The sequence below is a fragment of the Crotalus tigris genome, unplaced genomic scaffold, assembly GCF_016545835.1.
Source record: "Crotalus tigris isolate CLP2741 ecotype Arizona unplaced genomic scaffold, ASM1654583v1 scf7180000017848.78896, whole genome shotgun sequence".
In the NCBI taxonomy this organism is placed as follows: Eukaryota; Metazoa; Chordata; class Lepidosauria; order Squamata; family Viperidae; genus Crotalus; species Crotalus tigris.
In genome coordinates this window covers 5,382-77,470 of record NW_024096671.1, presented here as the reverse complement: position 1 = coordinate 77,470, position 72,089 = coordinate 5,382, and the positions used below count along the sequence as shown (strand labels likewise).

Below are 72,089 nucleotides of genomic sequence, written 5' to 3'. Positions count from 1 at the left end.
TTTTTAGAGAGAAGAAGGATGGCTCTTTACGTTTATGCGTGGATTATAGGGCCCTGAATACAATCAGTGAAAGCAGCCTATACCCGCTGCCCCTCATGAAAGACATGCTGTCACACCTATCGAAAGGGAAAAATTTTTCTAAACTAGACCTAAGGGAAGCTTACTATCGCGTGAGACTCAAGGAAGGGGACGAATGGAAGACTGCATTTAACTGCCCCATGGGGTGCTATCAATTCAAAGTCTTGCCATTTGGATTACAAGGGGGCCTTGCAGTCTTTATGCAATTAATCAATGACGTTCTAAGGGAGCACCTATTTAAGGGGGTCCTTGTTTACTTGGACGACATTCTTATCTTTACTGAAACAAAAGAAGAACACGTCAAACTTGTCAGAGCGGTTTTAAAGAAGCTGCGAGCCGCTCACCTATATGCCAAACTCTCAAAATGCGAATTCCACCAGGAAAGGATAGACTACCTAGGCTATCGCATATCCCCACAGGGCATTGAAATGGACCCGGAGAAGGTCAAAGCAGTACTAAATTGGGCACCACCCCGCACAAGAAAGCAACTACAAAGTTTCCTGGGCTTTGCAAATTTTTACCGCCAATTCATCCCCTCATTTGCACAGATAGCCTTGCCCCTCACCAACTTACTAAAAACGAAGGGAACATCCTCAGTAAAACCTAGCCAGCCACTAACATGGACAATGGAGTGCCAAGCAGCGTTTGAGAGACTAAAGAGACTTTTTTACTGCCCGAACCAGTTACTAAGGCACCCAGACATGGACAAGCCTTTGTATACAGGCAGATGCAAGTGATGTTGGCAGTGGGGGCTGTGCTATTACAAGAAAATGATGATGCAGTATGCAACCCTGTGCATATACATCCAAGAAACTCAAGGAAACAGAACAGCACTGGCCCGAATGGGAGAAGGAGGCTTATGGGATACGTTGGGCATTACTCACGTGGCGACAGTTCCTGGAAGGCAAAAAAATCCCCTTCCAGGTGTGGACTGATCACAAAAATTTAGAAGCCCTGAAAACTTCCAGGAAACTCAATCCCAAACAAGCCCGCTGGTCCCAGCATTTTCACCAATTCCAATTTAAGCTCAAACATTTACCAGGAAGAAAGAACTTCCTGGCAGATGCACTATCTCGCATGCCCCAATATAACAGCGCACGAACCACAGACTCTAGACCATTAATGGCAGAGTCACAACTGGCAGCACCAGTAACCACAAGAACCCAAGCCAAAATAAAACCACAACTGGACAGCCAAACTGGAATTGAATTCAGAAAAAGTTTGGAAACAGATGATTGGTTCCAGAAAAACAAAAATGTGTGCACAATGAGAGACGGGTTGCCTTGGGTAGGGGAAAAGTTATATATACCAACAACTCAAAGAGTAACTTTCATGCACCTTTGCCATGACACAAAATCAGCAGGGCATTTTGGATTTGTAAAAACTTTACATTTAATTAAACGGCAATTTTGGTGGCCATCCATGAAAAAGGACATTGAAAGTTATATAGCCAGTTGTCCAAAATGTGCCACGGCAAAGAGGTTGCAAGGGAAAGTGCCAGGACTATTGCAAACAGTGGCAAGTCCCTCAGCCCCCTGGAGAAAAATAGCCATGGATTTTATAGTGGAATTGCCAGAAAGCAATGGGAATACTGTGGTCTGGACGGTCACGGACTTGTTTTCCAAACAGGTGCACTTTATCCCTTGCCAAAAGATTCCCACTGCAAAAGCCTTAGCAAAACTTTTCATCCAACACATTTACAGATTGCATGGGGCACCCCAACGCATCATCTCTGACAGGGGGGTGCAATTTACGTCTGCATTTTGGAAGGAATTTTTATCCCTCTTAGGGACCACTCAGGGATTGACATCTAGCCACCACCCTCAAGGAGATGGACAAGCGGAACGGTGCCAGTCGGTACTTGAGCAATATTTGAGATGTTTTTTAAATTTCCAACAGAGTGATTGGACGGACTTACTTCCTTTTGCAGAAGTTGCCTACAATAATGCAGTCCACTCCAGCACAGGCTACACTCCTTTTCAAATAGCCAACGGTCAAAGTTTCAACCCTATGCCAGAGTTAACCCCAAAAGAACCAACGATCCCTTCACTGAAAGAATGGATGGAAAACCTACAAAACACCTGGCCAATAGTCAGAAAATCACTAGATGAAGCTAGGCGGGCATACAAAGCACAAGCCGATAAAAAAAGGGTTGAGCCTACACCATTCATTATAGGAGAAATGGTGTACTTATCTACAAAATACCTAAAGTCCCTACAGCCCTGTAAAAAACTTGGACCAAAATATATAGGACCTTTTCCAATTAAAAGAATCATAAATCCAGTAACAGTAGAATTAGAATTACCCAAAAATCTCAGCAAATACACCCAATTTTTCATTGCAGCTTGCTGAAAAGAGAGCATCAGTCACATCTACGGCCAAAAATCCCCCCCCACCACCTCCAATCATGGTGGAGGGTGAACAACACTTCGAAATAAAGGAAATCCTTGACTCTAGGAGATATCATGGAGCAACTCAGTACCTAGTTGCCTGGAAACACCTCCCTCCCTCACAAAATGAGTGGGTCCATAAACGTCATGTCAGAGCCCCGAAGCTATTGAAGAAGTTTCACACAGAGTATCCTAACAAGCCTGACTAAATTTTATACTTGTGTTTTCTTTCAGGTGGATCTCTCTTATTGTTAAGAGGGGCCGGATGTCAGAATCCAATTATATTTCATCTTTAATTATCAAATATAGAAACTCCCAATTCTGCCTTCTCTGGATTCTGCCATAAGAGGGAGAGAAGGGGGAGAACAAAGGGGCTTTATGGCCCTCACTTCCTTCTTTACACTTCAAAGAGCGGAATGCTGAATGTGTGTTTATTGTAACCTCGAAGCGTTAGCATACCAAAGGAGGGTAGTTGCCTTTCATGTAGTTATCTGAAGTCCCCATCCAGACGGAAGAAAGAAGAAAGGGGGCGGAATTGTGATACTTGAAACTATCACTGGACGGGGGGTTGATTGGGTGGGACTACTGGGGAACCCCTTAAAACCTTGAATGGAAGAGCTTGAACCCCAAGTCCTGTCTAGCATGCCTGCAACCATTTTCTCTTAATAAAGGATTCCTGTTGGAAGAATTATTCCAAGAGTTCTGTCTTCTTAAGATGCAAAGTGGGGTGGGTCCTTACATCGGGCCTAATTGATTCAATTGCATACAGTTAACTTGTTCTTCCTTGCTCTTTTTGGTTACGTGTCTATCCTCATCCATCCCTATTTCTCTTAACCTTGGGGTGGGTGGATGACAACTCCAGTTGTTTCGGTTGTCTCTATGTTTTGACTTCCCCCCAGGTTCAGGTGGCAATACACATCCCACGTTCCTTTCACAGCCGTATCTTATCAAGTTGTTCTTTTTAAGGTAGCTTTCCCTTTTAATTCCAATACTTTCATTTTCAGTGCACTTGTCATCCGAATGGTCTTGCGAGCTGTTGCAAATCAAATATAACGTGGGGGTGATCTGGGGTTGGAAGGTGGATTGTTTAGCCGGGGGGAGGGGCAGTTTCCTAGCCGTCGCTGTACCCAGTTGTCTTGCGCGCGTCCTGCTTCGGGTAATCGGTCCGGGGGGAGCGGTAACCGGATCACATTCCTTCTGATTATCCCAGTACTTCTCTTTAGCTCTCCTTTTTTCTACGTTATTAGTGTCCATGTGTATCCCATGGGAGTCTTTGGGATCAGCGAACGGGGGGCGCGATAGTTCGATCTCTCGCACTCCACCGCTCTCACGAGTCTCCCCCTCCCGTCTTCCCCTCCACTCCGATCCCCTCTTTCCCTCCTCTTCAGCAGTACTCGAGAGTTTGTCACTGGTTGCGCCCTGTAATCCACACTCCCCGGATCCGGTCGTCCTGGCTGCGCGAAAGGGTCCTCTCCTCCTCTCCGGATCGACCACAGCGTTTCTTTTTGTGCGTAGGCGAGCTGTTATATTTGACGATTCCCCCGCGCCTCCACCTGCTGTATCCTCCTTCGTCTCGTTCATACTGTCAAAACTCCGGGTCCCGGTTTCCACCGTCCCCTCTGTCCTCTGGGATTGTGGCAGCATCGCTGGGGTAGTGGGGGTGTTCCGCAATTGCCTTTCCTTCTCCGGATTGCACCAAGTCCATTGGAGGGTTTGCCCTTCCCCCTTAACATCATTGAGATTACTATTAAGTCGTTGGGGGTGTTGCAATTGATTATTGGCACTCCATGATCTTAAAGCCACATATGCCGGGCACAGGTCAACATGTCTATTAATAGACCTACTGTCCGAGAGCCATGCCTCCCTAAGCAGGCGGCCCCCTTTGGTGTTGTCATTCGCCAGTACGCTAACGCCACTAAAGTTGAACCTATGGCGCAGTTCTGCCGTGTGTGCCCATATCTGGGAGTAGCAATCTCCCCTTCTCACCGCTAACCTATGTTCGTGGACCCTGGTCTTAATTCGCTTAGCAGTCTCCCCAACATAATTGCACTGGCAGTCCATGCAGTCAATCTTATAGACGGCTGCCGATCTTTCGGTGCTGGGGAGTGGGTCCTTGGGGCGCATTATAGCCGCCCGCAGTGTTTGGTTCGGTCTATTGGCCACCTGTATGTTATATGGTGCCAGGATCCTCGCTGTGGCCTCTGATACATTATGAATATAGGGGAGGGTAACACGTGTAGTTGTCTGGGGTATGGGTTCTTGGGGTGTAAGGTTACTCCGGGGTCCAGATGGTTTACTGAATTGATTAATAAACTTTACCGGGTACCCATTACGTCTACACATCTGGAAGAGATGATTTCTCTCTTCCTTCTTGGCTCTGACAGTGCTGCAGTATGTCTCCACCCGTTTAAATAGAGTCCTGACACAGCTGACTTTATGGGCCGTCAGATGATTACTCCCAAAGTGGAGAATCCTGTCCGTGCATGTTGGTTTTCGGTATACCTTGGTGGCCAGACATCCGTCCAACTGGCGCTGCACTAATACATCCAGGAATGCTAGTCTGCCCTGATCTTCCTCTTCCATAGTGAATTGGATGTCTGAGTATACCGAATTCAAGATGCCCATAAAGTCAGTCTTGTGTCGCTTCTTGATGACCGCAAACGTGTCATCCACATCGTCAAATATAACAGCTTGCCTACGCACAAAAAGAAACGCTGTGGTCGATCCGGAGAGGAGGAGAGGACCCTTTCGCGCAGCCAGGACGACCGGATCCGGGGAGTGTGGATTACAGGGCGCAACCAGTGACAAACTCTCGAGTACCGCCGAAGAGGAGGGAAAGAGGGGATCGGAGTGGAGGGGAAGACGGGAGGGGGAGACTCGTGAGAGCGGTGGAGTGCGAGAGATCGAACTATCGCGCCCCCCGTTCGCTGATCCCAAAGACTCCCATGGGATACACATGGACACTAATAACGTAGAAAAAAGGAGAGCTAAAGAGAAGTACTGGGATAATCAGAAGGAATGTGATCCGGTTACCGCTCCCCCCGGACCGATTACCCGAAGCAGGACGCGCGCAAGACAACTGGGTACAGCGACGGCTAGGAAACTGCCCCTCCCCCCGGCTAAACAATCCACCTTCCAACCCCAGATCACCCCCACGTTATATTTGATTTGCAACAGCTCGCAAGACCATTCGGATGACAAGTGCACTGAAAATGAAAGTATTGGAATTAAAAGGGAAAGCTACCTTAAAAAGAACAACTTGATAAGATACGGCTGTGAAAGGAACGTGGGATGTGTATTGCCACCTGAACCTGGGGGGAAGTCAAAACATAGAGACAACCGAAACAACTGGAGTTGTCATCCACCCACCCCAAGATTAAGAGAAATAGGGATGGATGAGGATAGACACGTAACCAAAAAGAGCAAGGAAGAACAAGTTAACTGTATGCAATTGAATCAATTAGGCCCGATGACGAGATCAAGGAGCCGGGCGCAAACCTTGACACGCCTATAAAGGACTCTCTCACTCCCTGGCGCGCTAGCCCTGAGGATGCCGCCAGGTGACGGCGAAAGCTTGGCGCTTTTTAATTAAACTTTTATAGTTTTAATTAATTAAAAACTTTTATAGTTTTTATTACCCTGGTGTTCATTTTATTTCTTTACCATATATATATATATATATATATATATATATATGTTTTCTGAGGTTTTCGCGGGTATTTGTATGTAGGTCTTTGGTTGTTCGGGTTTTCTCCCACGTAAAATTGGAAGTGTCTTGGCGACGTTTCGACGAAGTCCCATTCGTCATCTTCAGGCTGGTGCTTTCAGCTTCGTGCTTTGAGCAGCAATGTGTGTTCTTAGCTGTTTATTCCTTTTAACTGCCAGTGGGGGTATGAACTGATTGGGTGGGAGCTTGGCTGTGTTCTGATTGGGTGGAGGTGGGTTCTGAATGGTTAGGGGCTTGGCTGTGCTCTGATTGGCTGGGGGAGTGTTCTGTTTGGTTGTGCTCAGGTTAGTCTGAGTTGCAGAGGGGTTTAAGATTTGGGGCTGCCTTGCTATTTTTTGGCTTCTCGTTCGTGGTTGTGTCTCCTCTTCATGGAGGGTGTCAGTTTGCTTCATGTATGGATTGGAGGGGTTTAAAGTGGCTAATGATGCAGCTGTGGTCTGGCTTCTGGTTTGTGGTCGTGTCTCGTCATCGGTGTGGCTTTGGGTTTGTTTTTTGCATGGATGTGTGGTGGTGACATCCTGTGTGGTTTTTGTGAGTGTGGGTCTGGTATCATTTTTTGTGTTAGGGAGTCGTTTGTCAATAAGGGCGGGTTTCCAAATGGCTGGTAGGCGGGAGGTAGCATCTCGCTTGTTCATGCTGTGTGGGCGTTTTTCTATCTCGATGGCTTCTCTGATTATTCTGTTATTAAAATGTTCACTTTTGGCAATGGTTCTGGTCTTTTTAAAGTCAATTTCATGTCCTGTGGCTTTAAGGTGTTGGACCAGGGAAGATGTTGGTTCCTTTTTTTGACTGAGTTCTTATGTTCTTCAATGCGTGCACTTATTCTTCTGTTGGTTTGTCCGATGTATGTGGTGGGACAAGTGGTGCATGGGATTTCATATACTCCTTGATTTTCTAATTCAATTTTATCTTTGGGGTTTCTAAGGATGGTGGATATTTTTCTGTTCGTGCAGAATGCTGTTTTGATGTTGTGTTTATGGAGGATCTTACTGATTCTGTCTGTGGTGCCTTTTATGTATGGGAGGAGGGCTTTGCCATTTTCTTGTTCTTTGTCTTGGATTTTAGTGGGGGTTTCTTTTTTGATTAGGTTTGTAATCTTATTTCTTTGGAATCCATTGGATGTTAGTACATTGGTGAGAGTGTGTAGTTCGGTTTTTAGGGGTTGTTCGTCAGCTAAGCGTTTTGTTCTGGAGATGAGTGTCTTGGCTACAGAATTGATCTGTGCTGGGTGGTGGTATGAGAGAGCGTGCAGATAGCAGTTTGTGTGTGTTTTCTTCTGGTAGATGGTGTGTCCCAGGGAGCCATTGGATTTCTTGTAGACTAAGACATCCAGGAAGGGAAGTTGGTTGTTAGCTTCTGTTTCCATGGTGAACTGTAGTTTGGGGTGTAGGCTGTTGAGGTGTGTGAGGAAGTTGTCCAGTTTTTCTTTCCCATGTGGCCAGATTATGAAGGTGTCGTCTACGTATCTGAGCCAGAGTTTGGGTTTGTGATCAGATTTTTCTAGAGCTTGGTTTTCAAAGTGTTCCATGTAGAGATTTGCAATGACAGGTGAGAGGAGTGATCCCCTGGGTGCTCCTTCTATTTCTTTGTATTTTTGTCCATTATAGAAGAAGTATGTGTTGGATAGGCAGTGGTTGGTCAGATCTAGGATGTATTTGGGGGGGTTATATTTGTTTTGGATAGCTGTCAAGGCTTCTTTGATTGGCACTTGGGTGAAAAGGGATATGACATCGAAGCTCCCGAGTAGGTTGCTGGGCTGTAAGTTTTGTTTCTTTATGATCTCTATGAACTGGAATGAGTTTTTTACATGTGAGGTGATGGATTCTGCATAGGGCTGTAGTTGTTTGGCGAGAAATTTGGCTAGGTTTTGTAGAGGTGAGCCTATGGAGCTGACTATAGGTCTGAGTGGGGTTCCTTCTTTGTATATCTTGGGGAGACCATAGAGTTTGGGGCATCTGGATGATTTCTCTCTGGGAATGATTCTTTACTGGATCTCTTCGCTAATGGGGGAGGCTTTTATTTTGGATCTGGTGGTTTTTTCTAGGTAGGTGGTGGGATCTGTATTTAGGGGTTTGTATGTAGAGTCTTGGAGTAGGTTCCAAACAACTACAGCCCTATGCAGAATCCATCACCTCATACGTAAAAAACCACAGGACATGAAATTGACTTTAAAAATACCAGAACCATTGCCAAAAGTGAACATTTTAATAACAGAATAATCAGAGAAGCCATCGAGATAGAAAAACGCCCACACAGCATGAACAAGCGAGATGATACCTCCCGCCTACCAGCCATTTGGAGACCCGCCCTTATTGACAAACGACTCCCTAACACAAAAAATGATACCAGACCCACACTCACAAAAACCACACAGGATGTCACCACCACACATCCACGCAAAAAACAAACCCAAAGCCACACCGATGACGAGACACGACCACAAACCAGAAGCCAGACCACAGCTGCATCATTAGCCACTTTAAACCCCTCCAATCCATACATGAAGCAAACTGACACCCTCCATGAAGAGGAGCACGACCACGAACGCGAAGCCAAAAAATAGCAAGGCAGCCCAAAATCTTAAACCCCTCTGCAACTCAGACTAACCTGAGCACAACCAAACAGAAACATTCCCCCAGCCAATCAGAACACAGCCAAGCTCCCACCCAATCAGTTCATACCCCCACTGGCAGTTAAAAGGAATAAACAGCTAAGACCACACATTGCTGCTCAAAGCACGAAGCTGAAAGCACCAGCCTGAAGATGATGAATGGGACTTCGTCGAAACGTCGCCAAGACACTTCCAATTTTACGTGGGAGAAAACCCGAACAACCAAAGACCTACATACAAATACCCGCGAAAACCTCAGAAAACATATATATATATATATATATAATATATATATATATATATATATATATATATATATATATATATATATATATATGTATGTAGGTCTTTGGTTGCTCGGGTTTTCTCCCGCGTAAAATTGGAAGTGTCTTGACGACGTTTCGACGAAGTCCCATTCGTCATCTTCAGGTGTTTTTAGCTTCGTGCTTCGAGCAGCAATGTGAAAATAAAAATATGATTCCTGGGTGAATCCATAATCAATTACCAATAAAGCGTGAACACCAGGAATATAATAAACTATAAAAGTTTAATACCATCACCGATCACCAAGGGGAATAATGACACACCCACAAGCAGTAAAAGCAAGAAAAGAGGAGTCATCAGTATGGAAGCCGTAATTAAAAAGCAGTTAAATCAATTAGGACCTACGACAAGATCTAGGAGCCGTGTGCAAATGACGGTTCACCTATAAAGGCACTCTCCCACAGACCAGCATTAACCCTGACGATGTCAGAAGTATCTGATGAAAGCTTGGTGATCGGTGATGGTATTAAACTTTTATAGTTTATTATATTCCTGGTGTTCACGCTTTATTGGTAATTGATATATATATATATATACAATATATATATATATATATACAATATATATATTGTATATACAATACACATACATACATACATACACACACACATATACATACACATACATATACACACACACATATATATATATACACACACACACACACACACACACACACACACACACACAAATACCCCCCCACACACAAACACACACACCTATAATAAAGGTAAAAAAGGATATATGCAGTGTTATCTTCATTTTAGATATCAAAAGGATTTTGCGGCTCCCAGTGTTTTGTTTTTGGTGGGAAATGGGTCCAAGTGGCTCTTTAAGTGTTTTGGGTTGCCTACCCCTGGGCTAGACAGTCACTTGACTTAGATGGTATAGGCCGTCTTGTTTGAGCAGGAGGCTGAATTAGAAGACCTCCAAGGTCCCTTCCAGCTCTGTTCAATTCTTATTTCTAAGCAGATGCATCGTTTCTCAGATCTCACATGTACAGAAAGCAAAGGGCAATCAGTCGGAGCTGGTTGCTTAATGTGGCTCCAGCAGTTTAAGAAGAATTTTCTGCTTCTAGTTTCACCCTGAATAGAGGTAGAGAATTGTCACCCTGTGTTGATTTGACATTGGAAGCTAAGTAATAACATCCTCAGTTTCACATGTTGCAGTTTGCATATCCACACTGGGTTTGCTTTAATTTTCATCAATCTGGCTTTCTCAGAAGGTAATGGGGAGCCTACCTGCTCCAAATAGAATTGAAATGAAAAACCAGTTTAGTTTTTAATTTTGTTCTAAATGAAAATAGTTGGGATTCCGTAAGTAGAGTAGAGCAGAGTAGAATGCACATATCCAGATTAACAGTTCAGTTAAATTTTGATGTGGTGATACCTTTGGCCTCACTGAGATAAATCAGATCTAGCTGTTAAAGTAATGGCTTGGTTAATTTTATGTATGTTTTGGATTTGCCTGGGCAGGAAGAGCTGAGGTAGTTTAATTTTGATTGATTGATTGAAAGAGGAAGAGAAAAATAGGAGTAGTGTAGTTGCAAAACTTCTCATGATGATGTTTTCTGATCATGACTGAATCAAGAATCTGTGATTACAAGGATTCTCACCTCAACATTGTCATCTTCTAGATGCACATAACCTTTTGTTTTAGGGAATTGAAAATTTCCATTACTGGTCCTGTAGAAAATCCTAATCTTAGTCTCAATATTCTGAAATATGGAAGTGAGTTTGTTATCTTTTGGCCACTGGCTCATGACTGATGATTATTAAGCTTGTTGCTTCTCCTGATATCTATTACATCAGGATTCCTCAACCCCCCAGGCTGTGGACTGGTACCAATCTGCAGCCCATTAAGAACTGGGCCGCGCAAGCGAGTGAAGCTTCATCTGTGCATGTGTAGGTTCTAGCTAGCATGCAAAACCATACACACAAACACACTGTTCCACGCGAAAACATTTTTCCACACAACCAGTCCCTGGTACCCAAAGATTTGGGAGCTGCTGCAGTAGATGCAGTTGGTATAGCCAAGATAATGAATTCTTCTGGAGAAATAATAGAAGTATTGGTTGCAGAAATACTTGGTATTGATGCTGGTTATAAATACATATAGGAGGGGAGAAGAGATGGAGGAGTGCTATTTTACTTTAAACTGAAATGTCAGACAAATATCTGAGTTATAAAATTGGTACTAGGGATCCAACAATATTTTCTCCAGGAGAGTTTAAATATAGAGTCTGTGGTTTTACTTGTATAGACAGTCTGAGATAAGGGTGCAGAGAAGAGTAATAATCTGGATTATAACACGCATTCCTAAGCACAGCTGTGGGGAAAAGGAATAGTATCCTATATGGTTGATTGTTTACTGTATTTTACATCCTCCCCAACAGTATTGTTTCCCTGATTTTTTGGGCATAGCCAGGCATTCCCTCAATGCAAAACCATTTGGGCCAAAGAGTAAACTTGGCTCTTGAACAGCATTTTGGCAATCATCTTGTATTTTCTACTCTATATGAAACATGTTTTGCACAACATGCAAATTATGTGAAATAAACACCATTGATTAATTAAAGGTTGTTCAGGCTCAGTAATAGAGGATCTTGCTTACATGAAGTCCCAGATTCAATCCTTAAGCCCTTCAATTAAAAATCTGGCAGGGCTAGGACAGATTTCCTCCCTAGGAGATTTTAGCAGACAGGTTTCTGCTAAATGGATCTGCAATCTAACACCACAAGATTATTTCAGAAGTACATAATGGCACCTGAAAAGCACATTTTCCCCCATGGGGGTGGTTGTAAAAAACATGGGTGCTACAATTATCAAAGTTGTACAATAGTAACATCTTGTTTGATTTCCTGGAATGTATTGTATTTAATGTTGTTATTGCATTCTATTTAGAAGTAGAGTTAGAACAAATACAAGAGTTAGGTTACTGAGTAGGAGAAGAATGTTTCCTAGGCTTTCAGTCTAAGGGCTTTTTTTGTTTGTTTACTGTGTTCCTTGATGATGATGTCATGTAGTTCATTCCTATTTATCAGTGGCAAAGTATAATTTCCCAAGTGTTGCTTAGAAGATGGCCTAATCAAGCTGCCGCCTTAAACCCATTTGTAAAATACAAGTATGGAATTTGTAAGGATTTGGGCAGGAAGAAGAAGAAACACCAATGAGACATAATTTCTTAAAGTGGTTAAAATATTGTGTATTCAACTTAGAAAAATTACTTTAGATTTTAATTTTGTTGATCCAAAAACCATTTGACTTGAAGAATAATCCATCAAATACCAATATTGCAGAAGTGAAATGAAGAAAACTTTGATCTGTAGTTGTAAGGTCAATAGATTTCTTTCAATGTTGAAGTGCATCCCTTTATTTTTCTCCGTAATTGTGAGAACACATATTCTAAGGGGGCTCTTTCTAACTTTGAATCTAACTCTAATCCTTCTACACTTCTGGGTTCTGCCATGCTCCTGGAGGGGAGGGGGGAAACGCTGCAGGCTATTTCTTTGTTTTCCTCTATAACGGATGAACTACTGGGGTGGGGTTTGCTTGGGATATTTTAACCTATTGATCTGAGCGGGAAACCCTTAGATCCTGTCTATTATGCCTGCTATCAGCTTCTCCTAATAAAAGTTCCTTTTGGAAGAAACTGCTTCCACAAGTTCTACTTTCTTAGGATGAGATTTTGAAGTAGGCCCTGACATTAGCTTTGTTCCCTTCTGCCAAGGGCAGAGATGTCCAGAATTCCCCATGTTCCTCTTAAGCTGTGTCCCAAACATATAGAATTTGAGCCCTTGATTTGCAATAAGAAGGAAATGGTCCTTTCATGGTCCTAGTTATTAATAGGCTGAATCATAACAACAAATCTATTATTTTATTATGCCTTTCGTTCGTTCGTTGGACAAAACTCAATGGTGTGAAGAGAGGAAATTTAAGTCGTTTGTTCTTTCTTTTTTGCTTTCATTTGAATAATACAAGGCAGTTCCAATGGCCTCAAGATGCTTGGAACTGTGCCTTAAACATGCAGTTTGAGGCTAGAAGATCTAAAAGCATTAAGTTTAGAAAGGCTGAAAAGGGAATAAACTTGCAAAGGAGATACTCTAGTGAATGATCTTGATTCAGATTTGCACATTCACCAAAATGACAGAGCTGGGTTCTGAGCTGTAGTTGTCCACTGTGAAATCTGTCCACTATGAAATGGGATAAATACTACCTATCCTTCCAGCTGGCTATGATGCTTAACTGATTTAGATAGCAAGAAGAACAAATAACTGAAAATGAAAATATGGAATTTAAGGGCTTGCTGTTATGAAAATGCTTTTGATTTTGTCCATTCCCTCTCTCCCCCTACTAATGCTCTCTGTAAAATAGGAATACAGTATGGTGATTTAACTGGGCTCCAGTACTATGCTTAGAAGGGAATTATATGGAAAAGCAAATATAAATAATGATTTTATTCAATCTTTCAGCCGGTCTTAGTATTTACCTGTCTTCCAGCTGCCCAAAAGGCCCGAGAACAATTTGAAGAAGTAGAGAAGTCCTTGAAAGAAATGGAGGAATCAATCAGGTAGGACTTTGGAGAGAAAAACTATAACTATTCAACTGGATGGTGGCTTCTGTGAATAAGAGCATGAATGTTGCTATTTTGGCCCATCTTTGTATGAGTTCCTGATGCATCTTAACCTCCTGGCAGTCAGTCCCTTAGTAATAGATACTCAAGTCTGTTTCAATGACAACCACCAAGGCTTTCCAATGTAGGATCAGTCTTCTGGCCCATTATGTTTTTGAGCAGTTCAGAATGTGGTAGTTTTCCTTATAATAAACTGGAAGCCCATCTTCTATTAGCTTCTATCACATTGCTTCCCACTAGTTTCTGGCATTTGTAGCTCCTGGCTGATTCCAGGAATCTAAAAGTAGATTGTCTATTTGCTTCTGGCAAACTAGAGAGCCACCTTATTTTCATAACATTTCTGGAGATCTGGTCTTTGCTCCTTTGCTTTGTATTCCCATTCACCCATTCTTAATCTGGATGGAGAGGTGCCATTTTTTTTAAATCTGGGAACCTAGAAGGATGGTATTGGAGGGTTCATGAGCCTAAAATATCAACCTGGGGGTGAATGGGTGAGTGAGACTAAAAATATTAGAACAACAAACTGGTTCTTATAGTCTGACACCTCTCTTAAATCCTGATGTTTTCTATTGTTTCTTGCTATCTTGATGTGTCTTAACTTGTATATTCCATTTGAATTTTCCATAAAGATGAAAAGGTTTGCTCTGGAAGTATGGGTGCTATTTTGTGATTTGAGTCACATCTTTTTCTCCCCAGGTCTCAAATGGGGAAGGGGAAAGAATGAAAGCCAGAAATAAATTTCAAGCTGTCTCTTATTGATTGCATACATAATTATTGCAGTAATCACACCACTCCTGAGCTTTTAGACTGGGAGGGTTATTTCAGGGAGCAGATGGGAGACCTCGGCATGCTTAGTTTAGTTGACACTGGTGACAGACACTTCATTTTTAGCTATTGGGGAGGGAGAGTCTTAATTTGGGAGATTCTTCCTCCTCCCGAGAAACATAATACAAGATATATTGGATCCTCTGAATACAGCCATTCTGGCTAGGCTTTTAATTTCAAAGCTCTTTCCCACTTTGTCTTGAAAATAATTTTGTGTACGTGTAATCTGAATATAAATTTGTTCCAATTTAAACAGTGATCAACACAACCAGCCAGTCCTTTCCAGTTAGTTTTTAAAACAATTTTCTTTACCCATAAAACTGTAGGTTGTATAATCTTTAGCAAAAATTCCACTGTGAGAGATGATCGTTTAAGTAAGTTTCTATAGTGAAATGTCACGGGAGAAGGATGAATCCTGTACATCAACTTTCTATAACTTAAATGCATCTTAAATATAGTTGGCTCCAACATAGGCTACTGGGAGCTTTTCTTGCACAAATCATCCTTTCCCCATCATATCCTTGCAGATATTTATGTTTGGTGCCCAGTATATCTCCACTCAGAAGTATGGGCTCTTTAAGGGAAGAAATGCAGATTGCTTTGTCTCCATCAAGGCGGGGGCAGCCTTTTGGGGAGCTAATGACCTTGGTGGTTAGCTAGAGCTCTCCAATGCTGAATCTTAGTTGACCTAGATCTTTGGAACACTTGGGGGTATGGGCCTTCAGTTTCTGTAGTTGCAATTTCTGTTTCTATAATTTCCATTTCCAAGTTTATAAAAAAGTCACATGAAAGCCACTGTTACTTCCATTAGCAGTAGATGGTATACCTAAGTCTCCTCCCCTGCACAGAGAAAACTAGCGTGTCAAGGAGAATACTAGGCCAGAATTCTTGTCCCTGAAGTTCTATTTAAAATGTCAAAGATAAAATGGTTGAAGGAGTTATGGGAGAGAATTTTGTCATTTGAGGTGGTGCAAATAAGATGCTGGATCATGACCTTGGGGAGAAAATGGCTTGCAATGGCAGGTGCAAAGCAAGAGCCTTAATTGAAGTCCTTTAAAATTGGCTGTAGAGGGGGTGATTTTCATCTAACCATAATTTAGCTGTAGCTGCAAGCACAACCTGCCCCTCCTCACCCCCTGGGAGATCTTCGGTTTGGCCCATTAGGAAAGCTTTTAAGGGGATAGGAGGGGCACAGAGGATCTGTTAGCTAAGCAAGCAGTTAATGGAAGCTGTGAGAAGCAGCTGAGACTTGTTTTGTTGGTGTCATTTTTCAAAGCAGTTTTTTTCTTTGGGGAATGAAAGATACCCTGCTCTATCCTCCTCCTGGAATTTGGATCCCTGGAACTCACTTTTTAGATTATCAACCATCTTTTCTTCAGAGTTGGACTGTTAGCCTCCCAGCATAGGCTTGCTCCTGTCCCCTAGGACAGGTGGGACTGCTGCTGGCAGAGAGATTGAAGCCTCTTCCTTCAAGGCTTGGTTAAAGAATCCATATGTGCACCAGGGGCATTCTCTTGCCAGCTTGGCTTGGGTGTACAATACAGAGGAATTGAAGGATACTGTATCAGGCTTCTGAAGAACGAAGAGCAGAATTAGTTTTGTCCAGGGAAGAGGAAAATGCTTCCTTCTTCCTGAAAGCTCTTTCCATCTGACTGCGGCCAAGCATTAGCTAAGGGCAGGTCTTTCATCAGACAAAGAGCTTTGCATCCATCTGGTGTCTGGGAGAGAGATCTGTAATTAGGGGTAGTCTTGGTGACAGGGCGGTAACCATGGGATTCAGCTTCCCCAACTTGCCTCCTTTCTGCTCTCTGGGGTCCCATGGGTCTGCACACAGATGATAAGGGCAAGAAACAAAGGCAGCTTCTTGGCAAAGATCAAACTATAAGATCTGAGCTGTTTTACACACACACACACACACATCCAGATGACCACCCGATGAAAGCAAAGAGATTCAGAAAGCTCTGCCTCCTTGTTGCCATCTAGAGATTGCCTGGAGCTTTATAACTCAGACATGGTACCTCTAAAGAAAGAGTCTGAGTAAAAAGGGCATTGATCATTGATGCAGGTAAAGCCTGCTTTGTACCATTTTGTGGGTGTTGGGATGAGTAGGCAAGACCCATGTTCATGCTTGAGGACCAATCATGGATGAACTGAAGAGGCTGCTGCTTGACTTAGTTCCCTCTCTGTGCATCTTAATATTGATGACTGAACTCAGGGTGCACCTCTTGAAAAGTTGTACCAATCAGAGTGGCCTATACCCCTAGACAGATTGTGGATATGGCTCAGTTTGAGCAAATTCAGAGAAGAACAACTAAGATGATCAAAGGCCTGGAGACTAAAACATACTTAGAATGGCTATGGGACTTGGGTTTGGCTAGTCTAAAGAAAATAAGAAATAGGGGAGACATGATAGCAGTGTTCCAGTATCTGAGGGGCTGCCACAAGGCAGAGGGGGCCAGGTTGTTCACCAAAGTACCAGAGGGAAGGACGAGAAACAATGGTTGGAAACTGATCAAAGAGAGAAGCAACCTGGAATTAAGGAGAAACTTCCTGACAATGAGGACAATCAACCAGTGGAACAGCTTGCTCCCAGAAATCGTGGGCGCTCCATCACGAGATTTTTAAGAAGAGGCTAGATATTCACCTGTCTGAGATGGTATAGGTTCTCCTGCTTGAGCAGCAGGCTGGACTAGAAGATCTCCAAGGTCCCTTCCTATTCTATTCTATTCTATTCTATTCTATTCTATTCTATTCTATTCCCCCTTTCCTTACAATTTTGTCAAATGCAGCAAGTTACAAATGATCTGTTGCATCTCTCGTATTTCACAAAAGCTTTTCTTGATGGTAAAAATGTTTTTTCAACTTCCTGCTTTTTGCTCTCTTTTTCCCCCTGCCCCTCCCCCCAGTTTCCCAGAGCCCACCCACATACTTTGCATTCCCTTCCTAAAGCTGAAATCTGCCTAAAATAAAATAGGGGGCTTATTTTCTTTCCTCTCCATTGTTTTACCTCATACATCAACAGTTACTTTAAATATTTGGGTATCTATAAAGGTCGGCTACTGTCTGAATACACCTTCAGCATTGTTTTGAAGGTGTCAGATAGCAAGGAGAATTTATTTGGAAAGGATTTTGGGAAAATTATACCATATTCTATTAAATGGGTCTACAAATGTTCCTAAAACTTTAATTACTACCATTAATTAGTTTAGCAATATGTCTTGTGATTTTTATGTATTCATTTTTTTCTTTAACAGTGTCTTTTCCTCTTTTGTTTGTTTCTCTAGGAGTCTAGAAAAAGAAATTTCCTTTGATTTTGGTCTGAATGGAGAATTTTCTTACTTGTATGGCCAGTGTTATGAACTCAATACTAATGAGTAAGTGCCTATTTCCTTATACTGAATTGTGTTTCTGTTAAGAGTGATCTCAGGCCCCAGTTCAGCCACATTTACATCTCTTTTGATTATATATTTCCCTCAAACAATGCAGAAGATAAGTAACTTTTTAACAGGTGCAGTTTTTCTGAAGTATAGTAAATAATTATTCATATGGGATTATTGAGCTGATTCAGTGCTCCTATCAGAGCAAAGGTTGTAAGAGTTGTATTTTGGTGAAAATGAGATTCCCTGTCTATACCCAGGCATACACATGCAAAATTTGTTTCCTAGCTCTCACCAATTCTGGAAATGTTTGCAGGATACTCAGCTCAAGGAGGCAATCTACCTGGTCTTCTAGCAAACCATTATAAAAGCAATTCACAACCTCAGTTTTATTGGCTTTTAATTGATTTTAAGTGGCAGGTGTTTTATAGAAATATTAACAGAGGCTAATTCCTGCTAGTTGACTAATTCTGAGAAGGAAAAGAAGAGAATCCCAGGATTGTGTTTATTTAATGAACTAATAGCTAAAGGTGTTCATGCTCAATCTTAGAATGGAGTTTGCTTACTGTGAGAGATATGGAAATCATCACGCAGTGCATGACATATATTTCTTTTGTGCTTTTTTCTTTTTCTAGATATATTTATCGCCTCTGCCCCTTTAACAGAGTGTCTCAAAAACCTAAGCATGGCAGCTCAGAGACTAGCCTTGGGTAAGAGACTTTGATGCTGTTATGCCCTTTGAGGATTGAGGGCAGAGCATCCATGCTGCTTATAACAACCAGAGGTCATTTGCTTCCTGAACTAAACTGAGAAGTGATCTGGTATACCGATCAAAAGGCTGAGCAATGAAGTAGAAAGCCCCTAGTTTGGGTTTTGTTTCTGCCCTGAAGTCCCTAAGTATATCAAACCCTAATCTAAGTGTATCAAACCCTGATCCTCCTTCCATCTCTAACCCAGTCTTTGAAAAGGAAGGGTATAACTAATCTATTTTGGAAGCTAGTTGTAATAATTGTGTCAGGAATCACATATTTAAAGCACAGATGACACTATATATTTGCTCTGTGTTGATTTTATGTATGCCTATTAAGAACATTGCCCTAATCTTCATTTAGTGAGTGCCTTGAACAGTCTGCATTCACAGTTACAATACTGGTGAAAAAGTAACTTTGCGATCAAACTTTGCATTTGCAATCTTTGCAGATCTGTAAAGTAAATGAAAGCTGAAGGAAGGTCATGAGCGTAGTCAGTTTCACTTAATGACTGCTTCACTTAACAACCAAGTTGCTTGTCCCAATTGTGATCACTAAATGAGGGCTACCTGTAGTGTCAGGATAAAAAATTTCTCCATTAAGCTGAGAAAGAATAATTCGCTAAACATGTTGTGAGACTTTTAAAATACTTAACCTCAGGCTTTTCTTTCTCCAAAAGATTACTTCTCATGACCCAATCTCATTTGATAGAGGGAAGAGCAGTGTGTATATGCATCCCAAATTTTCTTCTGGCCCTTGAAATGGCTGACTTTGAAATGGTTTTGAAATGAGTTGTGTCTGCTTTTCTTCATTGAACTTCCTGTATTACAGTTGGCAAGTGCTCATTGGTGCACTGACTACCTTGCTTTCCTTCTAGTACATGGGGATCCTGGGCTGGTTCAGATGATAACAAATTCAGCATCATGAAATACGAGCATGGGACAGGCTGTTGGCAGGGCCCCAATCGATCTACAACGGTGAGTTCTTTCAATGGGGCAAAATGGTTGCAGCTAATCTTTATGGAAAGCAAATAGTTGCAGTCTTTCACAGACTTTAGAATTCTGAATTCCATCAAAGGTTGTACCTTCAGGAGGACCCATTAAAGGTCATCTCCAGATCCTATAGAGCAGTGGTTCTCAACCTTTCTAATGCCGTGACCCTATAATACAGTTCCCCATGTTGTGGTGACCCCCAAGTGGGTGTGGCCACCAATAAGAGGGAGTAGGACAGCTAGGGAAAAGGGGGAAAAAATGGCGGACTGCGTGGTTTGGCGACCCCCGTGAAATGGTCATTCGACCCCAAATGGGGTCCCGACCCACAGGTTGAGAACCACTGCCATAGAGAGAAGGGCTGTGTACGCTTGCAGGAGCTGGCCAGAAGAGATTAGGAGTTTTACTTTGCGTTTTGGATTGGACTCCTGCTTGGGCATTATCCATGCCTCCTTCCTTCTTGGCAGTTTGGTGAGAGACTTACAGCACAGAAATGAAATTGGCAATTTTGCTTGTTTGCTAATAGAATACAGTATATGCTGTGTAGCAGACACTTATCCCTCGGCTACTGGAACGTGGGAGACAAATTCTTTTTTACTGGTCAATTTTCATCCTGAGTTGTAAAAGAGATGGACATGGGACTTCCTGATTGTACATTTATAAAGTTCTGAATGTTACCTGAATGTTACCTTGCTAAGAATGCATGTCATAAAAAAATTCAGCATAGCTATCTCTGTCACTTGCTAGTTTTTGCTTCATGCACAAGAGGAGAGGTCTTTTGAGGATAGATTTTCAAACCAACATACAACCCCTGGTGTCTGAAATGGTGCAGGCTGGGAAAGCTGAACCTTTTTTTTACATCCTTTCAATATTGCTTGATAAAGATTTTGAAGCAAAAATCCTTAGTAAGATTTTACAAAAAACATCATGAGATTTTGGAAAAAGTGCAAAGAAGAGCAACTAAGATAATTAAAGGCCTGGAGACTAAAACATATGAAGAACAATTGCAGAATTTGGGAATGGCGAGTCTCGAGAAAAGAAGGACTAGGGGTGACATGATAGCAGTGTTCCAATATTTGAGGGGCTGCCACACAGAAGAGGGGGGTCAACTTATTTTCCAAAGCACTAGAAGGCAAGGCAAGAAACAACGGATGGAAACTAATCAAGGAGAGAAGCAACCTGGAATTAAGGAGAAACTTCCTAACACTGAGGACAATTAACCAGTGGAACAGCTTTCCTTCAGAAGTAGTGAGTGCTCCATCACTGGAGGCTTTTAAGAAAAGACTGGACAGCCACTTGTCTAAAATGGTATAGGGCAGTGGTTCTCAACCTTTTTAATGCCGCAACCCCCAACCGGTCGTAAGTCGAGGACTACTCAACTGGTCATAAGTCGAGGACTACTCAACTGGTGCAGCACCATTTGCAGAATGGGACTTTTGGCGGGCTCAGCAGGGCAGAGACAGCCTGGACAATTCCTATTGGCTTTTGAAAGCCAATAGAATTAGACTCTATTCAAGAGAGTCTATTCTATTGGCTTTCAAAAGCCAATAGAATAAAAGGGAGTAGCACAGCTAAGGAAAAGGGGAAAAAATGGCGGACTGCGTTGTTTGGCGACCCCCGTGAAATGGTTGTTCGACCCCAAATGGGGTCCCGACCCACAGGTTGAGAACCACTGGTATAGGGTCTCCTGCTTGAGCAGGGGGTTAGACTAGAAGACCTCCAAGCTCCCTTCCAGCCATATTCTGATTGATTGATTGATTGAAGAAGCAGTATATCATTGGTTAGAATGAAGCAGTGTCAGACCTGCCCCAGTCTGATCTCTTAGGGAAGTAAAACTCTCAACTCCATGTGGTTAAAGTGAAAAGACACTTTTACTAAGAGATGGTGATTGCAGTAAAGTCAAGTGGAATCTTAAATTTAATTTCAAATGTGTGCTGATATTCTGAGGCTGGTTTACTTATTTAGATTTTTATCTCATTTTTATTATTTAACTTATGGCGACAAACATATCTAATACTCCTTCCTCCTATTGTCCCTACAACAGCAACCCTGTGAGGTGGGTTGGGCTGAGTTAGACTGACTGGCCCCAAGATACCCAGCCAGCGTTCATGACTTATGCTGTCTGTAGTATCTTGTGGGATAACTGGGGAGTCGGTCTCTTCTTTAATTGCTAGCTTCTATTACAATAAGGTTTAAGAGGCAATGTCATTTGCTCTGATTTTTTTTCTTACTAAGGTGAAACTTTCATGTGGCAAGGAGACAATTATCACATCTACAACAGAGCCTAGCCGCTGTGAGTATTCAATGGAGTTTGTTACCCCAGCAGCTTGCCATGAGCCAAAAGATCTCGGCCACGATGAGCTCTGAGACAGGTGAGTTCCATCAGCTTAGACTTATATTCTTTGCTTAATAGCTAGGAGGAATTATGAAAGGACGAACATATTTCAAATAAGATTCATCTTCCTTCAAGGGTATTTGAGTGAATGTCACCTTTCAATATTAAGCCCTTCAGTTCAAAGACTATTGAAAAAGGATCATTGTTGTTTCTATCTTTATCTTCCTGACACATTCTCCTGTGTACCATTTTCTTGCAGCTGTGCACAACCATCCCTGCCAGAGAAGCCAGGTTCTAATTCATACGATTCCAGGCAATTTTGTAGAATTCACCACACAGTTTGCCTCTAGATACGCTCTTCATGGATTCCAAGTTATTGTTACTCTGGCCAGTGGACTTTGAAGTTTGAAAAACTTCCATATTTTTTTTCTGTCAGCTACTGGGACACAAGTCTTTTTCCCATCTACCCAGTTGTGACCAAGTATTGTCTGCCCTAAATACATCCACTTAGGATTGCACAACTATCTGGCCTTTGTTCTGCTGGCAGAAGGCTTCCTCCACTCCAAAATTGGATGCTTTTATGAAGAAGAAGATGCATTTACTTCTCATTCATAGTGGACAGTCTTCAAAACTGTCTACCTGAAGCTTTTTGCTGCTGGCCTTTTTCTGAGCCAGATTTCCACTGAGTCTGAAACTTTGGACATGTAAAACAAGAAGAGGGGACAAAAATCACCGCCTGTTTTTTATCTGCTGTTTTTCCTGGAAAAAAAAAATCACATTTCCATCCAATAAAGAAAGAGTCCTTTCTGTCTTGTCTTTTTCTGTGAAATTGAAGTGGGGGTGAGCTGGGGTTGCATTAGAGAACTATGGCCTTAAAAAGGCCTTGTTTAGGCCAGCTGGTATCAGCTGTACAAACACATCGCCTCTCCCTCCCTTGAAATTGCCTAAAAGCATTAATGGGGATTGGGGACATGGGGTACAGACAACAGACCAGCCTCTTCTACACCCACCTCCAGGGTCCTTGGGGATGAAGGCCTCCCAAGCTCTTCTGTTGATAAAGATGGGAGGGGGAGGGCAGGAGGAAAAAGCTGGTGACTTTCACCTGCTCTCCTTGATTGCTGTCAAAGCCTAACCATTTCCATAACAAAAAACCGGAGGCTCTTTCTTGCCCAGCCCCCATTGTTTTTCATCGGAACCCTTCTTCAAAAAAGCATCTGCTGCTTTCTGGGACTGGGGGGGGGGGGAGGAGAGGCAGGCAGTCTTCTCACAAAAGGCCCTCTGGTGATGAGGATTACATTGTATTATATGTCTTCAGATCTCTGCTGGAGTAGTGGGTTGGGAAGGAAGAAAATTCTGTGAGGTTTTATGTTGAGCATATTGGATGATATTTGAGTGAGGAAAATGCTCTGTTATTTCTTAGGTTATATGGCATTTTCTACTGGTGAGGAAAGCAGGCTTTAAATTGAAACAACTGGTGTCAGAGGCAGACAAGACTAAGTGTCCTCCAGATATTTTGAACTTTTTCTGCCCTAGCCAGTAATGCAAGTAATAAGGGGTTACAAAAGTTGATCTCACATACCTGAAAGGTGCCAGCAGGTTTAGATAATGGCTTATGTATATGTGTTCATTTGAACCAGTTTCTGATTATCAAAGAATGGTAAGGCTCCCACAAATGTTGGGAGGTATTTTCTTCCCAGAAATGTGTGAGTTCTACATCTCTTCAGATAGGCAAGGGGTAAAGGTTAAATTATCATCTCTTGAGAGTTGCTTTATTACTTCAATATTTGAGAAAATAAGAGGGTAATCCTTGGTTGTCAAAATGAGATGATTATGACAGGAAGACATTTTTGTAGCAGGAAGAACTTCTATCCCTGATCCAAGAGATAGAGACTTTTATTTTGTCCTCACCAATGCTACTAGGTTGCCAGGCTTACTTTACAACAAAGATATGTGGATTGGGCTACACCATCAGGTCTTCCTATTGTTTTAACCAGGATTTGTGGATTTAAGTCAGTTTGTGGTTTTTATATAATACATCAAACTACCACACCTGCAGATTTCTTGGTAATATTTTGAAGTATCTGCTCTTCCCTGCTTTCTCAGACTGAATGACTAACCCAGGGTCACCCCTGCTGGATTTGTGTCTAATATGAGACTTGAACTCGGTCCCCGTTTCCAGCTTAACTTTAACCACACTGGCTCTTTTGAGCTCCACTCTTAGAATGCTCTTTACTGATGTCCAGCAGGTCTCCTTGCTTCCCTCTTTTAAAAAAGTTATGCCTGTACTGTCCCAGACATCATATACCTGAATTTCCTTTCAGTGAGCAGAGTGCTCCACAGGGACAGACAACTTTTCTCCTCCTTTTCCATCCTCCTACAACTCTTTTCTTTCCATTTCTGAGGATAAATTAGATCTGCTAATCTACTCTGACCTGAAATAAAATAGCAACCTTGGTCTAAATTTTTTTTCATTTAATAGCAAAAATGGGTGATGTAGCAAAGTTTTGAGCTTGCTGGAGGCAGAAATGTCAGACATTTTCAAGCAATATTAACTGGATTGCTGCAACCATCATATATTGTACCTGGAGAACCTTTGCTGTTTGTGATATACTAGGTGCTTTCCCACACCTGCTTATATTCAAAGCACTGGTGTAACTTAAGCAAGCCATTATTTATTGTTAGTCTTCAAGAGTAGAGGGTAAATCTCAGAAAGCACACAATTATTTTTCTGTTCCAAGTAAGAGTGAAGGGCAATCTGCACAGGTCAGTGCTGTGTGGAAGTACAACGCCATGTAACTTCCTGGAATTATCTTCAATATAAGACACAGACTCTCACAAGATTCTGAACTTTTTATTTTCTGGCATGAAAAGTACAAATAATTAAACAATCCCATGTAAAAGTTTCATACAGCCACCGTGCCTGAAATCCCAGTAATAAATAGTCTAAACTAAATGCAAAGTGTCATTTTTATTTTTATTTTTTTACAATTTTCAAACCTTTCCCACATCAACTGATTCTCATTTTTTTTAAATATATTTTTTAAAACTGTCCCAATCCATGTGAAGCTTCAAGGAACTCTGGGGGCAGGCACTCCATTCCTATTGTTTTCTCCCCTGAGCCCTACCATACCCCATGACTAAATACATTGGTGGGAGGCTAGGGGGCATGTAAAAGTTATTAGGAACTCGCCATGACAACAGACAATTTTTTAACCCTCTGCTACCTTCAATGTTGCACCCTGACCCACCACTGGCAAACAGTAAGGACATCTCATGAGCCCTTCTCCCTGCTCTGATGCCACCAGGCAAAGTGCTTTAATTTCCTCCCTGCCCTCATTCAATCCTTAATCAAGCCACTTCACTTCTTAGTAAACTTATACTAGCACTTATTGCTACTTGAAAAAAATACACTTGAAAAGGCTAGATTGCTATAGCTGTTTGGTAATCAACAAATCTTAACACAGAATTTTATTTGCCACTAAATGCCCTTGTTGCTATGCAGGATAAGGTTGCAGGATTAGACATTTAGTAGGATCTGATCAAAGGCAAAGCAGGCGGTTCACACAACTGAAACTGGTGGCAAAGCTCCTGCTATTAGTAGCTGTGTATGCCAGTTAGGCAGCTTGACTTGATGGCTCCAGTTCGTAACAGCTCTTTAAGCACAGAAGTAACTTCAAGGGATGGCAAAGAAGCCTTAAAAAGGCTATGTTTTGTTTATGTGCAGATATCCATTTCACACCTTCCTTGTTTTCAATGTTTAACCTTGGGTATTGAGGCATCTTGAAAAATGGGGACAAAGCAAGTGCTCTACTTCTGTGATGTTATTTTTGAGAACAAACTGAAAATACTACATCTCTGTGCCAAGTCTTAAAAGAGGCAACCTTTCCTATTCTGATCATCTCTAGGGCACCAGACACAGAGGGTTAGTCTTAGCCATTCCCTTCTGAGTCTGGTTAATCCCATAAATGGCTCAAGCTATTGCTTGAAGTACACTGAGAAATACCACGTCTTCCAAAATAAGAATGCAGTTATGGTTGTAATGCATATTTTTGTAATAAAAATTCTTTTGTAAAGTACTCCCTGCTATGTGGTATTAAAAACATATGTTTTATGTGCCATTCTTCAGTAGCCTTCCATGGGTACACATTAAAAATTGGCATTATGATACATAAAGCAAGTCTGTGTTTGCTATCTATATGGCACAGCAGGTTTCATGCTAAACAGTGACTTTAGCATTTCTTCACATGTGCTAATTTGAACATGTGCTATGAATCAGCTATGGCCATTTCTCGGGCAGAGTATGCCTGAGCCTGTTAATCCCATTGGATGGCTGCAGAGCCTGGGCAGGAATTGAGCTTCCAGATGAACTCCTGACAGCCTGACCAACTACTGTATCAAGGATAGTGAGTGCTGTCCAACATCTACAGGAAGGGCTGTTCTGCACAACTTTGCCTTTTGGTGGAGCAACTGCTTCGAGAGGTTGAGGCTTATGTTTGGGGGCAAAGTAAGTTCACAGTAAAGTTATTTCTTTAACCAAACATTAGCCTTTCTGTCCTATCTGAATGCAAAGCAGCCACGATTTAGGATTTGCAGAAGCTAGCATTTGTAAGTGGCTTTGTCAAATAATATTTTTAACAGTAACCCATCTGATTCAAACATACTAAGTGGTCTTTAGCTGATTTTTGAGCTGAGTTCTCCAGAAGACTGAAGTGGTTTAATTGTAAGAATTAATTATTGCTAAAGTTGTTTTTAATCTGCCATGAAACTGACTAAATGGAGGAGAAAAGTGCATTCTTATAGCACACTTTCTAGTTAAAAACAAGGAATATGATGTAGCAGAGTTCTCCAACCTTTCCGGCTTTGCAGATCAGTGGGCGGGGGGGGGGGGAAAGAGGGGATGGTTCCACATGAGTGGCTGGCAAGCGTCTGCATGCACATGTAGCTCCATTTACACAAGTGGCGTGCATGTGTTCCCGCTGCTCATGGAAATGGGATGTGCATGCATGGGCTTGCCTGCTACTCACACAAGTGGGGATGCATGTGCGTGCTCGCCCAATATTTGCATAACCCAGTTACAAACAGCTCACGGCCCACTAGTGGGCCACAGCCCAGATGTTGGGGACCCCTGGGATATGGTTGGGTTTTTTTTTTTTTTTTGAGGGCTTTATTATGCAAACTTTCAAATCTCTTTTAATGGGGATAAACATCCAACTTTTTTTAATTTCAGCAATTAGGAAGCCTACTTTTAATTATTTGAATGCTGTTTACAGGAAAGAAAGGTTTTTTTTTTTTTTCTCAAGACACATAACCCTTTAGAATAGAATAGTTCCTCAGTAAATCTCCGTGTTGATAAGAATATGGTACAAAGTTAAAAACCTATTTTTGGTCTAATTTTTTGGTAGAGGATTATCTTTAAATCATGGACATCTTCTGTTTAGAAAAATATAGCATGGTTTCCAAGGTCTTTTGCACTTTTCTTCAAAACCTGGACTGATACTGATTCTCTTTGCTTTGGAAACATATCAGACCTTAGCTACTTTGGCCACAGGCCCCATTTTCTGCACATAAAGCAGATGCCCAAAGGGGTCCTTTCCATGCCCTGGGGTCCCTCTACCCACCGACCCAATTACTGCATGATTCTAAATCATCCATGGGGCAGGGAAGAAATCAAAATAAGCTGGAAAGATTGATTTTCACTGTATTTCTCTTTGTTCAGAATAATTTAATGTAACTCTTCTCTCAAATTGTTACCAGGGACTTTAGCAAAACAGTTGCATTGATTCCAATGACATGGCAGCCAAAAACTGCTTGCAAACTTCAAGTACCCCTAATGAGTGGCTTAGTATTTTGAAAAATCACTTACTGCATTATCCACAAAGAGAAAATGCATTTTAAAATTGTTCCAATTCTACTCTTCATATGCAAAAGTGTTGTGAATTCAATAGGACTTTTTTCCAGGTAAATATCTACAGAATTCAGCACAAGGTGCTATTCATGTTGTCTAACCAAAACAAATTTCCCTTTCTGCTTAAGGATCTCAGTGAATCAGAGCCAGAAAAGATTAGGAATGTCCTTTACGTTAAAAAAAAATCAGTTGCCTGTGATGCCTGCTTAAAATATTTAAAATAAAAAATCAAATTATCACTGAAATAATTTTTGTTAAATGTGGGAGGGATGCTGAGTGGCAGCATGTGAAGGCCAGAGGGTACAGAATACAAGAATAGAGAAAATGACAAGCTACACATTATTCCCTTCCCACCCACCCCATAACCTTCTAATAGAATGAACTCAAAATGTGTTTTTTCCAACAAGACAACAAAACAAACTTGTCTTTAGATTTTGCTTTATGCCACATTTGTAGATTGTTTTTAAAATGTTTACCTCTGCACTTTGCTCTGATGGAGAGCCTGTCATTTAAGCTTTTTTAGTATTGTTTCAATTTTGTTTGTTATTTAATAAATAAATAAGGAATAATCATTTTCAGCAAATTAAAAATATTTCCCTTTTAACTTGCAACTCTGATGAGAACATAAATATACACAAATGTATTCTTACAAGGCAGTAATAAATATTTAAGTTAACAATAAGTTAAAACTACAAGAAGCTAAAATTCGCAAAAAGATACAAGAGTTAATGGTGCCAGTTTTTTTTGTTCTTTTTCTCATTTTATCGCAAACAGAAGCTGCCACAGACTCTTACAAAACACAAGTGAACACATTTATTGTCAAAAAAGCAAGAAATCCTAAACTAATTTCTAAATCATTAAACAATTAAAACTCGAACTAATGCTAAAATGTTAATTATCATTAAGTTCGTCTTTTAAATGTTCATTTTTTTCCATTTTTCCTTTGAGAGCAAAAGAAAATAAAGTCCCTTGCTCAAGTGCTATCAATGACTCGTTGTTTTTAGCCAACCAAAATAAATAAATAAATAAAAATGGAAATTAGGTCATGTGCATTTTCAGGATGTGTTTGTTAACAGAGATCCAAAGAGATGCCTTGGGAAAGGCAACCGTAATTTCATCCCCTTTTACAATTAGATTTTTAAGAGAAATTCTCATTCCCTTCAGCATGTGGGAAGGAAAGGAAGGAAGGAAGGAAGGAAGGAAGGAGGGGAAAGAAAGGCAGACCTGGGTGTCACTGGGGTACAACCTCTACAACAGATCCATCCCACTTCAAGGCTCCAATCTGAAGGGAGATGGCCATAAACGTAAACAGGTTTTAAAGCAGCAGCCCCCTACAGAGAAACCATCTGACATTTAAAAAAATCTTTTTGGATTCTTTTGGCTTAATTTGAGAAACAGGCTGATCCTCCTGAAGAAACAGTTAAAACTCCAACAAAGTATTTATTCAGCATTTATGGCAGCCAGTTAGGCTAAAAACTCAAAATTTTCAGCTTCCTGCTTTTAAACAAACAAATAAACAGAAGCCGGCTAACATTACAGAGCACTGTTCTAAGAAAAAGCCTTGGCCTGTATTCTTACCCTCTGCCTTTCTTCCCCACCTACCCACAGCCAAGGCTGAAAAATGGTTTGTTGACAGCAAAGGAAAGTCTCACCTCTGCCCTTTGACATCTAGTCTGCCACAGCACTTCATTATCACAGGGAAACTTGCATACTATAGGATGACACCCTCCAGCATTTGTCTCAATTTATTATGGTGTCACTAAGAATACATTCAGCACGAGGACCTACCAGGAAAGCATCCTCCAACCCAAGGATGATAGGACAAAAGGCCAGGTGGTAAATATTGAGGCAGCCCATTTTTTTCTTTTTTTAAAAAACAACCTTTGCATCATTCTGACTTTCTGTTAAAAAGCATCACTCCACACAGGATGATTAAAAGATAAGGGTGGATGAGTGTGTTTTAGCTTCACCCTGACAAAATAATTTTATGTTAATGAGATAGAGACAAGAATGGCTTTCTGGACAATAGTCTCTGTTCAAGGCTCTACAGGGTTAGCTGAGTCTGATAAAAAAGAAAAAAGAAAGGAATGCCATTAGAGACAATCCCTTCATTAATTTCGGGGCATCATCCCTTGCCAGGATGTGAGATTGGGAAAAAGTCCATCATTCGTGAAAGTGATTCATCTTCAAATAATTGAAAGCAAGACTAAAACAGGAGGCTACCTGGAAGATTTAGGCTTCCATAATACGAATCTATTTTAAAATCCCATCAGATAAATGTGTGGGCACACTGCCACCCCAGCCATGTCAAAGCACCTGAATCTCTTGCTTTGTGTTGTTTTTGCAGGTAGAGGTGAATGCCAAGGATCCAGCTTTGCTCTTGAAGGTGCATGTGTTCTGACAGGCAGATTCTGAGGTGTTACTCTGGTATTTTCAAGAAAAGGATCCACATAGCTGGAACTCACAGCTACATCATTGGCTGCCCCAGAATCTTGGCTAATGTTTGCAACATGGATATGGGATTGTTGCATCTCTTCCCCACACCTGCCCATACATACACATACACACCCAGAAGGGTTTTAATGTGGTCCTGTATCAAAGTACAGAGGAGTGCACATACTATCAGGTTAAAATAATAGAAAGAATATCAGGCTGAAAGCTAGATGTCTGACAAGAAGACATGAAGCGTGTCTTTGGCAAGGACCAGAAAGGTAGTCTTAAGTAGCCCACCTTACTGTGAGATGAGCACAAGGTAATAATGCTGGCCTGTACTATAACCAGCAGCCCATGCCGCCTCAGACTGCAGAAAAGGCCAAGAGCCCAAGCAGGAGTGTTCATCTCAAAGGACTAGAAGATTTATTGCTGCCATGAGGAAAAGAGAAGTCCCCTGAGAGAAATCTTAAAGCATGGGAATCGCAAGGCCTTCTTATGGTCTGATTGCTCCACAATTACTTAACAGCATACAAGAGAAATTGAATCCCTTCATCTAAAAGTCCTACACACCAGCTAGCATTGGGTGGGCATCAGAGCAAAGTCTCAGTTGTGGTAGTCCATGATGCTAAAGTGCAGTGTTGCTTTCAGGGATGATTGGCATTGAGAAATATATTCTTCCTTGGGGACAATCAGCCACTACGTAGTGGCTCTAAATCTATTTGAAGGTGTAAATGTACACCGCTTCAGAGCTGGGTATTGTGTTTCATTAATTTGGAGAAAGGAAATATTGAGGATGGAACCCTAAAAAGGATACATCCTGGTTATAAAATTCTAACTAAAATGGGAGTATCTTAGTAGCTAGTTAAGACCCTTAAATCTACCCACTGTCTGCACCACTACCTGTTAATAAGTCAGTTGGGAACTGAACTGTGCCTTTTACTGAACATGCTGCACCACTATGTTTTCTCACACTAGCATTTTCTTCCTTTCCTGTACAAATGGCAGTAGACCTGGGAATTATTTGAGCCCCCGTCCCCACCCAACCCAGACAAGCAAGAAAGGGTTCTATTATGGGAAGGTGGTTTACATTCAGGTCTTCCAGAAAGTCCAGAACCAAAATAAATGTATTTGTTAAAAGAGACACCCGTGTTAACGGTGGGAAAAAGCCAAGAGTTAGTCTGGGGTTGCAATAGCGTGTCTGGAAAGGGCAAGTGGCAAACATTCCACTGAGACCTATTCAAACTGTATGGAAACAGACAGGTGGATTAGAGAGAAAGCAGTGCCTTCCGTTCAAGACAAGGTAATTTGGGAAAGAATCCCACAATGTTCCAGAAGCAAACTGATCTGCTGCAGCCCTTCAGGATAACAAGAGTCAGATACAGTAACCTATGTCTACTTTCAATACTTTCTGTGAACTATTTTTTTTCTACCTCACTGCCATCCTATTTTCCAGAATTGTCCTTGGTTGCTTTTTAGGGAAGCCATGCCCCACATTTAGAAGCAGGACCCTCTTTATGCTTAAAATGGTAGGAAATCCAACCTTAGTAAGCTTAATTAATTGCACAGAAACGTCCTAAATTCTGGCTGCCTTGCAGTTGTATATTAAGCACAATCCTTGCATGGCATCCTCACTCTTAACAAGTTTTGCTTGTTTTCTCCTTTATCAGGTATTGTTAACAGTTTTGAACAACCCATTTCTTCCCATCACTGTTGACAAGGACTTCCAGCTCAGTTCTGGTTTCCTGAGTTTAGCTGCAGCAGAAGCAGCAGCCAACTTCTGTGCCCTAGTCAGAAAGAGAGCAATGCCTCCTAAAGAGATGGTGCGCGGAAGCAGGAATCAGGATCTGTACATAAACTGCATTTCCTGGTTTGGGAGAGTTCTTAACTTTACTCAATAATTTTGTAATAGAAAATATTTTAAAAAAAGAAAGCTATGGAAGTTGATGTGAGTAAAACCAGTAATTATATTATGAAGCACGCAGCTTTCATTTTCAAAACTTTTATCAGTTTTCTGTCCTTTTGGTTTTTGGGATAGCGAGAGAATGGTGGTGCTGAAAATCTACTAATAAATCAAGTTATTATAGACCCTCTACCCCCTCCTCACCTCCCACAAAAGAAACAAATGCAAAGGGAAAAGGGAAACAGAAAGAAAATAAGAATAATAGGAATTGTCTCCATTCCCTGACTTTGATAGGTTGGGACAGAATCACCTAAAATCTTTGGGATCCAAGACACAAAATGTTGCTTCTGCATAAGAATCTGAAGGCCTTTCCAGGCAACTCCCCCCCCCCCAAATCCTCCTAGAAAAATACACAATTTAAAACATGCACTTGATGCTCTGTTGTTTTAAATGGTGTAGATTTTTTTTTGCAATGCTCCTATTTGGGGAAAATGCCTTTTCTCAACAACTTCTCATTACTGTTGAGGAAGCTTGTGAGTAGATAGACAACTACTTTTTCTGAGCTTGTGCCCATGACATCTGGTTTGAAGAACCTAATTTTCCTCTGGTGTCCATCCCTCTGCTGCTAATTATTTCCTTTTTAATTGGTAGGGTTTTGTAACTTTTTAAAGTGTCTCCTGTGTTGTGTGCTCCGCTACGAATCATGGGACACTGACCCACTCCATGTTGGTCTCAGATGTCCTACGTATAAAGGACAACTCAGCCCTGTCTCTGAGCTGCCCTACTTTTCATTGGGTGAAATGGACCAAGAGGAAGATGCTGGTTTTGGAATGGATCCTTTAAAACCTGAACCAGAAAAGCCAGAGTTCTTCGCTATCTTGTCCCCACCTGGGCAACAACACAGTTTACAGCAATAATAACACTCCTATCCTAATTCAGTGCATGGGAAGTGTGTGTCACACATCAGATGATGCCTAAGATTTGCTAGCAATTTCTATAGGTGTGTGGTATCTTTGTTAATTGTCTGGAAAGGCCCACTGGAAGGAATGATTGGACCCTGCACAGCAATCGCACTTAGTGGCTTGTTCATTTCCCCCCTTTGGAATTTGTTTTTGTGACTGTGTATGAAGTTCAAGAATCCCAGTAAAAATTTCCAGCAAGGTCTCTTTTCCTTTTTTATAAAAATAGATTTTTAAAATCTTTTTAAAATTTTTTGTTGGGTTTTCTTCTTTGTTTCAGTTTTACCTTTTAAAATGTATTATTTTCCCTTTGTTTGGTCATTTGTTTGTTTTAAAAGAGAAAGGAAGACCCCACACATCAACTCAGCCATACTAACCATTTTCCCTTTGCCCAAAACACTTTTCGATCTATTCAGTTGTTAATGATCACAACTCTGGGGCTGATTTCCTTCCCCTGTGCTTGATTCTATAAATTCTTCATGAAATATCAGTTTACAAGAAAAGAAAAATATTTCATCTTGGGGAAGAAGAAAAATAAAATGTTTAATTTACTGCCACTTAATCTCTCAAATAGCAAGTCCCTATTTCTGACCCGTAAGAAACTTATCTAGTCCTTACAACCTGATTAGAAGCCATAAAGACTCTAGAAATCTTGGACTTTGTGCCAAATTCTTGGCTGCCCTTTCTTACATCATTCTGACCCAAACTTTCATTTCAATGTAAAGTAGTTAAATAAATAAGCAAATATTCAAAACCTGATCAGCAAATTTTACAACATACGAGTGTAAAATGGTTCCTCTTTTCCCAGGGAATGAGTTTTCTCTGGAATCAAATAGGAAGTACCCTCTTTCCAGACCTAAAGAGTTAGATTTATTTTCCCAAATATGGCATCATTCTAATTAGGGGCCAAGGAAAATAGTGGGATTACGAACCTGTATCACTAACATGTTAGACCAACAGATGAGATGAGTGCAATCTTCTCCAACCACTTTTGTTCTTTTTCTTTCTTTCTTTCTTTCTTTCTTTCTTTCTTTCTTTCTTTCTTTCTTTCTTTCTTTCTTTCTTTCTTTCTTTCTTTCTTTCTTGCATCGTAAGAGAACAAAGGTGGTAAGCTGAATCTTTTTAATTCCTCCCCCTCAGCTAGCTCAGAGTAACAGTCATGACCTTCTCAGATTTGTTGGTTCACAATGTTTTAACATGAAGGGGGCATCACACCTTACCAGGGTGGTTTTTTTTTCATCCTCCAGGGTCAGAAAAACTCTCCACCAAAGGAACCAAACAGGTGTGGAATTCATAGAGGGAAAGATACCGGTATATGGACAATTGGAGAAAGCTTCAGACCTGGGCATGTATGTTAAGAAAGCCTTGAAAGAGGGAGGGGTCACCAAGCATAGAAACAAGAGAGGTGTCCTATTCTGAGCAGATGTCACTCCTGCATGCTGTCAGAGCAGGGTTTAATTTTCAAGAAGTGGCTGACAAGTTGCTGCATCCGTGCTTCCCGCTGGGCTGTCGGGCATGGGGAGAAGGAGGGGGAGGAGCCTCCTGCTTCCCAAAGATCACGGTGTCTGGCGGTTGAATATTCTGCAACATTGAGTCAATGAACATTTCCGTTCTTATGGCGAGTTGGGGAAGAGAGCTGTTTCCAGCACACTGTTGCTCCCCCCTCCCCCCATCTCTCTGGTGCATTCGCTCACTCATGCCTTGTGTTGCTTACTGGTCTTGAAGGAAACCTGGAGGATTCGGTCACCCAGTCGGTAGCCATTGAGGCTGGCGATAGCCATGGCGGCTTCATCATAGTTGGTCATGGTGACAAAGCCAAAGCCTTTGCACTTGTTGGTGGTGAAGTCGCGGATTACTTTGACATTGGTGACGGCTCCAAAGGGCCCAAAGAGTTGCCAGAGGACGCTCTCATCTGCCTCTGGAGAGAGGTTGTACACAAAGATGCACCAGCCTGCACTGGAGGCCCCGGTCAAATTGACGCCCGCCAGACTGGTCATGCTGTCGATCGTGATAGGAGAGAACCTGGAGATCAAGGAGAGAGGACTACTTTGGGTGTAAGGCTGGCATTCTGCCAGCATAAATTCATTACATTACAGAGAGGTTAGGGACAGTGGTGACACCCCCAGCAAAAGGGAGCATCGCCCACTGTTCATTTAGTAATCTTAACTCAAAAAGGAACTCATCAGAGAGGCAGTTTCTCTTAAGATTTTATCTATGCCAAGAAACTGGCATAAATTGTATGATCCTATTTCCATAATTCTTTTATTCACCAAGGCAAATCTAGAAGCTAACATTTGAATCCACATTCTTCAAATATATTTCTCTCTATCTTGGGCTCTTCTTAAGGGTTAGTTCTGCTTGTAAGATGGAAGAAATCTTTGACTTATCTTTTGGGCTTCCTGAGCGCTAAATAGACATACTAGCATATTATGAAAGGGTTTGTAATAAAATGGACTATGACCATCAGTTTTGCAAGCAGGGAAACTAGAATCTGGTATATTGTTTGCAAAATTAAGATCTTAGTTTCCATAACTTATTTGAGATAACTTCAAGGTAACAAAGTATAATTGCAATGTAAATTCCAAAACCAGATGGAGATTGAGCAAACCTTATGACAGTGGCAGGGGATTGTCTACCACACATTCCTGTCCTGTCTTCCATCCACCACACTAACCCACCACCACCACCACCACCACCACCTTGTCTACTCCAATATAGTTTTCACTAAAAAGTTCTTGAATAACTTGAATTAATGGATTGATTCACACAAACCATTTCTACAGGGATTTACACACTGTGCCAAGTTTCAATACAGCTTCCTATGACTTGTAGAGCTGGACAAACATAACATAAAGTGGTTTATTCAATAAACTATAGTTTTGGACAGTGTGAAAACCATTTCTATACCCAGCTGGATCAACTTTGTTCTAGGTCCAGAACATGGTTTGTGAGGCTGGGCAAACATAGCCACTGTGGTTTATTCAATAAACCGTAGTTTTACACAGTGTGCAAACCTCTTTCTATACCCAACTTTGTTCGAAATGCAGAATGTATCCCATTTGCGTGCTGCTAAGCCAAACATTTCAAACAGAAAGTGACTGACAACAATAACAGCTCAGTCAAGCTATTTCCTCAACCAAACTAGCCGAGTATTTGCCTGAGTCAGCATCACTGTTCAGATTTAGCTGATTGCCGCTAAGTGCCCATGCACACTTACTGAAGGAAGCCCCATGGACCTCAGTAGGATTTATTTCTCAGCATCAGATACTGCTTTTATATCTTTGGGTGCAAAATTTGAACATGGATGCATGCTTTCATACCCTTGATAAAAATTCCCCCACGTGGTAATATTGGGAGTAAATATGGACTGAATCAGGGCAGAGTTACAGAATGGGCAGCTTCTCTTTGCCAAATCTGAGGAGGCAGCTGAATGTTGCAGGGATCTCCATGGCCGACTAGAGCTCCGCAAAGGAAGCTAAGGCAGCAAACATTTTAAATATCAACTTAAAATGAAGAGTGTGGTCTGATATGATGAATATTTTTAGTTTAAACCCAGCATTATTGAACATAATAATATATGAACTGGATAAGTGCCTGGACAGGAGACCCCTATGGTTTCAGAAGCCATGCCAAATTTTCTATGGAAGAGTCAGATATCTGGGTAAATGTCATTGTTCAAACAAATAAATAACCTTTTGGCTTTCAAAGGGTGCCCGCGAATTAAAAAACAAAATAAGTTATTGCTTTTCTGATATACTTTTAGAACAATCACTAACTTCTGCCCCACAAGCAATGGAATTAAATGAAACCAAGAAGCACCCCACACAATGAAATCTAAGAAACACAAGACCAAAAATCATGAACAGCCAGTCATCTGAGCAAACAGCAAGCCCTTCTCTCAAACCAAACCCAAAACAGAACCAAAAGAACACATGAAAGACTGTGTGTGGTGTGTCCTCAAGACACACACATTTGAATTCCACAGCCTAAGCCAGAAATTGGAGGGATTTTAACTTTTCCTTTTCAATTCCCATCTTCACTGAAGGAAGTGTGGAAGGGTTATGGGGGGTTTTGGTGATTAAAAAGAAAAGGTCAATATACAGGGAAAAATCAAGCAACCAAATGTTGTCTGTGTGATGGTTTAAACATGGCTCAAACTGGGAAAGAAAATGGTCCTCCAGTATAGGAGACTCTGCCCCCTCCAAGTCTCAGTGCTGGGCCTGATCAATCACAACTCTCAGCTTCTTTCGGGATTCTATAAAATGGAAGCATGGCTGTGTTGCAGGGAGGACTTGGCAAGGCAGAAAAGGAAGTTCTTGGCTGGGGAGAGGGTTTGCCCTGACCAATCACCTTTTAAAAATCCAGCCTTGTGCTGTAGGCCAAGGTGGGGAAGAGGAGGGGGCGAGGAGCGTAGGCTTTGGAAGGCTATTTACCTCTTGACGCCGTATGCCATGTTTAGCAAATTGTCGAGCCTGTGGGAGGAAGAGGAAGATGAGGAGAGGCCATTGTTAGTAGACAATCTCATAACAAAAGGGTCCTGTGAGGTCAACTGCCCTGATTGTCAGTGCAGCAGAAAGGTAGTACATGGATTCTGTCACTAGCAGAAGTTGCCATTTAATGTGTGCACAATTGCATCCTGAGGCCCTGGTGTCTTATAGGCTTCTTCTTTGGTTGGGGAAGGGAAGTTCAAAAATAATAACAAGGATCAGGTACTCTACATTTTTACACATCTATTTTTTCATGATGCTAGAAAGTATGGGAGATAGGAGGCATCAAGTACTAAAGGGTGGTGAAAGTTTATTTCAAACATCACAATGAGGATAAGGATGTTTCTGACACTCATTCCTTTTAAAAACAAGACATATAAAGAATAGAAACGCACATGGCAAACATGTTTATAGTTTCATTTTGGCATCCCAGCCTCATTTTCACAATGGACTTTTCTTTCCAAATGGTGGCCCAGATTTTATATAGAAACTCTCTTGACCTGGGATCTACATGCTAGCTTTATAGTACAACAAAATTCCCATTATCCTGTTAAGATCAAAAGGTTTTTCTTTCTTTGGCAATTTATAACCACTGTGGTTGCTAGACAAAACCTCCAAGTGCCTTGGTTATTAGAACTTTTAACTGTCAAAATCAAAGAACTTAATTATTTTCAGTTAACTTTCCCGAATTTCTAATTGTCCTGTTCCTATGTTAACTCTAGTGTTCATCACCTGTACTTATATGCTTTTCCAGAATCCCAATTCTTCAAGGAACCTTGTGAAAAAAGGAAAATATTTTAAAAGCTTCCTTTCACAAATTGTGCATTTTACAAAAATAGAAATATCTGCTTGCTTTGTACCATGTTGCATTTTTTCTACTACAGATTTACAAGTATCATCCTAGAATTGCAGTCCTTTTAATTAGGGCATGTTGCTGTTTTCCATGTGCAGCAGTTAATTGTGTGATGGCAGAATTACATTTTCAAGGGCCCAAGAATTTTTATCTGTATATTATGGCTCTATCCATAAACTGTAAAATTAGCCAATGCACAGGGAAAGGAAAAAAAAACCCTTATGTTCACATGTTCCATGGGTTTGTATGGATTTTACACTATATGCCATGCAGATGCCATGCTTTTATATGTGACATTTATGTATGGGTAGAAATGCATGAGCAGCAAGTTCAAATCAAGTAATCCTGAACTATCATTCAGTCCAGTCTTAATGCACATACACAAGGCATACACAGCTCTTCATCAAACAGATTGGAAAAGTAACTAAATTCCTAGCAAATTTCTTTTTTTCATGGATTTACATCTACTGATTGTTTTAGCAGATCTGGTAGAAAATAATTACTGGATCAAGTATTCTGTTTTTTGGGGCAGGTTTATATACAGGATTCCTGGATTCTATCTATCCATAACTATAACTTGAGACTATTGGAGATTATTTGATGGTTAGAGTATCATCTAGGTAAAGAAACAAAAAAAACTTGCTATTCTTGTCTTCTGTCTCTACAGATCAAGCCAAATATAATGCAATGAAGCATTATATGCATTTTCAAAATAATTTGAACATGAATTGCAAGCTATCTGATTCCCAGACAGACATGATGATTATTTCACTGATAATATCAAATATGGGCCATTTTTCCTGAGACATAATCCCCAAATTCATTGCACACAGGTTTAAAAGTACCCCATTGAAATAGGAGAAAGTGGACTAGCATATTTTAAAATTGTGAGCAGCTGCTTTTTTTCAGTCCTTCAATGAAGAATTTTAAATTAGTCATGTTATCAAACAAAGCTATTTGGCAGACAACTAGAAGACAAAAGATACAATTCAAAGAACACTTATTGACTCTATCCTACATGACTATTTGACCACTACTTTAAATGCTTTACAATTTCGGTCAGAACTGCTTTGTCTTCATTTGGCCTACAAGAAATTCCCTGAAATTTAAATTTTGCCAACTGTTTTCCTCAGGAATTCACTCTCCCAACTCCTAGATAACTACTAGACATTGGCTGCATTCCCACAAAATATTAATCCAAAATCCTAGCATAGCATCAGAGGTAAGTTTGCTGTTTTATAGTATCTGATCACATTCACAGTGTGGGAAGTCTGGTATCTGAGATGAATTCCTACCCCAGGATTTGGCTCAAGAAATTGCTATATAACTATAAACTATATAGCTATTGAGTTTGCAGAACAAGTCAAATGAGAGTAATCAGGCAGGCAGCAAGCCCTAAGAAGTATGTTCATAACAATCAGCAGGATTTTAGAAATTTCAACTTTGCCTCTGATATAAAGATGATTGTTATAATCAATGCATGAGACATCCTATGGTTTTGCTCTTCAACTAAACCACAACTGATAACCAGCTCTCAACTAGCATACCAGAGAAATAGATTACCTATACTTTATGAAAAAATGGAGAAATGACCTGCAACAAAAATGGGTTAAGATACTATTTTTTCTTTCTCTCTTTCTTGTGGTCTCTAAGTCCAAAACACCAACAAAACACCATACAAAATCATTGACAGCCCCCAATAGATTGAGAGCAGAAAAGATTAAGTCCAGGTCAACCTCTTAGAAATAAACATCCTAAGAATTCACCTCACAATGCAGTAATAATCTCCAGAAGCAAAAGGAAACATCTATAATGGCTCCCTGGGGGAAAAAATATACATCTTGCTCAGTAAGAACAAGGGACCTAAAGAACAAGTAACCTGGTCCTAAAGCATTACTTTTAAAGTTTTAGATGATAGAAATGCTCACTCTTTTGGTTTTGTCCTCTTCCACAAGCCAGTTCAACAGTCTTTTCTACCAAAATCCCTTATTCTTGGCAGTACTGCCTACTATGGAACTGCTTAATAAAATCCATCATCTGTGCTGTCCTGACCTCACCTCATCAGTCATATCAGCTGGCCATGGAAAGTACAATTTCATAGAGTCAACTCTAACATAATAGCTCCCTGTTTTGCAGTCATTCCTAAGGAGGCCTCTAGTCTTGGCATTTAGTTCTTCAGGCCTATACTGGTGGGTAGGAAATATGATAAGACTTATACCTAAAAAAGCTAAAACTGTGCCACCAATTATAAACTATCTAAATGATCAGAGTTTGAGGTGTTTTACCATCTCAGTTATTCAGCTGAGTCATGGGACCTTTAGCTACCATAAATTAGAAGGAGGAACAACTGCTGAGCCTTGCAGATACCATGGGTAATGAATAGAAATACTATATGAGTGCCACACAATGTTACATGAAAAGGGATAATCTCATATGATTATTTTTCCACAAGAGCATGGGGAAAGGATATGTAAATCCATGTACTTTATACTACCAGAAGTGAAAATTTAATATATCTATTTCTCCAGTTGTACTTGAATGTTTAAGCCATGAATACAAATGGAAAAGAAAGTATCTGCATTATCTTTACATATAATGGGCAGATTTTCTATACTACTGTGTAAAGAAAACATGTTATGTCTGAAAGAGCCCTAGCATACAAAATATGTGAGAAACATAGAAGAAAATAGATTGAATACTGAATATGTGCTACATACACGGATTTCAAGCTGCAAGTAGACATTCCAAAACAAAATGAGTGAGAATTTTACACCATTTTTGTTCTGGTTATTCAAGTAACTGATCAGAACATAAGCTAAAGGATTCTTCAGGGCAAAATTGATTTTTGTTTACCTGTAGAGTGAAAAAGAGTAAGAATTCACAGGTAAATGTTTTCAGGGGCCTTGGTTCTTTCTCCTTGATAGATAGCATTTCCCAGACTGTTCTTTTTTTTTTTTTTATGGCTCCCTAATTATGGAAGAGAAATCTGGCAACACTCTAGATTCAACATTAAAACTCTATCTCCAGTTACATTAGCAGAATTAGAATGCCAGGAATTCTTGTGTAGGACAATAGAGTCACTGCTACAAAAATTAGTTGGAGAAAGATATTAAAGGTATTAGAAAGCTGCTTGACTCAGAATTAGCTGCCCTATTCTCTCCTTTATCAAGAGCAACTTTCAGATGTTTGTTCTACCTTTGGAGTGCTTGCTCCAGCAGACACCTCCTTGCAGCAGTCTAGCCAGCCAGAGGACTCCTCAGAAAAACAAATCTTTGCAGATTAAGTAAAGCATATAAAGAGTTTCATCCTTCTCTTTTACAGGGAAGAACAATTTATCTCGTTTGCGCTGTTTTGTGGCCATCAGCTACAAATACAAGGCTTTATCAAGAAAAGGAAGAGATCCAATGTGTCTTAAGAAACAGTCTACAGCATGAGAGCTGTTTATCTGACCCAAGCCCCGTGAATTATTTTTGCAAGAAACAGTTTCTTAAGCATCAACTGGTATGACTGTGCCATGGAGCTGTAGAAGGAAACAAAAGCTTTTCCTATTATATTTGTTTGTGGATTAATGGTACCCATATATGACAGACTAAAGATATACAGATCAATATCTCCAAGTATGGGATCTGAAAACTACATCTCCCTTAAGCAAAGGATTAATACCTACAAGGCACTGGGTGAGGAGAAGACCTGACCACTCAGCCTTCCAGCAAAGGAGAGGGCAACATGTCTCACCTGAATCGCTGAGTCTGGTGGTGCAAAGGCCCTGTGTACCGCCGGGCTGTAGTCTGATACAGGTGTGTGAGTAATGCTTGCCCTGTCTTCTGGCTGGGGTTATTGGCAAACTTGACTGTGATGGGCTCACTAGCACCCAGTGGTTTCTGCCCATTCAGCCCCTTGATGGCTTCCTCAGCTTCTATCCTCTTGTCAAAGCGGATGAATCCCACGCCTCTAGACACACCTACAAACAGCGAAATGGAGGATTAATGCTGATTACTGCATATTCTGATTGTTTTGGCAACAATGTCTCCTAGCTGAAGCAGAGATTTCAACTTTTAGTACTTAAAATTGGTTGTAATGTCGAGTATAGTTACTGGTTTTTATTTTCCAGATTAAGGCAATTGTCTGCAATGCATTTGGCAATCTTTATAGATCAATTGCTACTCTTAGGCATCTCCTTTTTTTCCTTTTGTTTTTCCTAGCTTGAATTGGAACCACAACCTATATTGCCCAGTGGTTCCAAAGCAAGTTGACTCAGCAGAGTCAAGGCTCAGTCCAGGAACATGTTTAAATGTTTTTGGACATATATACTGTAGACTTTAGAATTTTCTCTGTGACATTATGAACAAGAGTTCCCATTTATTTCTAAAATGAGAACTATCTAGCAGAGTTCTTTGCTTGTCACTGCAGAGTAAGAGTGACCCATATATAACAGAGATATGCATCAGCAGTAAAATATACATTTGAGCGCATGACTTCATACAAACAGCATCATACAAAGTAATTATTTATTTTATATAAATAACAATACTTAGAAATACATGCACAACCCTCAATGTATAGCATAACCTGCTTCCTTACACTCCCCCACTCCCTGCTTTAGTCCCCTTGGCACTCATCTCTCAACGCTGGCACCCGTGTGGGGTTAACTCCCTGTTCTTTTGTTACCTGTGACCTGATCCACAAGGATACGGGAGGTGATGATTCGTCCATACTGTGAGAAAAGCTGCTCCATCTCTTTCTGGCTCATGGTTTTGGGCAGGCCACTGACATAGAGATTGGCATCACGGATAGAAGCAGAGCTCGGCCGTGCGTAGGATACCTGGTGGGAAGAAAGACACAGTTACAAGGGCCATCAAGAAAGAAGCAAAGAACAACCTTCTGAATTCTATTCTCACATCAAAAGAAGCAACCTTCTATCGTAAAACAAACTAACAATACTTTCGTTGAAGGGGAGCCAAGATTCCTACTTACTGGTACCTTTTCTTTACCTCTACTTCCTTCGTCTATAGCTTTTTTTTTTTCAAACTCTTAACTGCTGGTTCTGTGGGGCAGAAATCCTCTTTTCCATGATTATTTGGGAAGGAAATATCAATATGCCTGTGTATATTTACCTTCCTCCCTCCCCCCATTTCTTACCTTAAGATCTTCTAATTACAAAATTAGAAGCTGGCACACAGCAAAGGGCCAGCCTCTAGAACCACTCCTCTTTCCATGGAGCAAGGTGGACCCAGAAACTTTCTTAGAAAATAAAAGTGAAGAAAGGCTACAACCCAATGTTTGGTGGGAAAGTTTTCCTACAGTGAGTAGGGGTAGTAAAAAAAAATCCCCAAAAGCAAAGTGTTACATCAATCAAAGTTATGTAATAAACTATGTCTATGTTGTATTCTCAAAACTCCAAATAAGCCACAGTCTCAGAAGATTAAAGATGTAGGTCTTTAAATCTTGATAAAGGTACTGTATAGTGGGAGAGTCAATTTGGTGTAGTAGTGAAAGTGTTGGCCTAAAAGCCAGGAAACTCTGAGTTCTAGTCCTAACAATTGGGTGATTTTGGGCCAATTAGCCCAATCCATGATGTCAGGTTCATAGTGGGTTAGACATAATTGGGCACAAAAATAGAGCATTCCTGTCCCTCCCGCGCTCTGCTTTGCCTTTAAGAGGAGTTTTCCCTCACGCCCCATGCTCCTCACCTTGATTGTTTTTGTCTGCAGTTTGAGTCCATTCAAGGTGTTGATTGCTTTGTCAGCATCATTGGAATCAACATAGTTGACAAAGCCGTAGCCTAAACTCTGCCCTGGGAGTGCAGAAGAAGAAGAAAAAAATACAGTAAAGATGATGCTAAGCAAGAAAAGGGAGTAAAGATTTTCTCTGACAAACCTACCCTGGACAAAAGTAATCAGATAACAATATTTCAAAAAAGACATGGTGACAGAATAAACTTAAACTATTTCTCACTTCAGGAATATACAAAGTTTATGCATTGAACACAATGTTCAATCTCTGGATGACAAAAGCAAACAGTAATATTGGACAACTTTCAAATACAAAAATACACTGAAATAAAATTCTGGTAAAGCTCTTATCGGAAGAGAAATCTACTTTATTCTCCACGAAATAATTGAAAGGGGACAAAAAGAGTACTATAAGTTGTGGGGGAACAGAGTAAATGCCTGGATTCATATGACACGTTTTTTCCGCTTCATTTGATACATTCAGCATCTACTATAATAATGCCACACTGGGCTATAATCAGGTCCATGTGTCTATGGTCTAAAATTTAATTTCCAGCCAATATGATTATTGCAGATGAGATAACAGGTTTGGTGCCGTATCTGAGTGACGGCAGTGAACAGATTAGATTGTTTCACCTGATTCAAAATTATTGTACTAGTATATAAGAGATTGTGTTGTACTTTGCTTCCTCCTCTCTACCACTCAGGTAAAATATATTACAATCCATTTTGTTTGTCCTATAAGAATATTGTCAGGAGGTAAGAATGCTACCATATTTATTAATCTAGAGTTGTCCACTCTGCATGGAATCAATTTCATCTCACCAATGCAGCAAATAGATGTCAACGGAATACTTAAATACACACTATACAGGTAGTCTCCCCCGCCCACTTATGGACAGTCATTGGGACCAGAAACTCCATCACTAAGCAACATAGTCTAAGGCATGATGCATATGATCATGCCCATTTATGACCACAGCTCCAGTGGTTTCCTTTGCCATTATTAAGCAAATCCTGCATGGTGACAATGTCCCAGTGATCACAGTTTGCTGACTTCCCCATTGAATTTGCTTGTTGGAAGCTAGCAGGGAAAATTGCAAATGGTGATCATATCTGCAAGCTGATTGCTAACTGCTTGAATCATAATCATGTGGCCATGCGGGGACACTGCAACAGTCACAACAAGGACCTGTCATAAGTAACCTCAATCAGTGCTATTATATCTTTGAATAGTCACTGAACTAATGAGAACTACCTATGTAAGTATATGAATAAGTTATCTCCTATTTGCACATAACTATCCAATCTCTCTCAAATAATGCTCTCTTTATGCTCTCCCTTAAAGAAACAGAAGTATATATCAATGGTTAATGACCTAGAGGCATCCTACATTGGCTTATATTAGTGGCCTCAATCCTTAAAATCCTACCTTCCTCCACAGATTCAGGTCCCACAGCAAAAAAAAAAAAAAAAAGTTAAATTAGCTATATATCACTCGGTGACATGATACTGTCAAATACAAACATTTCCCAAAATTTTAATAGTGACACTCATTTACATATTGTAAACTGCCCAGAGTTACTTCTCATGAAATGGGCTGCTATATAAATTTGATTAATAAAGATATTGACAGAGAAGAATTTTGAGTAGAAACATTGAACCAAGTGTGCTTTATTGCTAACTTACGTTAATATAGCAAAGTCTCCATAACTACTACTGTGAAAAAAATAGAAAAATTTGTCCTATTATCCTGATTTTGAATAAGCAGCCTAATAAAAGGTAGGACCCTAAACAACTCACTAACTGCTGATCATCACAATGGACAGGTTCATAGCATTTGTGCTGTGTCTGGCTCTCCACAGTCTGATGTTGAGATTTTAAGAAGTTGCCCTTGGTATAATTTAATTATCTAACTCAACAGCATATTATCAACAGCAAACAACAACAACAAATGAAATTTAATGTATCACAAATGTTGAAGTCTAGCTGAGTCCCGCCTGAAAGGAATGTTCCTGTTTAGAGTTTTGCTCTATTACATGAATTCCAAAACCTCACCAACATGTTCAAGCTTTATTCCAGACACTCTTTATTCCAGACACTCTCAAACTAAAAGCAGCACAACCAATTTTGATTCTATTCTCTACTTTTTCTTTGCACCTTTTACAGATCCCAAAATGCAATTTATCTATCTATGCATCAGCAAATTGATTTACGACAGCGGCTCCCAACCTTTTCTATACCCCGTACCCCTAGAACACTTCTGATATATTCTTGCACCCCTTGCAAAAGTTCAAAATAACAGCAACAAATTATGCATATACACTATAATTTTGAAAACCCAAGTTTTTGCATCCCCTGGAATATCGTCTCGCACCCCCCCCTCCCCGTTGGGAACCCCTGATTTACAGAATGCTAAGTATATCTCTGCAGACAGCATTTTTGGACAATACAATCAGGTATCTTAAAGAAAAACAGATGAACCTAATTCACACCTGTATTATGGGTGGTCACACTGTGTTGAAGGAGAATAACTACAATTGTAACTAATGCTGATTGCATAAAAATCACAAAATTAAACATTTAACTCAAAACCAATTTTCTGCAGCTGGTGTCCATGCCCCATTTGTAGATAAATGATGAAACATAATCTAGATGAATTTGGCATATTAAGTTATGAAAGTTAAAATGATGCATACTATTGATGTGTGAGTGTTTCTGTAACTACTCTAATATTATCTGGATCAGATTTCAATCCTGTGAAATACCTAAAGCTACCTTTATCTGAACATCTGTTAGGAAAGAGTCAAATTAGTTTCTTGTATCTCCAATATAAGATATCTGCCTTCATATCTGAAGGTCTGTCCTTCAGAACTATCTAGGCATTCAAAGCTACAGCAGATTGTTTTAAGGGAAAGGACTAGAAATCTGGAGACCGTGAATTCTACTTCTGCCTTATGCACAAAGCCAGCTGGGAAGGAGACAATGGCAAACCACTTCTGAAATATCTTGCTAAAAAACTGCAGTGAGTTGTCCAGGCAGTCACTGCCAATGCTGGTGGCACCATAAAAAAAGGAGGGGGGGATTTTTTTCTGGAGATGATGAAGAGAGAGAGAGAGAGAGAGAGAAAATAATCAGTTGATGAACCAAGATTACTAGTGCAAGAAAAGAATATTGCCAACAAAAATCTTCACTCAGAATGGGTGCTTTCAGTACCATACAAAACCTGGTTGCTCTCAAATGCAATGGTACTTCCCTATCTTCGTTTAGGGAAAATTCTTCATGGCACAAGCTGGCAATTTCTCTGACAGAAAATCATGGCAATTACCAGCCACATAGGAAATATTGTGGAAGGAACCAATCTAGTGGTTCAAGGAAAGGGACAGGTTATGCAGGTTTTGTAACAGCAGACAGCAATAATGATTGTCTTTTGATGAATCTAATAGAGACACATATAGGCATCTCCAAATGTGAGACGCAATGCTGTTATTGTGGAGCATACAAATATACACAACATACAACTGAATATACTAACTGCTCACAGCAGTGTGAAGTTGCTCAATGAAGTTTCCCTTCATTGGGAACAGAACGGCCAGTAATATTTATTTTTTCCTGCAAGAAGGATTTTTGAGCTGTGACATCAGGACACTGATGTCACAATTGTGTCCCTTTGCTACTTTCACACTGCCTATGTCCATTTACATGCAATACTTTAGGAATGCAATACTCATATAATAAAAGAATATAATAAAATAAACCACCAACATTGATGCTATTAATGTTTTCAACTAGGTTTTCTGCAACTATTGTGGCATAAGTGAAGACTTGACACTCCTTGTTCTCCTGTGGTCTTGAGGAAGCTGGACAAAATGGTAATCCGTCATACATAAATCTTTACTGAACTAGGAAGGGCTTATATTATTCATTTCAAATACTTTCCCTCTTATCACATGAGGATGGCAGGAATGGCTGATTTTGCTAACAGGTCACATAATTTAACACTAATTCCCAGTATTTATGATTCAAAAACCATATAGGAATTCAGTACTGATCTATCAGGATCTAGAGCAAGCTATTTTCCTTGAAAGAAATAAAAGCATTACAGCATCTTCTCTACCATCTGATACTAAATTATTTCAACACATAATTATGTGTCTTAAAGCAGCAACATATTGATCTAGAACAGTGGTTCTCAACCTTTCTAATGCCGCGACCCCATAATACAGTTCCCCATGTTGTGGTGACCCCCAACCACTTATACATCACCGGGTGCCAGGGGTGTGGCCAAAGAAAAGGGGAAAAAATGGCAGACAGCCTTGTTTGGCGACCCCCGTGAAATGGTCATTCGACCCCAAATGGGGTCCCGACCCACAGGTTGAGAACCACTGATCTAGAATTACTTTTGTTTGCTGGGCAAAATTTATATTTCAGTTAAATATATGTTTAAAAAAATGCACACGTTTCTTATATTTGATCCACAATAAACAAATTGTACAATATTTTCAAAGCTTCTGCTTGAGTTTACTTGCCTCTGATATTTCACCACTCATAAGCTTAGCTAAAAGGGCCCATCTCATTTTCACAATTAAACTAGTGGACAATTACTTAAATATGAGCCAGCAGTGTGCTGCAGCTGCCAAAAAAGCCAACACAGTGCTGGGCTGCATTAACAGACGGATAGAATCAAGATCACGTGAAGTATTAATACCACTTTACAATGCCTTGGTAAGGCCACACTTGGAATACTGCATCCAGTTTTGGTCACCACGATGTAAAAAAGATGTTGAGACTCTAGAAAGAGTGCAGAGAAGAGCAACAAAGGCGATTAGGGGACTGGAGGCTAAAACATATAAGGAATGGTTGCTGGAATTGGGTATGTCTAGTTTAATGAAGAAAAGGATGAAAGGGGACACGATAGCAGTGTTCCAATATCTCAGGGTCTTCCACAAAGAGGGAGTCAAGTTATTTTCCAAAGCACCTGAAGGCAGGACAAGAAGCAACAGATGGAAACTAATCAAGGAGAGAAGCAACCTAGAACTAAGAAGAAACTTCCTGACAGTTAGAACAATTAACCAGTGGAACAACCTGCCTCCAGAAGTGGTGAATGCTCCAACACTGGAAGTTTTTAAGAAGAGATTGGACACCCATTTTTCTGAAATGGTATAGGGCAGTGATGGCGAACTTTTTAGAGACCAAGTGCCCAAACTGCAACCCAAAACCCACTTATGTATCGTCGGGTGCCGGGTGGGTGTGGCCCATTGGGTGGATGTGGCCCATTGGGTGGGCGTGGCCCATTGGGTGGGCATGGATGCAGTGGTAACGATGGACTGAGTGAGACTAAAAAGTTCAATCAATTCCAACTTTGCGAGATCTTTTTTTCCCCGCAAGAACTTGAAATTGATTGATTGAACCTTTTTTTTTTGCACACGGCGGCGGAGGCCTAAAGGGAAAAGGTTTCATAAAACCCAGCTGAAGGCCTAGGACTGGGGCGATGGCACACATGCCCATGGAGAGGGCTCTGTGTGCCATAGGTTCGCTACCACGGGTATAAGGTTTCCTGCCTGAGCAGGGGGTTGGACTTGATGACCTCCAAGGTCCCTTCTACTACTATTGTAGCTTAATTGTTCCTAACCCAGATGAATGCCGTCACCAGAAATCAAGTGCAACTCAAAAGCATCTTTAATTTTGTATACATTTTTTGTTGCTTGTTTATGCCAAATTAACCAAAATTGAGAAGTTTACCTGCAATATTGCAAGTTATTATTCAGTAATTTAAAGCATTTATATGACACTTATTCTTTATATAGTCCTAATATTCACAACATTAAAAATACTGAAGTAAAAATAACAAAACAAAGGAAACTTATAGCAGTAATTAAAAATAATTTAAGATACTGTTTATCATATTTATATCCCACCACAATCTTATTCAAACTCTTAGTAGTGTTATCCCTTAAGCTAATGGCCAGGGGTTTATTTACATTTATTAGTGTAAGGACCCACTTCAAAACCTCATCCCAAGAAAGCAGGACTCTTGGAACAGTTTCATTCGAAAAGGAACTTTTATTAGGGGAAACTGATAGCAGGCATAGAAGGCAGGATCTGAGGGTTTCCCGCTCAGATCAATAGGTTAAAAGAGTCCTAAACAAACCCCACCCCAATAGTTCATCTAGTCAGTTTAAATGAGTCGATCCGCAGATGTAAAATCCACTGTAAGAATGGAGCTGATAACGGAGTCCGTTCCTATACCTGTGAAGACATTGGGTCTTCACACCTTACTCTTCCGCAGCGAGAGATAAGCCAGATGGCTGGAGGCACATTCTTTTCTCGTCCCAGGTTGACATCAAGGGAGAAACAGTTCAAAAAGTGAGCATGTAGAAACAGCAGAGGATACATTGTAGCAAAGCAAAAGGGAATCCCACAGAGCCTTCCCCTCCGCCTCAGGAGAATGGCAGAACCCAAAGAAAGAAATGTAAAGAAATGAATTAGACCTCCCCAGGAAGGAAATGCTGCCCCCCCTTAAAAAAGAAAGAAAGATCCACCTGTAGAAAGATAAAATAAAGAGAGATAAAGACAAATATTAGTCTGGTTTATCTGGATATCCAGCATGAAATTTACTAAGCAATCTGGGGGTTCTAACGTGACATTTCTGAACCCATTAATTTTGGCAAGGAGGCAGATGTTTCCACACTACAAGGTATTGGGTGAAACCATGATGTTTCCTGGAGTCTAGAATCTCCTTTCAAAATGCTGTTCACCTTCTACCATGATTGGAGGAGGGGAAGGAGCTGCAGCTGGCCTTAAGGGCGACTGCAGTTTGCATTTCAGAGGGCTGCAGTGAAACCTGTCTGAGCATCTTAGGAAGCTCCAATTCTACTGTGACAGGATTATTCTTCCAGTGGAAAAATTTGGGCCTAGTTTCTTTGAGGGCTGCAGGGATTTTAGATATTTTGTTGAAACATAAACTCTCTCTCCCGCTTGAAACTGTTTGGGTTCACTTCATTTCTTATCTGCCTGGAATTTATATGCTTCCCTAGCTTCGTCTAAAGCCTTTCTTACAACCGGCCAGGTATTTTGTAATTGTGCAATCCATTCCTTCAGGGAAGGGATGATCGGTTCCCTCAGTGGTAATTCAGGCATTGGGTTGAAACTTTGTCCTTGTCAGGGGCCCACTTCAAAACCTCATCTGAAGAAAGTAGGACTCTTGGAATAGTTTCTTTCCAAAAGCAACTTTTATTAGGAGAAGCTGATAGCAGGCATGATAGGCAGGATCTGAGGGTTTCCTGCTCAGATTAATAGGTTAAAAGAGTCCCAAGCATAACCCCACCCAAACAGTTCATCCGGTCAGTTTGAATGGGCCAATCCCCAGTTTGAATGGGCCAATCCACTGTGGGAAAGAAGCTGATAACGGGTCCTTTCCCATGCTTATGAAGATGTTGTTGGGTCTTTGCACCTTCCCTTTTGCAGCGAGAGATAAGCCAGATGGCCAGAGGCACATTTCTTTCTCACCCCAAGGTAACATCAAGGGAGAGACAGTTCAAAGAGTAAGTATGAGGAATAGCGGAAAGGATACATTATAGCATGGCAGAATAACATACCACAAAGCCTTCCACCCTCCCCCTCAAGAGAATGGCAGAACTCTCAGAAAGAAATGAGATATCTGATCTCTCCCAGGAAAGAATGGGTTCTGACATCCTGCCCCCCCTTAGAAAAAAGAAAGATCCACCTATAGAAAATAAAACAGAAAAAAGGGAGACAAGGATTAGTCTGGTTTATCTGGGTATGCAGCGTGAAACTTACTAAGTAGTCGGGTGGCCCTAACATGATGTTTCTGAACCCACTCATTTTGGGAAGGCAGCAGGTGTTTCCACGCTACTAGATATTAGGTGGAACCATGATGCTTCCTAGAATCTAGGATTTCTTTTATTTCAAAATGCTGTTTATCTTCCACCATGATTGGAGGAGGGGAAGGAGCCGCAGCTGGCCTTAAGGGTGATTGCAGTTCGCTTTTTAAAAAGCTGCAGTGGAAAATTGGTGAACCTGTCTGAGTGTCTTTGGGAGCTCCAATTCTACAGTGATAGGATTATTCTTTTAATGGGAAATGGTCCCACAAATTTTGGTCCTAACCTTTTTGAGGGCTGCAGGAATTTTAGGTATTTCATTGACAGGTAAACTTTCTCTCCTACTTGAAATGGTTTGGGTTCACCTTGTTTCTTATCTGCTTGGAATTCTTATGCTTTCCTAGCTTTGTCTAATGCCTTTCTCATGAATTGCCAGGTATTTTGTAATTTTGCAATCCACTCCTTCAGGGAAGGGATGGTTGGGTCACTCCATGGGAGTTCAGGCATCAGGTTAAAACTTTGTCCCATTGCCACCTGGAAAGGAGTGTAACTCATGCCGGAATGTACTGCATTGTTATAAGATACTTCTGCGTACAGGAGTAGGTCGGACCAATTGTCCTGCTGGTAGTTAATGAAACATCTTAGGTACTGAGTTTGACTGTTCAGTCCCACCATTTGTCTGCAGATGATGACTAGATGACAACCCCTGTGTGGTCCCCAACAGTTCCAGGAATGCTTTCCAAAACTCTGATGTGAACTGTACCCCTCTATCTGATATGATTTGTTGTGGGCTCCATGAAGTTGATAAATATGCTGGACAAACAGCTTTGCAAGTTTCTTTGCATTGGGGATTTTTTGGCATGGGATAAAATGTACTTGTTTAGAGAACAAATCTGTCATGACCCAAATGACTGTGTTCCTTCCACTATCTGGTAACTCCACAATAAAGTCCATAGAGATTTCTCTCCAAGGAACTGATGGGGTCGCTACTGGTTGGAACAAGCCTGAGGTCTTTGCTTGCCTTCCCTTCACTGCAGCACAAGTTAGACAACTGGCCATGTTAACTTTCAATGTCCTTTTTTATTTGACAGCCATCAAAACTGCCGTTTCACCAGGTGCAAAGTTTTTACGAACCCAAAATGACCAGCTGATTTTGAATCATGGCATAGCTGCATGAATGTCAGTCTCTTGCTCTTTGGGATGTACAGCTTTCCTCCCACCCATGGTAAACCATCGGTCATGGTGCATAGATTCTTGTGGCTTAGGAACCATTTGTCGGTTTCTAGTGCTTTTTTGAATTCAATCCCTGCTTGGCTTGCTAGGGTCTTTTGAAGTTTGGCTTGTGCTCAGGTGGTGACTTGTGCTACTAATTGCTTTGATGGCATATTTCTGTTTGGTTGTTATTTCTGTTTGGTTACTATTGTACTGGGACAGTCTGAACAATGCGTCCACTAAGAAATTATTTCCCCCCGTTAAGTGCTTTAGAGTAAAATTATACTGATGGAAATGCTGCAACCACCTTGCTTGCTTAGGGGGCAGTTTCCTGGGTGTTTTTAGTGCTTCCAGGTTCTTGTGGTCGGTCCACACTTGGAAAGGAATTTTGTTCCCCTTCAGGAAGTGCCACCAGGATAGAAGGGCCCATCGGACTGCATAAGCGTCCTTCTCCCAAACTGCCCACTTTTGCTCTGTTTCTGTGAGTTTCTTTGATGTGTAAGCGCAAGGCTGAAATTTCCCGTTCATCATTCTCTTGTAATAGTATTGCCTCCACAGCCATGTCACTAGCATCAGCCTGAATCATGAAAGGTTTTTTGGTATCAGGGTGCCTTAGAACTGGTTCTGCGGAAAATAGTCTTTTTAACCTTTCAAATGCAATTTGACATTCCACGGTCCATTTCAATGGTCGACTCGGCTTCAGTTTCCCCTCCCCTTTTGTCTTTAACAAGTTAGTAATTGGTAGTGCAATCTGTGCAAAGGAGGCAATGAATAGCCGGTAAAAGTTAGCAAATCCAAGGAAACTTTGCAAAATTGCTTCCTCAGGCAGGGCAGAGCCCATTCTAATACAGCTTGGACTTTCTGAGAGTCCATTTCTATGCCACTCAGTGAGATGCAATACCCCAGGTAGTCGATTTTTTCCTTATGAAATTCACACTTAGACAGTTTAGCAAACAGGTGAGCTGCCTGAAGTTTTTTCAACACAGTTCTGACTAACTTCACATGTTCCTCTTTTGTTTCAGTGAATATTGGGATATTGTCCAGGTAAACAAGCACCCCTTTATACAGCACGTCATTTATTAATTGCATGAATACTCTGGGTGCCCCTTGGAGGCTGAAGGGTAGAACCCTGAATTGGTAACATCTTAAGGGGCAATTGAAAGTGGTTTTCCACTCATCTCCTTCTTTAATTCTAATCCTGTAATACGCCTCCCTCAAGTCCAGTTTCGAAAAGATTTTTCCTTTCAATAGGTGTGCTAGCATGTCTTTCATGAGAGGGAGTACAGGTTACTCTCATTAACTGCATTCAGAGATCTATAGTCCACACAGAGGCAAAGAGTCCCATCTTTCTTTTCTCGAAATAACATGGGGGCTGTGGTCTTGGGTTTTGCTGGCTGGATGAAACCTCTTTCCAGGTTTTTGTCTATGAACTTTTGCATTTCCTCTAGCTCCCACTGGCTCATGGAATACAATTTTGGCTTGGGTAATTTCGCCCCTGGGAGGATCTCAATGGAACAGTCTGTGGGTCAGAGGGGCAGTTCATCAGATTTCTCCTCACTGAATACTTCAGCTAGGTCCCGGTATTCCTCTGGTATGTCTTGTAACTCTCTTCCCCCCACTGCCACTGTACTCTTGGAAGGACTTCCCCCGTTTTTGGGGCTGAGTCGGAGTTCTTACTGCCTCTCCATCTGGGAATCTCAGCTCTCCCATCCTCCAGTCCACCTGCGTGTTCCAGGATAAGGGGGTATTCCATGCCAGGGGTCACTACAAACATTATAGTTTCTATGTGATCCTCTATGGTGAGTTGGACAGATAATGTGGCAAGAGTAGCCAGTGTCCTCCCTGCAATGGATCCATCTAATTGACCAAATGAGATAGTTTCTTCAGCCTCCTCACCAGAATTCCTAAATTCCCCACGAAAGTTGGGCTTATGAGGCAACGGGTGCAGCCAGAATCTATTAGTGTTCTGAGTGCAACCCTCTCCGGCATTCCAGGGCTAAACAGTTCTACAGTCCTGGTGAGGGGTGCTATGGGTCCACTTACCAGGGATTTGTCCTCCAAGTTGTTGTACCAAAGCAAAGGGGCACCCCAGAGAGCCTTCCCCCTTCCCCCTCAGGAGGATGGCAGAACCCACAGAAAGAAATGTAAAGAAATGAATTAGACACCCCCCCAGAAAGAAATTGCTTCTGACAATTAGACTTGTTTGTCACCATGTCGCTTAGTGGCGACTTTGGATGGTTTACAAACATTGCTAATAAAAAATTGAGGCAATAAATACTCAGTAATAATATATAATTAAAAAAGATGGGTAGAAAGGGAACAGGATGCACATAAGGAGAATGGGGTCTGGTTTAATCTGTCAGCTACCTCCAGCACAATGCACCCCCATTGGGACCCCAAGCCAACTGGCAGAGCCAAATTTTTAGGCCCTTACAAAATGTAAGAGGGTGGGTGCAGATCTCTCCGGAGGGGGCACAATTCATTCCAAAGGACAGGAGTTACAACAGAAAAGGCTCTTCTCCTGAACCCTGCCAGCTTAAATTTCTTGACTGAAAGGATCCGCAGCATGCCCCTTATGCCAGTACTGGCAGGACGGCGCAATGCCATTGGGCTAAGATGGTTCCTCAGATAGGCAGCAGCATCCTTCCACCCCTTCTGGCACTAGCTTTGCATTTATGCAAACTTAACTAAAGAGGGGGGATTTTTTTCCCTTATCTACTTATTGAGCCAATACACAGGTACTACTTTATCTGATGATCAGCCTTTTCACGCTGTCAAATTTATTCATACAATATAATCTTTACTAAATGATATATTACATTAAGGTATTAAATTATAGTGGTGTATTAAATTATGGTAATGATCTAGTAAAGAATCATCTGAACTTTGCACTCTCTGCTGAAGAGGAAACTCACACAATGGACCAATGTAGGACACAAGCTTTAATTTAGGAGCTTTTCTATATTATTCTTTATTGCAGCTAAAGTAAATATAGAGATCTGTAGCAAATACACAAATCAGAATCAGAGGGTCTGAACCATAGCTGAGTTCCTCACAAAAATGATTCAGAAGTCCTTGAGATCTGGTACTTTTGGGCTATTCATCAAGATTCACACATCTTTTTTTCTGGCTTATACTGATTTGGGAAATGAGATGGCTGCTTTAAGAGGCATTTAAAAGTACCCACATGTTTTCTTTTCATGCTCAATATCTTGCAGAAAAAAAAGCTCATACGTTCTATTAAGCACAAAAATCCCAGTCTTGTAACTGACTTTGTCTGATTCTGAAAGATGATGCTATATTGAATCTGATGTGTATCTAGACAGAAAATCGTCAGGAACCAAAAAAACTCCCAGAAAGCAATGGCAACCATTTCCCCTATTATTGCTGAGAAAATAACATGGATATATTCATGCACTCACCATTTGATGGAGCTTAGGATTATATTGCAAACATATTTGTGACACAAATCATTAATTTATCATGATAAATAATTTAACAATCTCAACGCGTTAGATGTTGCTAACAGTTGATAGCTTTCTCTAGGATCCAGTCCGAGTATAGTGCCCAGCTCTCTTCCTCTTCACCTGCGTACAGGGATTTCTCCATCTCTTGCTTCCATTCTGGTTGGTTGCCCCCCCCCCCGTCTCAGGGTCACCTTTCTTGATTTCTTTTCCCATTCCCCTTTCTTTCCAACGCCCATTGACCACCGAGGTTTGTGGTTACGTGTCTCCACCACCTCTTCTCCTAAGGAATCTGACCTCTCAGATCCCGACATCTGGCAGGGTGTCAGTCGGGGCAGCGGCTCCTTTTCCAGGGAGATTTCTCCCTTCCCTGCTCCATCGTCTGACATCGTAATTTTTGCAAAGTCCCCCAGCAAGGTTCTCCCTTCAAAGTGGACTAATTTTTCAGGTCCTGTAAGGACCCACCCCACTTTACATCTTAAGAAGACAAAACTCTTGGAATATCTCTTCCAACAGGCATCTTTATTAAGAGAAGATGGTTGCAGGAATTCTAAACAGGACCTGAGGGACCAACTCCTACCATTCAAGGTTTTAAGTGTTCCCAAGTAGCCCCCATAGTAGATGAAAGCTGATGGCCATATTGTTATGGTCAGTCCTCTTGGTGAGATCCACATTCAGTTTCTTTGAAGTTTTAATGAAGGAAGTGAGAGCCATAAAACCCCTTTGCTCATCCCCCTTCCCCTTCGTAGTATGACAGAATCCAGAGAGGGCAGAAATGGGGTTTTCCATAGTCAATAACTAGAAATGAAATATAATTGGATTCTGACAGATGTTCAGTTTTCGGTATAAGAAGAAATTCTAATTAAAATAGAAATTATATTTTATCTGATATGCATCAATACCAAATAGGTATCACATCAATAATATATAAATCCATTTCTTGAAATCTTTTGATTGAATGATTGCTTGGACTAAACCTAACCTCCCTTCCTCTCTAAGTTATAAATACATGTTGTATGCTTTGCAATGAAATTTTCCAGTCTTAAAATGAAGCTGCTTATGCCTGCTAAGGTTTTCTGTAATGTTTAAGATACTTTTGAAATGATGGGTTATTTGGGTCTTTGATTTATATTGACAAGCAATGAACAAATCCAGAATAATTAACTCAGTTTGGGCTTGCCATGAGTCCATGGAGCTGTATGGGGAACATTTTCATCACATGCATCATCCATATCTGTTCTGGCCTATTGCATTCCATGACCAAAGCAACCCAGAAAAGATTCAGAGAAGGACAAAAAGGGTGATCAAGGGTTAGGAACTAAATCCTAGGATCAACAGTTAAGCTACAGTGAGAGTTCAGACTTAAGGAAGATAAAAATGACCATGCTCTTCACATACCAGAAAGGGTATTAAACAAAGAACATGGCTTGGCCATTTTCTATCTTCCCAGAAGGCAGGCAACAGAATAAAATATCTGAGGAGCTGTCACAGAGAAGGGGGGGGGGTCAACCTATTCTTGAAGGCACTTGATGGCAGGACAAGCAGCAATGGATGGAAACTTAACAAAGAGAGATCCAATCTAGAACTAAGGAGAAATTGCCTGACAGTGAGAACAATTAATCGGTGAAATGGCTTGCCTCCAGAAATTGTGGATGCTTCAACACGGGAAGTCTTTAAGAAGAGATTGGACAATCATTTGTCTGAAAAGGTATAGGGTCTCCTGCTTGACCAAAGGGTTAGACCAGAAGATCTCCAAAGTCCCTTCCAGCCTTGTTATTCTATATTCTATGAAGTGACATTCAGCTGAATATTAGGAAAATTGTCTTGTCAGAAATAACAATTTATTGCAATCACTATAAGACACGGGTCTCAAACTCACCACATCACGTGACATATCGAGACTTTTTTTGCATTGCCAGAGCTGGGGTGGGCACGACCTTTGTATGATGCAACTGGCCTGTGGGCTGGCAGTTTGACACCCCTGCTATAAGACGAATGTAGTGTTTGGCAACTGAGCACATGTTCAAATTCTCACTCAGCTGCAACTTTTGTGAGCAGACTAATCAACCTCCATAGCAGACTTTGCTGTGAAACTGAATTTATAAAAGCAAGGTAGAGAGAAAAAGTACATAGAATTTCATTTGTTCTCAAGTAGTATTCAAAAATGCCAGTTCTACCTTTTCAAGTACTTATACAAATATAACTAGTACTAGGCAATAGATGCTCTGAAATAGTAGTATTATTATTACATTTTCATTTAATAAGAGAATATATAAAAATACATCATATCCCCAAACAATTATTTTTAATGTCACAAATCAATGCTATAAAATGCTTCAAAAGATAATGTTTCCTCTGGCTTTGTCTCCCGCTGACCTCACAGATATGTCTACAGGGGTTTTGGACAGTTACCGCAATTAGTTTGTAAATGCCTTCTTTCAGGCTGTTATGGACTTCCTAGTCTAGCCTACAATTTCAAGAATCCTTGGGTGTTTCCTACTCAAATATTAACCAAGCTTAGCTTTTAAACCCAAAGTAGCTCAACTAGGTGCTGCCACCTGCTGTGACAAAATATTTAAAGATATTTCTTTATTTGTTCTACAAATATGCAGATCATTAAAATGCTGTTTTGCTATGTAAATTTAATGGTTCACTACTTTGTATTTCCTTCTTAAGGAACTCTAACAATAATATAAAATGCAGTCTGGATGCAAACAGATATCTTCTATATTCCATGATTTCATGGATATATTCTATCTTACAATTTCTAAAATATATTTTAACATATTTTCTAATACAGACATGCTTCCCTTTTCATCAGAAAGCAACTGTATCTTCTCCACCATTGTTAATGGTAAATTTTATTAAATTTATATGCCATCCATTTTCGAAAGTGACTCTAATACTAGCCAATCTCCCCCCCCCAATCCTAAGAATATTTACCACCTGAGGGCCATTCATGTCCTCTGTAACTCTGAGACAATTCCTAGAATTGCTCAATGCTAATATCACTCTAAATTATAGTTAAACAAACACAGTTTATCTGCTGGTCTGCTCAATAAACACTCCTTCTTCTAATCCATCTAACCCATCCTCACACTTTCAAAAGCAAGCAGCATTTTCTACTACAGAATGAGCATTTGAAGTATTTTAATCTGGAGGTTTCCTATATGCGCTTTCATCAACAGCCATTAATAATCTTCCTTCATATTTTTATTAGTTTAAACCCATTTTCATATTTTAAATAGCAGCAAATTCCATAAATCTATTATGAATTTACTTTTTAATACATTACTTATTTTTCTTTATTTGTTGGTTCTTTATTTTCCTTGAGGAAAGTACTCCTTAAATTAGCCTTTTCTTATCTCTTTCCAACTTTATGGAGTCATTTTGGAGGTAGAGCAATAGCAGCAGCATGTTTATAGTTGACAATTAAGCTGTACCCAAGATATAGTCCAACATAAAACAATACTGGAAGTTTTCATGACCTTTCCAAATAATCAATAGGATGGAACCTGTTTTCCATAGCTCTGCACTGTGAGTGTACTGCAACACGCAATACTTCTTCAGAACCTCACAACTCTGAAATTTTCCAACACCATATGTATTTTAATTTTACAATGGTCTTTTAGACAGATTATCTTTCTATCTCAATTTTTCTTTCTTTTTCATCCATACAGACAGACATGTACAGTCCTACCTGTAATTTTATCTCGAACCAGTTTGCATGATTCAATCTCTCCAATGCTTCCAAAGAGGCTCTTGAATTCCTCTTGTGTCATGTTCTGGGGCAAGTAGTTGACTATGAGGTTAGTTTTGGAATCATCGGTGGCCCCATTGGCACTGATCAGTGGCCCATTGGGGAGGGAACTGTTGCTTGTGGGGCCGTTGGACACCTGGGTCTCCATTGTGCTGATTATCTGCTGAAAACAAGAGGGAGGAGGGAAAGGTGTTACGGTTATGAAAGATGGGAGGCAAACCCAGCAGCTTGTATGACATTGCTTATTTGCAACCTAAGAGCTGTTGGAATGGGACAGGCTTATATTTGTTTGAGAATTATGGTTTCAAAGAGGTTACGTCAATGTAGTATATAAAAAGATTTCTTCTGTGAGTGACCATGATACAGACCTCTCGTGTAGATTTTATGCAATGATGAAACAGAAACAAATGGAGAAGAGAGAGAGAAATGAAGTGCCAGAAATCATATGATGGTCCCACTTTGTTCACACTAGTCTACTATTTCTATGTGATGGAGCTCCCAAAAAATTACTCCTACAAGAACACTGTGCTCAAGCAGAATAAATATTGCCCTCCGCTGAACAAACTTACCTAAACTCAGAGTCTAAGAAAGAGCATTGCTAATATTTGGGTGGTGGATTGACGAAGAAAATCAGTAGGATAGATGAAGAAAAGTTGGAAAAACATCCCCATACCACCTTTGCAGTTTTGCCAAAAAGCGGTATGTGGATATATGCATGAAATCACCAGGACTTGTATTTGATCTGAAGATTTTAAACTACTTTCATTTATTTTGTCACCATACTTTTCCATGCATAAAAAAATTCCTTAAGCATATATTACTTCAAATGCCTGTTTACCATTTATTTATAGTGCATGTGGTGGGAGGGTGCGGGAAATTCAGAACCTCCCAATAAGTTGGAATCAGAATCAGAATAGAGCTAGAAGGGACTCTGGAGGTCTTCTAGTCCAGCCCCCTGCTCAAGCAGGAGATCCTATACTATTTCAGACAAATGGGTGTCCAGTCTCTTCTTAAAAACCTTCAGTGATGATGCACCCACAATGTCTGAAGGCAAATTATTCCACTGGTTAATTGTTCTCACTGTTAGGAAATTTCTCCTTAATTTCAGGTTACTTCTCTCTTTGATTAGTTTCCATCCATTGTTTCTTGTCCTGCCCTCTGGTGCTTTGGAAAATAAATTGACCCCCTCCTCTTTGTGGCAGCCTCTCAAATACTGAAATACTGCTATCATGTCCCCCTCTCGTCCTTTTTTTCTCGAGACTAGTCAAACCCAAATCCTGTAACTGTTCATGTTTTAGTCTCCAGGCCTTTAATCATCTTAGTTGCTCTTCTTTGTACTTTTTCCAAAGTCTCAACATCTTTTTTGTAATGTGAGGACCAGAATTTTACCTAATGTGTACTTGCACCTTTTTTCCTGCCCAGGTGTAAAACCTTGCTTTTCTCCAAATTTCATTTTGTTGGATAAGGCCCATTTTTCAAGTCTGCCAAGATCTTTTTGGATCCTGAGCTTGTCTTCTGGGGCGTTGGCTATTCCTGCCAGCTTAGTATCATTTGCAATTACTGATCAGTGCTTCTCTAGGCAACACAACCCCCCCCCCTTACAATGGTTCTAATCCATTTCATTCCATGGACATTTATTGGTGATTGACAAAAAGCCTCTGTACCAACCTTCCATTTTTCTATGCTTTCCTGCAGGCTGCCCTTCAGTAAGGAGAATGCTGATTCCCTCTTAAACTATTGATCAGGCACATTGATTCTGCCATTACACTCCAGCCTCAGGCCAGGAGTGAATATCACCAAAGAAAAATGCATCACTAATTTGCTGGGCCTGCCAATAATCTCCTTACAAAGATGGTTGAGGATAAGGCATTCTTTTTTCACTATATGGTATTTACTAGGCTTTGGAAATTTAAATTTGTACATAAAGATAATTTTTATTTGGTTGAGTGAGGTTCCATATTTATCCTCTACTTCACAGAAATAAATAAATAATGTTTCTAAAAACCATCATTCAAGAGCCATATTACATTCTAACATAAAGACTAACCAAGATTATGTCACCCCAAAATACCAGAATGCTGCAACATGACCTAGTTGTTGCAACTTGCCAATACTTAATTTGCAAAAAGTGGCATGTTTGGGTCACATGTTGAAAACCTTAGGAATTCAGGTAAAAATATAATCTGTAAAGTGATCTAAATACAAAAGGTAGCTATGAAATAACTAAAAAGAGATGACCAGTTTGGGCAACAGTCAAGATAGGCAATTTCAGAACAAAGCAGGGAACAGGGGAGCAGATACAGATCAATATTAAGTCTGCAATTCTATTCACATTTATTCAGAGGCTCTGACGATGATTTGTGAAATGTCTAATTTTATGCTGAACACCTATTATGTTGCAAAGATTATTAACAAATTTCATGGGCATATGTTAAGCCTACTGACAGGAGCAGTTTCATACACCCTCTAATTTATATACACAATTTGTACATTATAGTTGCAATCGCTGTACCAAGTCCATGTGAACTTTGGTTATATACAGTCTCCAGGCAAGCCTCCCCAAACCAAGATACAAAATCATGTTATCAGAAGCATTACAATATATCCTGTCAATTTATTGCCATGCCACTTTTTAATCTGTTAAAAAAATACAATTTAAAATGTTTTAGTTTTCCAGGACTGTTGTGTGACTTATATTTCAAGTTGGTTTCCTACTCCCAAACTGCCATTCTCTTGAAGTTGGCATAAACATCAGTAAGAACACCAGCTGTAGTGCTTATTTTTTAAAAAAACAATCTCCTTGATTTACTGATGTTTTGTTAACTTCTTTTATTAACTTTAACAAATTTAGAATGTCTTAATAGACTGGCAAATTTGTTTTCTCATATTTAATAAATTTATTATATTAGCCAAATTTTATTTTATAAGCAACAGTCAGTAAAATAATAGTTAATTAAGCACAGAAGCTTTAGATCCTCAAGCACACATGGGAAGCTTACCAAAAACAAGAAGCAAATGCTCAGCCACTGCCTCTGAAGAAAAGCAAGGTTGGGCTGAACAGCATCACCCCACTGCCTGCTATTTTGTAATGGTTCTCTGATTATTTTGTTTAAAGTACTTGTAAGACAACTTCAGTTCATCCTGCAGCCCAAAAGGTCTACCAGACAATGGTTCTATTATGTTAGCTAACCACCCTCTGGTGATAAAAAGTCTTCTGCATTGGTGATTTCTTGCTGGGTTGATAACTAAAGGAATTTAAATTCTCAGGCTAGAGACCATCCTGGCTCAAACATCAAACAACCCACTAACCATGGTTGAAAATGACCAGAATGAACCTCAGAGAACTTGGGTTTCCCTAATTAGACCCCTCCCTTTTACAAGGACCTTTTTATGTGAAAGATGAACAGAGGCTGAGATGAAGAATGCTACTACAAATAACATTAGCAATAGCTTGCTAAATAAGCAGTAATTTAAACACTGGGAGCCCTTGCTTCTGAATTTTCTGCAACCATACCGGTGACAGAAAATGAAGGGCAGCTCTGAAACCCAAAGCAAGTCAAGACTCAGTTGTTCTTGTGGCAAATTCCTTAGAGAATCAATGCTAAATTGCCTTCCTTTCTAGTCTCTTGAAAAGGCTCCTCAGTTACAGACTGGAGCCCTTGAAGGAAAAGCTACATCCATTCTGAAATGCCCTTTTGATTTTTAAAATAATTGATTTTCAACTTGGCATTCAAGGAACTGCCAATCTTCTCAGTCTCCTTAAAAGCCGCTAACTGAATCGCATTCTCATGTCAGCACTCTTTTAACCAGATCTTAGCCAGTTAAGTCCAGGAACTGTGTAGAACCAAAATTAGCTCAAGCTTTTTTGGTTTTTCTAGATACGATGTGCCAAGGAAGAAACTTGGTTTCTTGTTATCAAGTAAATTAAAAGTGGCAGACTAAGAAGAATTGGGTTTACAATGCCAGCTTTTAAAGAGCACTCCAAGTAAAGACTCCCATTTTAGACAAAATTGTTAAGCGATTTCTGGCTTATTTATCCACTTCAGATGGTAGAAAGAAACTGAACAGAGTGCATGTGCTGGGACACAATACAGAAAACCCAAATGCTCAGAATCTTGTCTCACGCTGTTCCATATGAATAGGTTCAGCATGATTGACTTCATGGCCACGGCATCTAGACAACCTTGGCTAAACTTAAGCAAGGCAAAAACTTAATTATTGCTTAAATGGAGGGCACCAAGTCACTCCCAGACTATAGGCTAGACTGGCAAATTAGAAAAAACATCCTGCAAGCAATGCAAATGGTTTCATATTGCTGCCCCTAAAATTACATGTGAACATGCCTGAGTAGTCACTATGACTCAAGACTGACTTGGAGTCTTTCTCCTAAGTGTTTTAGAATACAGGGTTAGTTATAATCAGTAATTAAATGGTAGATTATCTTAGTCAAGATCACATTGCACATCTACTTAAATAAGACTTATTTTCAAGTTCTATAATTTCTGCCAGTCTATGCTGCACCAACTAACATATATCAGAATCTAAACTTTTCCAGGTCTCACTGAACACAACAGAATGCCAACTGCTCCTCAACAGAGACAAGTACTCTGTGCCTTTTCTGTGTTCTGCCCCTGCCTTACAGAATACTTTGTCCCCCTCCCCGGAAGTTCAGCAGGCCTCCACCCTGTGAGCCTTCCATAAGGTGTTGAAGATCTGGGTTTCCCCCCCCCCCTCCAAGCACTGGGAGATAATTAGCTGATAGCATGTTAACACAGATTGGTACTGGATTTTTTTGTTTTAATGTTTTATGTTTTAACTAGTCAAGTGTTAGTTTTTAAAATACTTTAATATGCCTTTTCATTTTTGCTTGGGAGGTGCCCAGAGTTGATTGAAAGATGGACAGATATATAAATGTTTTAAATCAATCAATCAATAAAATTAAGTAATTTAATACAATAAATTTCATAATCAGACAATGGCAAAGATTGTAAAGTCTAATCTGTATTTAATATGTGAGAGCAATAGGAAGATAAAAGGTAAAATGGAAAGAGAATGGAGTTGAGCGTAGCAACTTCCTTGAAAACTTTGCAAATTCAGTTGCAACCTATTTGAACCAACAAACATAGGGGTGAAAGTACTATATACCAATAGTACATCCGTCTTTGTTACCTCTTGTTGCCTCAGAGATGGTAGTTCCATATATATATATATATATATGCGCCAAATGCTGTTTTATTGGCTATATTTAAGAAGATCAAAACTACTTTGAATTACAATCTTATGAGATCCCTTTTGATGCCTAAGTAATATATTTTAATTCAGAGGACTGTTGTCTTCCCCATTTTTTTAAAAAAAGTATTTATTCATTTTCTATTATTACAATTCATTAGTGCTTAATGAACAACGCGTTGTCTGGGCTGATTTTTTCCTTAGTAATAAAAGTTAAGTTCTTATTCTCTATCTCCTTTTTCCAGCCATTGATAAAAGAAGTTCCATGTTTGAAAGTGTTCTGTATCTTCTTTTTCTTTGATTCTCAATGTTAAGTCTATCCATTTCAGCACAGTCCAGTATTTTCTTGATTATCACTTCATCCAATGGTGTTATCTCATTTTTCCAGAGCTGAGCAAATACAATCCTTGCTGCTGTTAATACATGTAATGTTAAATATAGATTTTGTTTATCAAATTTTTCTGGAATTATACCTAATAAAAGAAATCAGGTTTAAAATCTACGTGTTTCCCTAACATATTTTCTAACCATGAATGTATTTTTGTGCAAAAATTTTCTGCTTTAACACATGTCCACCACAGATGATAATATGTACCAGGATTTTTATTACATTTCCAGCATTTACTAGACATATTTCTAAACATTTTTGCTAATCTAACAGGTGGAAGATGCCATCTATAGAACATTTTATATAAGTTTTCTTTATATGAAGTTGCCATTGTCAATTTATAATTTCTTTCCCAAAGATTTTATCATTTCTCTAATTCTATATTATATCCAAAAAAATTTGCCCATATTATCATTGTTTCTTTCGCTTGTTCATCTTCCATTTTCAAATTCAATTAACAAGTTATACAATTTCTTAATCAGTTTTTCATCAGAAGTCCAGCCAGATCTGATCAAACATTGTCTGGTCGTATATTGTAACATCTTTATCATACCTCGGTTGCATTTACAGTCGAGACCACCGTGTTAAGTCAATACTCTGATCTTCTAACTCTTGTTTAGATTTTAATTTCCCATCTGTATTCAGAATATCCTTGTATGTTAGAATTTTCTCAAATTTAACTAAGTTTGGGTGAACGAATGCTTCCATCATTGATAGCCATCCTGGGATTTTCGTATAGATTTTTGGTTTTATCTTTTCCCATACAAATAATAATGGGTTTCTTATGTAGTGGTTTTGGAAGTATCTATGGGTTTTATTCTTTTCATACCATAAAAATGTGTGCCATCCAAGTTATAAGTCATGTCCTTCTAAATATAACAACCTTTTGTTTCTGAGGGTTATCCATTCTTTTAACCATGTTAGAGCACATGCTTGGTAGCATAGGACCCAATCTGGTAGTCCAAATCCTCCGTTTTCTTTAGCTTCTTTGTAGCATTTTCAGTTTGATTCTGGCTTTCCTTCCTTGCCAAATAAACTTTGAGATCAGTGTATTCAAATCATCAAAAAAACTTTTTCTCTATTTTTATAGGTACTGTTTGAAATAAAAAAAGGAGTTTTGGTAAAATATTCATTTTCACAGTAGCTATTCTTCTTAACACTGATAGTTGTTAAGTTTTTCTATTTTTCCAAATCTAATTTTATTTGATTTAGTAAGTTTATATAATTTTTTTATTGTTGTGCATCTTGCTGTTAAGTATATTCCCAAATATTTAACTTTCTTAACTATTTGTAAATCTATTTTTTCTGGCAAGTTTTTTTTTTGGGGGGGGGGGCTTATCTGTAAGGTTTTTAACTATAACTTTGTTTTTCTCTCTGTTTATTTTCAATCCTCCTATTTCTCCAAATTCTTATATCCTGAATTTTCAGTAGTTTAAAAGTTGTCTCCAGCGGTTCTTCTAAAATGAATACCAGATCAACTGCAAATGCTTATAGTTTATAGCTTTCATCTTTTATCTCCATTCTTTTAATTTCCAGATCTTGTCTGATATTTCTGTTGAGAACTTCCAAAGCTAGTATAAATAGCAGTGGGCATAGTGGACATCCTTGTCTTGTGCCTTTCTTTATATTAAAGTTCTCTGTATAGTCTCCATTGATAATTACTTTTGCTGTTTGTTTATCACATATTGTCTTAATGGTCTTTATAAACTGTTCTCCAAAGTCCATACAGTTTAATTGTTATATCATAAACTGCCAACTTACATTGTCAAAAGCTTTTTGAGTATCTAAGAAAATTAGTGCCATTTATTTTCCTGGGTGAATTTCATAGTATTCCAATGTATCTAAAATAACCCTTAAGTTATTTTCTATTTGTCTTTTTGGTAAAAATCAATTTTGATCTGGAAGAATAAATTCAATCAAAAATAGGCCAAATTATCAAATTACACATGGACAGAAGCAAATATTACTTTAATACCAAAAGAGGACTCAGATTTGACACAGATAAAAAATTATAGACCAATATCACTATTAAAGGTAGTTCCTTCTTTTGAAGCTGTCAAGACAAGGACAGGTTCTACAGATAACGATGGGTCTTTCCCTTTTTTGGTGGATGCCCATGTGTCAAAAAAGCCAATACTCCAGTGTTACCTCTTGTGCTTGTGTGAAAGAGAGATTTGATAGATGTGGTAAGGCAAAGATTAGAAAATGTGAATTCCTGTCATTTATATAATTAATACAAGGTTAGGAAATCTTGTTCTTCATTGTATCTATGTATCTCACCAGAAAGCAAAATTGGCAGAACAGAAACATAGGTACAGTTCCTTCAATTGGAATAGAAAATCAATGTGATGCAGTATAATATATTTTAATTAGAAACCAAATTTTTATTCATTTATGAAGGCCCTTAGGCAATTATTAACAAACCACTAGCATTTAGGATCCTCTTTAAATTCCAAGAAAAGGGGAATTTGCAAATTAAATTATCAAAATGTCAAGTAGGACAGGTAAGTTGCAAGGCTGAAACATGTTGTGAGTGACTTGAAATGAATGGTAGAATAAAAATGTAACAATGCAACAAAACCTCTCCAAACCCTGGCAAGCCCTCGTTGACAAAGCATCACAGTGACAAAATGCTGTTTATAAATTACATAGGAAAGAGATTAAGCATACATTACAGCAGGATGAAGAGACCAAGGCGTACACTCCTCTCTTCTCTAATACTTTAAGGATTTCCATTGTCCATCTAAATAAATTCTACCCAATAACTAAAGATAAGCAGTTAGATAGTCAGGAAGAGTGTAAGAACAGTCCAGTGCATTGCATTGTGCAATGTGTATTCCCTTTGGGGAAGATATCATGGTAATGTAATTGGTATAATGAGTCAAGATAGCTTGACTGGAGAAGCAGAGAAAAGCAGTAAAATTGGCGGCAGCCACCGCCGCCACCACTGCCTTCAGCTAAGATCCCAGCATCCCACTTGATTGCAACAGTTGCAAAGAATGAAGCTTTCAAAGTAGGAAGACACCCCTCCAAAGAAGATGGAGAAGATCTGTAGAACACAAGAGTTCTTGGAGGGCAAACAAATATTGTCATGCACTATAAGAATCTGCCCATGGGCAGGGGTGGGGGAGACCTAACAGTGGGGATTCTATTATATTTAAACCGAGTCCAGAGAAGATCAGGGTGAAAACTTTTGTAATTGTTGAGTATATTAACAAACCACTAGGGGAACGATGCACACCACGGAAGACCCAAATGCAAGACTATATACTGATGCCTGCATAAAAATGCCGGGAATCTCTAAACCAGAATGAGATGCATGCTTAATGTTAGAAGAAAATATAAGCACAGCAAGTGGAATGGAAATAATAAAAATGGCAATCTTTGGACAATAGAAAACAAGGTGATCACAGAGTTTTCTTTAATCTAATTTGTTGAAAGAGAAAAGGGATTGGTAACAGATGAAGCTATAAAGCAGCCCAATAATTAGGAGGGATTTAGATTGAGGAAAATGCAGGTAGCACTTATTTAGAATCTGTTTGCAATTATTACAGTAATGAGAAAGTAACTTTATGACCAATCCTCATATATACAATCTTCATAAAGGAAAGCTAAAGTATAAATATAGTCATGGTTTCACATAATGACTGCTTTGCTAAACGACTAAGCTGCTGTTGCAATTATCCTTGTTAAATAAGGACTATCTCTATTGTAAATGAACTTGATAGAGAACCCAGGGTGCATGAACACCAGCAGTAGCTTCCCAGCATTTGTTAAAGTTACTTATCCAATAGAATCAAGTATTCCAATATACTGTTCTTTTAAAAGTAATAGTAATAGTAGTAATAGTAGTAAAGTTGGAAGGGACCTTGGAGGTCATCTAGTCCAACCCCCTGCTCAGGCAGGAAACCCTACACCATTTCGGACAAATGGCTGTCCAGTCTCTTCTTAAAAACTTCCAGTGTTGGAGCATTTACTGATTCTGGAGGCAGGTTGTTCCACTGGTTAATTGTTCTCACTGTCAGGAAGTTTCTCCTTAGTTCTAGGTTGCTTCTCTCCTTGATTAGTTTCCACCCGTTGCTTCTTGTCCTGCCTTCAGGTGCTTTGGAAAATAGCTTAATTCCCTCTTCTTTATGGCAGCCCCTGAGATATTGGAATACTGATATCATGTCCCCCCTTGTCCTTCTCTTCGTTAAACTAGACATACCCAATTCTAGCAACCGTTCCTTATATGTTTTAGCCTCCAGTCCCCTAATCATCTTTGTTGCTCTTCTCTGTACTCTTTCTAGAGTCTCAACATCTTTTTTACATTGTGGTGACCAAAACTGGGTGCAGTATTCCAAGTGTGGCCTTACCAAGGCATTGAAGAGTGGTATTAATACTTCATGTGATCTTGATTCTATCCCTTTGTTAATGCAGCCTAGCACTGTGTTGGCCTTTTTGGCAGCTGCAGCACACTGCTGGCTCATATTTAGGTGATTGTCTACTAGGACTCCGAGGTCCCTCTCACAGTTACTACTATTGAGCATGGTGCCACCTATGCTGTACTTGTGCATTTGGTTTTTCTTGCCTAAATGTAGAACCTTGCTTTTTTTCACCATTGAATTTCATTTTGTTAGTTAGTGCCCAGTGTTCAAGTCTGTCCAGATCCTTCTGTATCTTAAGCCTGTCTTCTGGAGTGTTGGCTATTCCTGCCAGCTTGGTGTCGTCTGCAAATTTGATGAGTTCCCCATCTATCCATTCATCCAAATCGTTGATGAAGATGTTGAAGAGCACTGGGCCCAGAACAGAACCCAGTTCTTACAGGTATTTAGGGGGTCTGAGGAACAGGAGGAGGGAGGTATGTTGTGGCAAGTGGTAGGGATTAAGACGAAGGATTTTGGAAATGTGTTAACCACTATATGCAAATTCAGCTAAACAACAGTTCTGCAGGAAAGTAACTCTTTTTCTGTTCTGTCTTATCATCTGACTGTGGGTTATGATGGGAGATAAATGGATCTTAACTTCAAGCAACTGATACAAATTTTCCAAACATGGTACCAAGTGTATCAGGAAGTTTCCTGACATTAAGAAAAATTAATCAATGGAACAATTTGCCTCCAGGAGTTATGGGTACTCCAATCACTGGAGGTTTTTAAGAAGGGATTGGACAACCATTTGTCTGAAATGGTATAGGTCTCCTGCTGCAGCAGGGGATTGGACTAGAAGACCGCCAAGTCCCTTCCAGCTCTTTAATTCTATTTGAAATAGTATGACTAATCATACCACTGTAATGGAATAGAGTAGACTGTCAACAAACAACAATCTCTGGTGCAACTGGAAGATCCTTATAAGGAAGAAAAGTTGTCTTTTGGTAAAAAGAACCATAGCAACCAACCAGAGGCTTTTGATCCTTGGAAGTTCAATAATACAACCCCAAAGGTACAGCATGCTTAGATCTTGTAGAGAGGGGAGGAAGATGTAACAATTCAACTGGATTGATTATTAAACTGATAAATGTCACAGGAAAAAGTATAAATCTTCCTCACATGATACCAAAAAGACAAGTAGTTTTGAAACAATTAAAATGTCAGCAGTCTCTGATGACTGAGTTTCAAAACTTCTTTGACTCAGGGCAAGAGGAGTGCAAAGATGACCACTGGGTAATGGCATCCCTTTTCTCAGGAAACAAGGGAAAGAAGCATCAGAAGGATGCTTCTGAAGGTCATCTATCAAAGCTCACTGATATGGATCTTTCTCTACTCATTCTTTAAATAAAGAGTGCATCTTCCATTCTTCAATATTTCAATAGCCAAAATTAGGCAGTGGAGGCAAAAAGTGCCTGGCTTTCATGGCTACAACGGTACTTGAACTCACAGTCTCTTGCTTTCTAGCCTGGTCCTCAATCAC

At 40.0% G+C, this 72,089-nt stretch overlaps 2 protein-coding genes across 5 annotated transcripts; one reads left to right on the top strand and one right to left on the bottom strand.

Moving 5' to 3' along the window:
* Positions 1-12,743: 12,743 nt before the first annotated feature.
* On the top strand, positions 12,744-22,844 carry LOC120308007 (glucosidase 2 subunit beta-like). The gene is made up of 6 exons (XM_039343415.1): positions 12,744-13,699; positions 17,872-17,961; positions 18,600-18,674; positions 19,591-19,690; positions 21,938-22,074; positions 22,297-22,844. The coding sequence occupies exons 1-5, from the start codon at positions 13,683-13,685 to the stop codon at positions 22,067-22,069; spliced, it is 414 nt and encodes a 137-aa protein (XP_039199349.1). The 5' UTR covers positions 12,744-13,682; the 3' UTR covers positions 22,070-22,074; positions 22,297-22,844.
* A 9,891-nt stretch (positions 22,845-32,735) lies between these two features.
* ELAVL3 (ELAV like RNA binding protein 3) lies at positions 32,736-60,785 on the bottom strand. Of its 4 annotated transcripts, none has more exons than XM_039343411.1 (6): positions 60,524-60,780; positions 44,265-44,368; positions 43,243-43,396; positions 42,310-42,535; positions 37,668-37,706; positions 32,736-35,277 (listed from the first exon to the last, which is right to left on the bottom strand). In XM_039343411.1, exons 1-6 carry the CDS (start codon positions 60,729-60,731, stop codon positions 34,929-34,931), a joined length of 1,080 nt encoding a protein of 359 aa, XP_039199345.1. In that variant the 5' UTR covers positions 60,732-60,780; the 3' UTR covers positions 32,736-34,928. The 4 variants fall into 4 exon arrangements, with proteins under 4 accessions (XP_039199345.1, XP_039199346.1, XP_039199347.1 ...); XM_039343412.1 differs by having other exon boundaries at positions 32,736-35,256; XM_039343413.1 differs by lacking the exon at positions 37,668-37,706 and having other exon boundaries at positions 60,524-60,785.
* Between the last annotated feature and the right edge of the window lie 11,304 nt (positions 60,786-72,089).

Coding starts and splice junctions, on each gene's coding strand:
- LOC120308007 (XM_039343415.1), top strand. Junction 17,962..18,599: donor TATGAACTCAATACTAATGA/GTAAGTGCCTAT, acceptor TTCTTTTTCTAG/ATATATTTATCGCCTCTGCC. Junction 18,675..19,590: donor AGCTCAGAGACTAGCCTTGG/GTAAGAGACTTT, acceptor CTTTCCTTCTAG/TACATGGGGATCCTGGGCTG.
- ELAVL3 (XM_039343411.1), bottom strand. CDS start 60,731: ATGGAGACCCAGGTGTCCAACGGCCCCACAAGCAACAGTTCCCTCCCC. Junction 44,369..60,523: donor GGTTCGAGATAAAATTACAG/GTAGGACTGTAC, acceptor CTGCACTCCCAG/GGCAGAGTTTAGGCTACGGC. Junction 37,707..42,309: donor CACCAGACTCAGCGATTCAG/GTGAGACATGTT, acceptor TTCCTCCCACAG/GCTCGACAATTTGCTAAACA.